This window comes from Myxocyprinus asiaticus, chromosome 14 (genome assembly GCF_019703515.2).
Source record: "Myxocyprinus asiaticus isolate MX2 ecotype Aquarium Trade chromosome 14, UBuf_Myxa_2, whole genome shotgun sequence".
Taxonomy (NCBI): domain Eukaryota; kingdom Metazoa; phylum Chordata; class Actinopteri; order Cypriniformes; family Catostomidae; genus Myxocyprinus; species Myxocyprinus asiaticus.
The window spans coordinates 2,079,548-2,140,495 of record NC_059357.1 but is presented as its reverse complement, the minus strand read 5'-3'; the positions used below and the strand labels follow the sequence as shown (position 1 = coordinate 2,140,495).

Below are 60,948 nucleotides of genomic sequence, written 5' to 3'. Positions count from 1 at the left end.
TGCTGAGAATGTACTGCTGATGGCTGTAACCTTATCAGAAAAAAAAAGTGGTGAAGACATCTGCTCTCAGCAAAGTGTCAGACAGTGGAGGGAGAGGACAAATGAGTGTTTTAAATGTCCTAAATAGGCTGCGAGTGTCTGTGGTGTTGTTGATCTTGTCATGCTAATAGGAAGTTTTTTCAGATTCAACGTTATCAGAAAAGGAAGCAAGCAGAGACTGATACTTACTCAGATCTGCTGGATCTTTAGATTTCTGCAATCTCCTCTTAGCTGCCCTGAGGTCAATCTGATGTTCACGATGAATGTCAGAGAGCTAGGGGTTGGGTGGTGTCATACGTTCTGGCCTTGAGGAGAGAGGACAGATGCTGTCTAGACCGGTTATTAAAGTGGAGCATATCTTTAGCTGTGTTTATTTCCAGGGTGGAAAATACATTTTTCGAGGGAAGAGAGGTAGAGACAGCAGTGTAAAGGCGGATGGGTGAGAGAGAACAGAAGTTATGGCGAAAAGAAACCAGAGGGGAGTATGTGTTAGTATAGATGGGAGTGTCATGTTGAATTGAATAAATTAGTGATCCAAAACATGTCAAGGATTACAAGAACATTATTGGTGGTACAGTTATGTGTAAAAATGAGGTCCAGCTGGTTGCCCGAACTGTGAGTTGCGGTCGTGCATAGCCTTTCCAAGTCAAACGAGGCCAGAAGAACATGAAGTTCAAGGGCACTGGGGCTTGTCTAAGTTTATGTTGAAATCACCAAGAATGAAAAGCAGGCTGCCGTCTTTGGGGAAGGAGGATAGCAGGACATCTAGCTCCTCAGAAAGTTAGCCAGCTGCTAACAACGACATGGATTTTTGTGTCACATATCCCAGCTAGGCTCAGAGTGCAGGGTCAGCCATGATATGGCACCCCTGGAGCAGATAGGGTCAAGGGCCCAACATTGGCATCTTGGTGGTGCTGGGGCTTGAACCTTCTGATCAGTAACCCAGAGCCTTAACTGCTGAGCCACCACTGCCCCTGAAATTCTTCTTTTTCACATATCCCAGCTAGGCTGGGGTCAGAGTGCAGGGTCAGCCATGATACAGCACCCCTGGGCAGATAGGGTCAAGGGCCTTGCTCAAGGGCCCAACAGTGGCATCTTGGCAGTGCTGGGGCTTGAACCCCTGACCTTCTGATCAGTAACCCAGAGCCTTAACCGCTGAGCTACCACTGCCCCCATGTTATGTGGGGAGTAGACATACAGGAATGACAAAGGAAATATGAAAGGAAGAAATGCTATTTGTAAGTGGTGTCTTGTTGGTGTCCTTGCTTGGTGGACTCGAACAGGTAGAATCACTGGTCTTTACACAAGTAGGTCTTCACACGAGTGCTGCTACTTCTGCTGCCGCAGGTCAAATATGCACACTGCTATCACACTGTTAAGTGAAAAATGCTTGACACTGATATCTAGTGCATTTGGCTAACTGAAACTGAGGGTCAGGCAAGGTGACAAACGTGGGAACAAACGCAACTTCAGAACACAGTAAACAAACAACTCTAAACCTAGTAATGAATAATGCTCTAAAACAAGCGAAACACTGTTACATGCACACTTAAATAACACAAGTTTAACACACAGTAAACAAACAATTCCAAACCTAGCAATGAATACTCTAAGACAAGAGAAAACAATGTAATACACACACACACACACACTTAAACAATGTGAGTTCAACACAGTACACAGCACAGTAAACACATCTTGTGGCTATACTTTTGAAACAGTGTGTATTTTAATGTTTATTGACTGGCCCCATTTACTTCCATGGTAAGTGCCTCAGTGTATCCACGACTGGATATAACTTTACACACCAAATATTGGTAAGCAATTTTATCACACTAAAATCATGTTTACATGTTTAATGTTTAAGTCTTGTGGCTATACTTTTGAAACAGTGAGTATTTTAATGTTTATGGACTGGCCCCATTCACTTCCATTCTAAGTGCCTAACTGTAATTGCGATTGGGTATAACTTTACACGGAAAAGGTAAGTAAGCGATTTTTATCACACTTAAATCATGTTAACATATACTGTATATTGTTTACGTCTTATGGCTATACTTTCAAAACAGCCTGTATTTTAGTGTGTATGGATTGGCCCCATTCAATTCTGTTGTAAGTGCCTCACTACCCTTACAAAAATCGAGAGTTCATGGCAAATTTGCCAGAGACTTGCCGGAAATTCACTACTGATTATTTTAACATGCAAATGAACTTTGCTGCAAACTAAAAACGAACTGTCCATTGCTGCCAAAGGTTTGCTGCAGGTTCACCAATACCAGTGAAGAGCTGCAAACATCTGTCAAACATTTACGGCAAATCACAAGCTCATGTGCATGTGAAAACAATGAGTGGCAAATTTATGGCAAGTTTGCCAGAACCCAGATAAACAATAAACATTATTATCTTGTTACAGTGTCACCTGTCAAGGGGTGGAATATATTAGGCAGCAAGTGAACAGTCCATTCTTGAATTTCATGTGTTAGAAGCAGGAAAAATGGGCAAGTGTAAGGATCTGAGCGACTTTGACAAGGGCCACACTGTGATGGCTAGATGACTGGGTCAGAGCATCTCCAAAATGGCAGGTCTTGTGGGGTGTTCCCAGTATGCAGTGATTAGTACCTACCAAAAGTGGTCCAAGGAAGGACAACCGGTGAACCGGCGACAGGGTCATGGGCGCCCAAGGCTCATTGATGCGCATGTGGAGCGTAGGCTATCCCGTCTGGTCCGATCCCACAGAAGAGCTACTATAGCCCAAATTGCTGAAAAACTTAATGCTGGCCATGATAGAAAGGTGTCAGAACACACAGTGCATCGCAGCTTGTTGCGTATGGGGCTGCATGGCCGCTGACTGATCAGAGTGCCCATGCTGACCTCTGTCCACCGCCAAAAGTGCCTACAATGGGCATGTGAGCGTCAGAACTGGACCATGGAGCAATGGAGGAAGGTGGCCTGGTCCAATGAATCACATTTTCTTTTAGATCATGTGGACGGCCGGGTGCATGTGTGTCATTTACCTGGGGAAGAGATGGCAGCAGAATGCACTATGGGAAGAAGGCAGGCCGGTGGAGGCAGTGTGATGACCACGTACACCCCTTCATGGCAACGACATTCCCTGATGGCAGTGGCCTCTTTCAGCAGGATAATGCGCCCTGTCACACTGCAAAAATAGTTTTTCAGGAATGGTTTGAGGAACATGACAAAGTGTTCAAGGTGTTGACTTGGCCTGCAAATTCCCTAGAATTTAATCCGATTGAGCATCTGTGGGATGTGCTGGACAAACAAGTCCGATCCATGAAGGCCCCACCTCGTAACTTACAGGACTTAGAGGATCTGCTGCTAATGTCTTGGTGTCAGATACCACAGGACACCTTCAGAGGTCTTGTGGAGTCCATGCCTCGATGGGTCAGAGCTGTTTTGGTGGCACGAGGGGGACCTACACGATATTAGACACGTGGTTTTAATGTTGTGGCTGATTGGGGTATGTTTTCTGTTAAATTGCTCATGAGGACGTACGGTATGTTTGCCTGAGGTAAATGTATTTGAATAGATTTTCACAATACACAAATCAACCAAGGAACCAAGACTTTTGATTGCAGGCGGTCAATCTGAGCACAGTTTGAGACATTGAGATCTCTTCTAAACAATAGGAGACACATGGGAGATTACTGGGCTCTTTTTCTCAGGAGAAACATCAGAGAAGCAGATGTCTCTTGTTGCTGTGTAAGAGAAAAAAATGAGATAAAAACATTAAGACTGGATTTGTGATCTCATTGATATCTCAAGTAAATGTACTCAAGGAGGAAGGTATGAAGATCATAATAGTGTTTAAGAACTTACACACACGTTTTTCAATATCTGTGTACGTGAGTGTGTGTGTGTGTGTGAGAAAGAGAAAGAGAGAGAGAGAGAGAGAGAGAGAGAGCAAATAAAAGAGAGGAAGGGGGAGGACCGTCTTCATTCAGCAGCAACTCTTTAACACAAGAGAACAAGAGATAGAGAGAGAGACCCTTGCAGACACACAGGGAGACAGACAGAACAGAGGCTCAGTCAGTGACAAACACAGCTCTCTCACTCTGAAGTGTCTGTGAGGGTTAGGTTTGGGTTAGTGTGTGTGCGTAGAGTGTTTTTCAACTATTGTTCTGGATGGAGCGAGATGGAGTTGTGGAGCACACAGAGGCTCCAGAGACGCTCACAGAGGAGGACGTGTGTGTGATCCAGGACACATGGAGACCCGTCAGTGACAACAAAGAGAACGCTGGAGTCGCTGTACTCGTCAGGTACTGTCTGTCTCACCTCAGCTTTACACTTATTTACACATGTGTGACTTTGTAAATGCAGCAGTCACTTACAAAAAGGGAACATATTATTCATATGGTTTTCTGGACATGTACTTTTGTAATACTTAAGTGTTTGTGACATGGTACCAAGGTAGTGTCATGGATTTTTGGACATATAATAAAGTAGTACAATGTTTTCTGTGACGTACCATCGTAAGACCATTGTTTTTTGACATTTACAATGATAATACCATAGTTTTTGAACATGTACAATAGTGATTTGTCATAGTTTTTGGGCATATACTATAGTAATATGCCATAGTTTTTGGGCATGTACCACGGTAATACCCTATTTTTTATACGTACCGTGGTAATATCATTGTTTTTGTACATGTACTATTGCAATACCATTGTTTTTGGACATTTACTATGCTAAAACCATTGTTTTGGACATTTCCTATGGTAATACCATAGTTTTTGGGCATGTACCATGGTAATACCTTAGTTCTCGGGCATGTACCATGGTAATACAATTGTTTTTGGACATGTACCATCATAATACCATTGTTTTTGGACATTTACTATGGTAATACCATAGTTTTTGAACATGTACCATGGTAATACCATCATTTTTATACGTACCATGGCAATACCATTGTTTTTGGACATTTGTTATAGTATAACCCCAATTCAGAAAATGTCAGGACAGTATGAAAAATGCTAATAAATACAAAAAGGAGTGATTTGTAAATTATATTCACCCTTTGCTAAATTGTATATGATGTTTAACCTTGTGAATTTCATTGTTTTTTTTTTTGTTGTTTTTTTTTAATGTACAGTAATTTCAAATTAGATGATTGCAACATGCTCCAAAAAAGTTGAGACGGGCAATTTAAGACTAATAACAATTTGACGAGTTGAAATAAAAAGGTGATGTGAAACAGGAGATGTTAAACAGGTGAGGCAATCGTGTCATAATACTGTACACTGTATAAGGAGCCTCCAAAAACAGCCTAGTCCCTCAAGAGCAAGGATCATTCGAGACTTGTCAATTTGCCAACAGATGCTTCAGCAAATAATCCAGCACTTTGAGAACAATGTTCCCCAAAGACAAATTGGAAGGATTTGGGGCATTTCACCCTCTACAGTGCACAGTATAGTTAAAATATTCAAGGAATCTGGTCAAATCTCATTGCGTAAAGGGCCAGACGAAAACCACTTCTGAATGCGCGTGCTGATCCCTCAGACGTCACTGTCTTAAAAAACATCATTCATCTGTAATGGATATCATGAACATGGGTTTGGGATTACTTTAGTAAACCTTTGTTAGTCAACACCACTCGCTGCTGCATCCACAGATGCAAGTTAAGACTTTACTATGTAAAGGAGAAGCCACACATCAACACTGTCCAGAAGTGCTGCCAACTTTTCTGGGCTCGGTCTCATCTTAGATGCAAAGTAGAACAGTGGAACTGTGTTTTTTGGTCCGTAGAGTCCACATTTAAAAAAGTTTTTGAAAAACACAGCCATTGTGGGCCAAAAAGGAAAAGAACCATCCAAGCTGTTATTAGCATCATGTCCAAAAGCCAGTGTCTGTATGGGCCAGGGGTGTGTCAGTGCCCCTGGCATGGGTAACTCGCACATCTGTGAGAACACCATGAATGCAGACAGATATGTACAAATTTTGGAGCAGCATATACTGCCATCCAGCTCACCAGTCTTTTCCAGGGATGTCCCTGTGTTTTCCAGCAGGACAACTTCAAACCACATACTGGCCGAATAAGTAGAGAGTGCAGGTGCTAGACTGGCCTGCCTGCAGTCCTGACCATCTCTAATTGAGAATGTGTGGTGCATTATGAAGCACACCATCTGGCAACGCAGACCCCGTGCAATTGTGCAGCTGAAAACCTGCATAATGGTTGAATGGGGGAAAATTCCACTTTCTAAACTGAACACACTTGTGTCTTCAGTGCCCAAATGCTTAATACGTGTTATTAGAAGAAATGGTGATGTTTCACAGTGGTAAACACTCAACTGTCCCAACTTTTTTGGAGTGTGTTGCAATTATCTGATTTGAAATTACTGTACATAAAAAAATAAAAATAAATAAAAACAATGAAATTCACAGGGTAAAACATCATATAAAGTGTTGTAGTGCTTTCAATATAGCAAAGGGTGAATCTAATTTACAAATCACTCCTTTTTGTTTTATTAGCATTTTTCATACTGTCCTAACTTTTTCAGAATTGGGGTTGTAGTATACCATAGTTTTTGGACATGTACCATGGTAATGCCATCTATTTCATACATACCAATGGTAATACCATTGTTTTTGGACATGCACCATGGTAATACCATAGTTTTGGGCATGTACCATGGTAATACCAATGTTTTTGGACATTTACTATGGTAATACCATAGTTTTGGGCATGTACCATGGTAATACCATTGTTTTTGGACATTTGCTATGGTAATACCAACTTTTTTATATGAACCATGGTAAAACAATTGCTTTTGGACTTTTATTATAGTAATACCAAAGCTTTTGGGACATGCACTATGGTAAAACCATAGTTTTGGGCATGTACCATGGTAATACCAATGTTTTTGGACATTTACTATGGTAATACCATAGTTTTGGGTGATGTACCATGGTAATATCATTGTTTTTGGACATTTGCTATGGTAATACCATCTTTTTTATATGAACCATGGTAAAACAATTGCTTTTGGACTTTTATTATAGTAATACCAAAGCTTTTGGGACATGCACTATGGTAATACCATAGTTTTGGGCATGTACCATGGTAATACTAATGTTTTTGGACATTTACTATGGTAATACCATAGTTTTGGGCATGTACCATGGTAATACCATTGTTTTTGGACATTTGCTATGGTAATACCATCTTTTTTATATGAACCATGGTAATATCATTGTTTTTGGACATTTACTATGGCAATACCATTGTTCCCTGTCTGTCACTCACTCGACGTTGTGTCAATGTAGTGACACTAGGGGTTCGATCTTGAGAGCCCCAATCACATTTGCTTAAAATAGAAAAGGCCAATGAAAATTGGCAAGTGGAATTTGTATGCCACCCTCCGCGCTGGACATACGGGTATAAAAGGAGATGGCGTGCATCACTCATTCAGATTTTTTCTTTGGAGTCAAATGCATGTGTGTTCGTCCTTTCACTCTTTGCTACACTGCTGGATTCTTACGCCGTATATCAGCGGTAACCCTCACGCGGTTGAGTGCTGTGTTTCCCCTGGGTGCTTCGGCAGCCTGAGTCTGCAGGTGCTAAAAGAGTATATTAGAAAGAGTATATTTCCTTCTAAAAGAGCTCACGCAAACGCTTGTCATCTTTTTAAAGATGTCCTTCCGCGTTTGCGCTACTGGATGTGGCGTTATCTCTCCCCTCTGGATACCCATGAAATCTGCCTCGAGTGTCTGGGGCGCCGGCACACCGAGGTGGCTTTCGTGGAAGGGTTATGTTCTCGCCCACTCTGACTACCCTCGACGGCAGAGCAGCTAAGGGATATCTCAAGGTTCCCCAGGTAGAGCTTACAAGGCCGCGGGTCAGGCCGCTTCCACCCTGCAGACCATGGCCATCCTGCAGGTCCACCAGGCCAAGATGCTAAAAGACCTGCACGAGGATAGGACAAACCCAGGGCTGATGCAGGATCTGCGCACTGTGACCGACCTCGCCTTACGTGCGACGAAGTTCACAGCGCGCGCCCTGGGGTGGATGATGTCCACGCTTGTGGTCCAAGAGCGGCACCTGTGGCTCAACCTTGCGGAGATGCGAAAGTCCACTTTCTTGATGCGCCCATCAGTTCTCGACAGTGAGAAAGCAGACTGAGGCAATTAAACACATCCTGCCGCGGCACGACCCGGCCGCCTTTAGGCCACCGAGGTCCCACACCCCGTCTGCTTCTCACCAGAGCCGTTCCCCTGCGGTGCTGGCCCTGGTTCCTGTACCATCGGAGCCCGCAAGCCGGCCTCAGAGAAAAAGATCCTCCCGCTGGAAGTCAGCTCCACCTGCCCGTCAGTCGGCCCCCAAGAACCCCAGACGGGCTTTGAGGCAGTCCTGACATGGCCCATCCAGGGATGAGGTGACCACTCCTGACCGGTCTGGCCCGGGACATCTCTCCAGCCCCACCATCGCCCCTGGGCCAGCGTGTGGTGAGTATGACATTGCCAAGTGCCCTCTGGGCCTCGGCACCCACATGGTCAATAAAAGAGTAGTTTCCTCATTCCCTGGGCCAGCGCACTCACAATGGCCAGGCGCTGGAAGTCTTTCCAGTCAATTAGGTGAACGCGAGTACTTCCCGTTCCCTCGTTCTCCGTCGAGAGACAGCCGGCGAACAGTTAAGTGTGCTGGTCTCTGGGGCCGCTCGCCCGCCCCAGTCACCGGACACCGTTGCAGGGTTGTGGAGTAGCACGTCCCCCCTGGGCTGTCTTCCAGGTGGGGCACCTGCTCTGTCTTGCTGTGAACCACCCTGCCCGGGCACGGTAAGTCCAGTCGTCCCCCTGGTTCCGCTGTCACAGAGGCTGGAGGCCTGGTTAGAGCTCTCCAGCCCCTCACAGTGGCTCATCAGGACAATTCGCCTCAGCTACACAATCCAGTTCGCCAGACTCCCAACCCAGTTCAGTGGTGTCCTCTCCACTACAGTGCAGGGTGAGGGTGCCTCCGTCCTTAGGGTGGAAGTTGCCACCCTTCTGGTGAAGGGAGCATTAGAGCCCATCCCCGTAGCAGAGCTACGCTAAGGGAGAAGGGCATATGCATTCTCTATCTCGACGACTGGCTAATCCTAGCTCACTCGCGAGATCTATTGTGTGCACACAGGGATCTTGTGCTTCAGCACCTCGACCGACTCGGGCTTCAGGTCAACTGGGAGAAGAGCATGCTCTCCCCTGTGCAGAGCATCTCTTTTCTCGGTATGGAGTTGGACTCGGTCGCTCTCAGGGCATGTATTACGACCGAACGTGCTCAGTCAGTGCTTCAGGCAGAAGGTAGTGGTGCCAGTGAAACAATTTCAGAGGTTCCTGGGGCATATGGCATCCTCGGTGGCGGTTCTCCCCCTCGTGTTGATGCATATGACACTGCTTCAGCACTGGCTACAGACTCGAGTCCCGAGGTGGGCATGGCACCACGGCAGCCGGTGTGTGACCATCACGCCACAGTGCCATCAGACTTTCAGCCCTTGGTCGGACCTGCCGTTTCTATGGGCAGGTGTTCCCCTAGAGCAGGTCTCAAGGCACGTCGTGGTCATGACGGATGCCTCGAACACAGCTGGCCTCGGGGGCTACACAAGTATGCATTTCATTTATGCATACCTAGCAGGTCTTCCGCCAGCAGTGGTAGACACGATCACTCAGGCCAGGGTCCCCTCTATGAGGCGTCTGTATGCCTTGAATGGCGTCTTTTCGCTAACTGGTGTTCTTCCCGTGGGGAAGACACACAGAGATACGCCGTCGGGTCTGTGCTATCTTTTATTCAGGAAGGGCTGGAGAAATGGATATCTCCCTCTACCCTGAAAGTGTACGTGGCTACCATAGCAGCTCACCACGATACACTGGATGGCAGTCCCTCACGACAGCACGACCTGATCAACCGGTTCCTCAATGGTGCGAGGAGATTGAATCCTCCTAGCCTGATCCCCTCTTGGGATCTCTCTGTGGTCCTACCTGCCCTACAGAGAGCCCCTGGAGCAGGTCGAGCTCAGCACTCTGTCTCTGAAGACGGCCCTCTTGGTGGCGCTTACTTCCATCAAGAGGGTGGGGGACCTGTTACAAGCGAATGCCTGGATTTTGGGCCGGCACACTCTCACATGATCTTGAGACCCCAGCCCGGTTACATGCCCAAAGTTCCCACCACTCCTATTTGGGACCAGGTGGTGAACCTGCAAGCGCTCCCTTCAGAGGAGGATGACCCGGCCTTGTCGTTGCTGTGTCCTGTTCATGCCTTGCATATCTATCTGGACCGCATGCAGAGCTTTAGATGCTCGGTGCAGCTCTTTGTCTGTTTTGGAAAACAGCAGAAGGGGAAAGCTGTCTCCAAGCAGAGGTTGGCCCATTGGATTGTGGATGCCATTTCTCTTGCATACCAGTCTCAGGACTTGCCGTGCCCCTTGGGGGTCCGGGCACACTCCACTAGGGCACTGGCAATGGGGGCCTCACTAGCAGACATATGCAGAGCTGCAGGTTGGGCTACGCCCAATATGAGGCACGCAGCAGCTTGCCCGTGTCCACTCTTCTGTGCCTCGTGACACAGTTCAGCGCCTGCGGCATTTCCTATAGGAAGCCCTAGTGTCAATACATCGACACAACATCGAGTGAGTGACAGACAGGGAACGTCTTGGTTACTGATGTAACCTCTGTTCCCTGATGGAGGGAACGAGACGTTGTGTCCCTCCTGCCACGGCACTGAACCAGCCACTGACATGGCCAGGACACTCTATCGGCTCCTCAACATAAATCTGAATGAGTGATGCACGTCATCTCCTTTTATACCCATATGTCCTGGGGGAGAGTGGCATGCAAATTCCACTCGCCAATTTTCATTGGCCTTTTCTATTTTAAGCAAAGGTGATTGGGGCTCTCAAGATTGAACCCCTAGTGTCACTACATCGACACAACGTCTCATTCCCTCCATCAGGGAACAGAGTTTACATCAGTAACCAAGACGTTTTTGGACATTTAATATGGTAATACCATTGTTTTTGTATGTACCATCATAATACCATTGTTTTTGGACATTTACTATGGCAATACCATAGTTTTTGGACATGTATCATGGTAATACCATTGTTTTTAGACATTTACTATGGTAATACCATAGTTTTGGGCATGTACCATGGTAATACCAATGTTTTTGGACATTTTCTATGGTAATACCATTGTTTTTGTATGTACCATCGTAATACCATTGTTTTTTGGAAATTGAATATGGTAATATCATTGTTTTTGGACATTTACTCTAGTAATATCATAGTTTTTAGGCATGTACCATGGTAATACCATTGTTTTTGGACATTTACTATAGTAATACCATAGTTTTGGGCATGTACCATGGTAATACCATTGTTCATCTTTTTATATGAACCATGGTAAAACCATTGCTTTTGGACTTTTATTATAGTAATACCAAAGCTTTTGGGACTTGTACCATGGTAATATAATAATTTTTGGACATTTACTATAGCAATGCCATAGTATTTGGACATGTATCATGGTAATACCATTGTTTTTGTATGTACCATCATAATACCATTGTTTTTGGACATTTGCTATGGTAATACTACTGTTCTTTTTATAAGTAACATGGTAATGCCATAGTTTTGGGACATATATTTGGGACAATATACCATTGTATATATACCATAGTCATTTATTTAGCAGGTTTATTAAGACGTTTTCTTTATAGGAAGTCCTAAAAGTAGTGTAGTGGTTAAGGCTTGGGACTGGTATACAGAAGGTTGCTGGTTTGATTCCCATGAGATGCAAGATCACAGATGTGCTCTGGATCAAAACAATTAACATCAGGTAACTCCAGGTGGACTGATGCTGTGATAAACTCAGGGTACTGCTCTAAGGTGACATCACAGGAAAGTTGTGAAAATAAATTCCGCTGGCACTGCTTATGTGATGATAAATAATGATTAACATTGTATTCTATGGAAAGAAAAGACAGTAAATTGGGTGCAGAAGGGCTGCTTATCGTTCAGCCACAGCATTACGTTTTTCCACATCAAAACCTCCCAACACCTCATCCCCTCCCTGCAGAATTTCTTCATTTTTTACCTCAACGCTTTAAAAACGTCTCAAACAGTCTGTTATCTTTTAGTACTGTGATGTTGATGGATGTTTTGTAGCTGTAAGTCATTTCAGGGCTTAGAAATGGTAGCTTCTCTAAAGATAACACCTCACATGCTCTCTGAAGACGACACCTGGAGAGCTATGATAAAGATTTATAATTAGACTCTTTCAGCTCGTGAAATTAGATTGATTCCTCAGAGCGGAACGTCTCAGATCATATAGTCAGAGAAAAAGACAGCTGTATCTCACTCTCTCTCAAATGTAGCAGGTCAGTTGAATTATTCAGCTAATTATATAGCTGTTACCAACAGTTACTTACTTTACCCTATTCGTTCTTAACCCATATGCTTGTATTTTTTTCCGTGGGCCACTAAATGGAGAAACGAAGAATCTTAACGCAACTCCTTTTCATAGAATAACAGTTCATAGTGACCACATCTGTCAAGCTCCAAACAAACACCAAACAATGTTTGGTTAAACATCTATTTTTGAGTTAAGCTCTGTTTTAAATGACAATTATTGCTTTCACGTTTCTAATCGGCAAGTTTTAACTGCCTTTGTTTGTCCTCCAGTCGTTGAAGAATGAATCACGGTGACAGAGGTTAAGAGCACACTCAACAACGAGTTATGGCACACATTAAGAAGACAACATAAATAAAACATCCTTTTTTACCTCCTGTTTGATTTGGACGTGTGAGCATTATATTTTGGACATTTACTATGGTAATACCATAGCTTTTCTGACATGAACCATGTAATACTATTGTGTTTGGACATTTACCATGGTAATACAACTGTTTTTGGAAATGTACAATGGTATTACTATCGTTTTTGGACATTTACTTTGGTATTACCATGTTTTCCGACATTTACTATGGTAATACAGTATCATTGTTTTAGGCCATCTACTATGTTTACACATTTTTTTTAAGACATGTACCATGGTAATACCATTGTTTTTGCATATTTTCAATGGTAATACCATTATTTTTGGACATTTTCTATGGTAATGTAATTGGTTTTGGATATTTACTATGGTTATACCATAGTTGTTTTATGTACCATGGTAATATCATTGTTTTTGGACATTTACTATGGTAATACCATTGTTTTTGGACATTTACTATAGTAATACCATTGTTTTTGGACATTTATTATGGTAATACCATTGTTTTTGGACATTTACTATGGTAATACCATTGTTTTTGTACATTTATTATGGTAATACCATTGTTTTTGGACATTTACTATGGTAATACCATTGTTTTTGCATATTTACTATGGTAAGACCATTTTTTATTTTTTATTTTTTTATGTGAACTATGATAGTGCCATTGGTTTTGAAAATGTACTGTCTGGCAATACCATAGCTTTGGAAGATTTACTGTGATAATACCATTGTTTTTTACATTTACTAATATGGTATTATACTGCTATGGTAACTACCGATTTATGGTATTGTAGTTACCATGGCATTAACTGGATTTCGCCTTCATTTGATTAAGAAGAGACTCTTTTCCTGTTGTGGTTTGACTTAGAGTCGAGGCATCTGGAGATAATGCAGTTGCTAAACTAACTCATTCTGTTGGCAATTAGAGGTGAAATATAGGTCCAGTGGGGGGCATCTCACCTCCTAGAGGGTTTTTCAAACTGTATCTTTATCCGATCTTTCAGTAAGTAACTTGATACAAACCAACAACCCTCTGGGTTGATCTCACAGATATTTAACCATGTCAAGTACTGTACATTTGTGGAATGAGGATTTCAGAATAGTTATGTTGAGTATACAGCATGCATTAGACATGCTTGGTTGCAAGATAATGCATGTTACGAAACATTAAACCCTTTAAAGGAAATTGAAGGGTTGCGGAGACAAGATAACACAGCAATCTGTGTGTTTAAACGGAGGAGATGAGCCAAAATACACAATCATAACAAACACTCCTCGAGCAGTCACCCATTTAAGCAGCTGTGTTGAAATTCGCTCCCTGTGAATGCTTTAACTCTCAGGATCGCGAGATTTACGTTCAGCTGGTTATCGGGAATTTTGGGCCCTTCAGGCCGAAGTGAGTTTAACAGAGACAGTTTTAGCCCTACAGTTTTCAAAGGAACAGCATCTGAACGTGTTAAATCAGAGGAACAGCGTACAGTAGCATTTCAGACCAGAGGTCACCTACATTAACACTGAAACATCAACATTGCGACTAACAGCAACAGTTAAGAGGGTTAAAAGAGTCATTTCTACTGTGGGGCAAATAGCTAGAAGTTTAGATAGACAACAGCTAAATTTGTCTTTGCTGACATTAGAGATGCACCAATGTATTGACCAAACATTTGTATCGGCCGATTAAAGCAATTTGGTGTGAGCTGTGGGCGGGACTATCTGTTTGCTCTTATTAGAGAACTGCACCTGTGGCCAATGCGTCAAAACAGACAAAAATAATGCTCTGTTTAACATGTTTCTAACAAACAAACATATACACCAGCTAAACGTGAGAGACAGAGAGATAAATTGGTGACATAAACATTAAACAGGCTGTGAGCATCTGGATGAAGCCCAGGTTACTAATAACACAGAGAAACACAGATGAGATGAGCTTTGAACTACACAGCTGTGACATATACTTCAGGGTTAACCTTGTCAAACGTGTTACATGCCACAACACTGCAAAACTCCTACTATGTGTGGACGAGAAATTTACCAAAGGTGGTTAAATATTAAATCCATATTATCTCAAGTATGCTTATCTCTCCAGCTAGATCCAAACACACTCGCACATTCAAACATACACATGCACACTTCTTTTCTGTTTAGTTTTACGCATAGGATAACCCTAACCGTAACATTCCTGAAAATGTGAAAACCTCCTGAGAACTCAATTTGACTTTATACTAACAATGTTATAAGGATGTTTATGCTAATAACGTCAAAAGGATGTTCAATTAACATTATTATAACAATATTTGTTCCAAAACTTTAAATAATGTTAGCCAAAGTTGTTGGAACATTTCCTGTTAGGTGAGGTAATTGCCTTTAGTTTAAACAAGATTACTGTGAATAATCAATCAGTGCACTTTATTGTGAAGAAAAATCATAATCGTAATCTTTCAAGCCCCTGTTTTCAACCACCTGACATATAGAGACATGTTACACTATCCAATCAATTCCAGATGAATAAAATTAAGTCCCGTTCTACATTTGTTCTCTTTGTATATCCTGTTTCTCTTGGAAATATGTCAAACGACAGAAGTAAAATTGGTTGCAAACACCATTTCAGCTTAACTTTGAAGTTATGAGTCATTAACCTCTTAAACTCTATTCTTTTGATTATCGTTCAAACTATGGTGTTAAGGCAACAACATAAACTGCACAGTCAAATTTCTGAGAACAAGAGCTTTTATTTGATATATGACTTGTCTTTTAAAGTGCTATGTGAAAAATGTTTATAATTCATATGTCCATATCATGGACCTGCCTACGGATCCGTGGGCGGGTCCAGGAACATGCGATAAGTTTACGCTTAAATAGTAAAAGTCAGCGGATACATAAGTCACTCATATATGGTATCATTAGAAAACTTAGAATCTGAACTTTTCATAGAATACTATCACTTTTGCATTTATGCTATATAAAGAAACAAAATATCATCTGCGTGACAAATGAGCGCCACCTAGAGGTGATGATATGGAAATATGAATATAACATTTTTTCACTTCTTGTTCTCAGGAAATTGACTGTACTGTTTATTTTGTTGTCCTAACACCACAGTTGGAATGTTTATCAAAAAAATCACAAAGTGAAATAAGATTGATGTAAGACGAATGTCTCACGTCTGCTTAGATCACTGCTTCTGTAAGCCCCAAGTAGTGACAAATGCCATATCAGCTCTTACCTTAGGATGTTGTCTTCAAAACAAGCCATTTTTACTTCATAATCAAATGTTATATTTCAGATATAAAGAAGAAAAAGCATGACAAACAAATCATCTGCTAAATATGTCAATAAATATGTTATTAAAGATTAAATGTTATATATCATCACAAAAGTTTGGATCTCAGCTTTCCAACGGCATCTAGATTGAGCTTGTAGTCCATTCAGAGGCCTCTACAAAACAGCGGGGAACGGGGAATTCAGGTGGCGTTTGATAGAGTAGACGCATTTCTCAGAGCTCCATCTGATTTGCCCTAAACTTCTCACCTAAACTGACTTATCTGTAGAGAACTTAGTTTCAGCACAGTTCTGGAAGTAATGATGAAGCCGAACAAAGCTAAAAAAGTCGATAAAGGCATTGGCGAAGAAGAAAAAACGACAAAAGCTAATGACGGTGCTAATGGAACAGATGTTAGCATGAGATTCTCTGCACCATTGGTTAGTAACGATGACCTCATGGCCGCTATCAATTCACTTAGTGGTAATATAGACAAGAGATTTAGCGATCTCTCAACCTCACTTTCCAACTTGATGAGGTTGTTTTGCGAGTTACTGAAGCTGAACAGGCATCGAGTGTGCACGAACAGCGAATTGAGGCTCTAGAGCAGCTATGTGCAAAGCTTACCGCTGAATCGTCTCAAATGAATAATAAACTTGAGGACTTGGAGTCACGATCTTGCCAGCAAAATATTCAGATTATAGGCATAAAAGAAAAAGGAGCAAGGCAGACCTACCGACTTTGTTACGGCGTTGCTTCCTAAACTCCTGGGAGAGGAACACTTTCCAAGGCCAATTCAGGTCAATCGGGCGCACCGATGTCTAAAACCGGCTACCCAGGACAGGCCGAGACCAATAACTGCCAGGCTTCATCACTATCAGATCAAGGAACTCGTCTTGCACCTGGCCAGAGAAAGCCAACCGCTGTACTACATGGGGACACGTGTCAATTTATTCCGATTCGACTACAGATACCTTGAAAAGGCGGCAGGTGTTCAACGGCATCAGACAGAAGTGCAGGTCCAGGAAGATATGATGTGGCTTTCGCTTTCCAGCGCAATTCATAGTAACTGTGGATGGTGTCTCCACGACGTTCAAAACACCAGAGGAGGCAAATGAATTCCTGAGCAAAAGAGTGGCGGACTAGTCGGCTGATTATTTGGATTACAGCACCGAATCGTTAGGATGTTTTATTATTCAATGGAGTAACAGACTGAACTTTTTATTGTCTGACTGAGTTGTTCCAGATGACTTGGTGAAATCTCATTTCCAGTACATACTTCCTAATGTTGTAAATGGGAAGCTGGATGGAGCCCGTTTAGTTCTGAGGGCCATAGCTTATTGTAACCTATGTTAACAAGAGTATGGTGTTAGGTTTAACTAAAGGGGTTGGGAAGGGTGGTTTTTGCGGGAGTGGAGTTGTGTTCTTTTTGTTCAGGGTTTGAACAGCCCATTGAAATGGGAGAAAGTATACATGCGTTTAAAGACATTTAAAGCAGACATATGCTTTCTTCAGGATACACATATTAAAAAAAACAGCACGAAGATGCCTTAGGCCTGTCTGGGCTTCTCAAGTGTCAGTCCAATTTTACAACAAAAGCTAGAGGAGTGGCTATCCTAGTCAGGAAGATTTCCTGTTCATTTATAAACAGACAATTGCAGATCAGAACGGTAGATATATCATAGTTAAGGGGACGATCAACCAGATACTAGTCTATGCATGTTAATATATACGGGCCTAATTCTGACAACCCCTCCTTTTTCACTAAAGTTATAGAAGCGATTCCCAAACTCTATGAAAATTTTTTTTTATAATTGGGGGAGATTTTGGTAATTGTGTCCTGGATCCAGTTTTAGACAGACAGCCAAGCCAGATCAATGTATCAAAGTCTTGTACAGCTCTTAATAATTATATTCAAAATCTGAATATAGTAGATATCTGGAGAGTGCTTCAACCTTCTGATGGGGATTACTCATTTTTCCCTGCATACATAAATCTTATTCAAAAATTTATTATTTTTTAATTGACTCCAAATTAATATCAGCAGCAAAGGCCTCAAAATATCTAAATATTTTAATATTAGACCACTCTCCATACTCTTTAGATCTAAACTTAATAGCCGCTAAAGGGGAGTATGTATGGCGAATAAACAATAATTTATTAAGAGATGCACAGTTCTGTGACTATCTCAGGGAGAAGATTGTTTTTTTTTTTTTTTTTATGTCCACAAATGATAGAGGTGACGTTCATGATTCAACTCTGTGGGAATCTATGAAAGCTGTTTTGAGAGGGAACATAATGGCGTATGAGGCAGCAGAAAGAAAACGGAAAAGAAAAAATTAGAGAGATTGAAGACTCATTAACGCAGCTTGAAGCAGAGTATAGAGCCACTCAGTATTGACACATTAAATAAAATTGTGAAATTAAAATATGAGTATAATGTATCCATGTCTAACAGTGTTTTAAAAATACTTAACCAATTATTTTGAATTAGGAGATAGACCACAAAGGCTGCTCGCTAGACAGCTGAGACATGCTCAAGTGTCACGAGCTATACATTCAGTCAAATCGAGTGAAGGTAAGCTGACTGAAATAAAGAGGTGCTTTGCCAAATCCCGGGAGTATACTACTAATATGGCAATCAATTTTCTAGCCAATTTGAACCATTAAACAGGGCATTACAATAATCAGGGTGTGAGGTGTTCAGAGCATGGACCAAGGTTTCATTATCAGCCAGAGTGAGTGAAGATTGGAGTCGTGCAATATTCCATAAGTGGAAGAAAGAGTTTTTAGCAACAGAGGAAATATGAGAATCAAAAGAGAGAGAGGAGTCAAATAAAACACCAAGATTATGGACAAAAAGGGAGGGCTTAACATGAACCCCATCAATATCAAAGCACATGTCAATTCTTATTACTTGAGTAGTGGAGCCAATTAATAATATTTTAGTTTTGTTGTTATTGAGTTTAAGAAGATTCAGGGACATCTAGTGTTTGATGCCTCTAATACATGCAGTGAGTGAGTCAGGAAGAGATGGTGAGCCAGAGCTGGTGGTAAGGTAAATTTGGACGTCATCAGCTTGGCAATGAAATTGAAGATCATGTTTACGTATGACGTCACCAATTGCAAGCATGTAAATAATAAACAGTAATGGTCCAAGAACTGAACCCTGGGGAACACCTTGGGTTAGAGGTGCAGTGGTAGATTTGTAATTTTGTATAGTGACTAAACATTTTCTGTCAGTAATGTAAGAAGTAAGCCAGGATAGAGCTGAACCAGTGATGCCAATTTCAGAGAGGTGTGAAATGAGAATATAATGGCAAACAGTGTCAAAAGCAGAACTTAGATCAAGGAGGATTTGGATGTTTGTAGACCCAGAATCCATAAACAGGAGGATGTCATTAACCACACGTAGAAGAGCAGTCTCAGTGCTGGGTGATGGATGGAAACCAGACTGGAAAGGTTCAAAAAGACCATTAAAATTTAGGTAAGACTTATAGAATCAGAGAAGGATGTGGGGTTGACAGAGCTGATTTTAAAGTAGGAAAGCAGTTTTTTTATACATGGTGTAGATATTGGAAAACTGAAGCTAAAGTTTAAAAGTTTGTGGTCAGAGAAAGCAAAGTCAGAGCCAGAAACAGAGATATTAGATAAGCCCAGTAAATATAAGATCCAGTATATGACCCCTGGAGTGAGCTGCAAAATCAACATGATGTATGAGATTGAAACATTCCAATATAGACACAATGTCATTAGATTGCACGGTATTTTCACGTATATTGAAAACACCAAGTACAGTAACAGATGAAGACATATCACAGACAATAGTAAGTAACTCACTAAGTTCAGAGAAAAAAATCAGGGTGAGACTTCGGAGCTCGATAGATCAAGATTACAGACAATTGATATATGACCAACAATTTTCAAGGCTAAGTACTCAAAATAGGAGACATCATAAATACTCTCACAGCCACCCCTGCGATGGGGACATGGATTGAAAAATTGGTGTATCCAGACGGTGTAAGCAAGTTAAAATTTAGGAAGCCTTTGGGCACCTGCCAGGTTTCAGTAAGAAAAAGCATATCCAGTTATTTGTCAGTAATCATGTCATTAAGCACTGATGATTTGCCTGTTAAAGAGCGAGAGTTTATCAAGGCACAGTGTAAATTTGAAGACATGAGTTTGTGGCTGCCATAATGGGGATCAATCTCAAATTTCCACAATTAAAGACATGATTTGAATGTGGAAATTTACGGTGAGCCCGGGTGTTAGACCAGATTGCAGGAATGCCAGTCGGAGACGAGCGGTGAAAAGTCCAAAGTGTCCTCTTCGATCGGTGTACATACATACATTGTTTACGCCACTCATAAGTGTCTGAGGGCAGGCGAAAAAATCCTTTCAAAGTTCTAAGCTGAGCAGTTGAGTACACAAGAGCCATGTCGGACGAAAAAGTGTGGTTGAAGCCGGCCAAAAATACTCCAAAACATCCAAAGAACAGCATTTGAGAGTAGTTAAACAGAGACATGACCAATAATTGTTCGGGACCCAAGCAAACAGCTTACCAATAAAACTACTACATTAGCCAGAACCACACCAAAAAAACCACAGGAAGGAAGGATACCCAACCATTTTAAGGAATGCCAGCACAAATAATAAAGAGAGTGGAAAGTCACAGTGTCAAATGTGGAGGAGGTGATGGATACGAAGCGAGAGGGCTCGCACAGATCGGCATGATGGGATCACAAAAGGAGCCAGGTCAGTCATCAGGATCATTTGTAAAAAATAGTCCATGTCTATTTATTCCAGATATCCGAAAAATACTGATCAAAAGAAAAAGTGTTACGAGCAAGATCAAGATCAAACTCCAAGCAGTTAGTCCAGAGGTCCAAAAAACAAACAGACAAACGAACAAACAAACGGGCACCAGCGTGAAGCGGCAGCACAAGCGTGCACAGCGTACTCACGAGCATTCGGAGACAAAACTTATTGGCAAAATATTGGCAAATCATTTGAGGAGCCACATTTGCTCCATTATACAGTACATTCTGATCAAACTGGCTTTATGCCTGGGAGGCATATGTTTTATAATTTGCGTCGTCTCTTTAATGTTTTATATGCTAAACACTGTACGGACACAGTCATAATCTCTCTTGATGCACAGCGCACTTTCAGTCAAGTAGAGTGGTCGTATATGAGGACTAACATAGAAGCATTTGGTTTTGGGCCAATCTAGAGTTTAAAAAATATTGACCCCCAGTTTTTAGACTCTATCCCTTTAAAAAAAGCATACAATACTTGTACGTACCTTAGAGTTATAGTTACTAAAGATCGATGGCTGAGAAGATTAATTCAATCAAAATGGTAGTTCTTCCACATATTTTGGTATCTTTTTCAGGCAATTCCCTGTTTCATACCACAGAGCGTTTTTAGACAATTAGACGCAGTAATCGTGCCATTTTTGTGGGATTATAGGAAGTGCGAATATCTAAGAAGTACTTATGTCAAACTAAATAAGAGGGAGGGTTTAGCTTACCACAGTTTAAGTATTATTACTGGGCAGCAAATCTTTATGTTTTCCTATGGTGGAAAAAGGAGTCCAATGTGTGTAGAGATCCTTCTTGGCTTAGGATGGAACAACTCTTCTGCAACAAGACATCTCTCCTTGCCCTTCTTAACAACCCCCAAACAATCGATGCATCTCTATATGACAATCACGTTGTTATGAAGAATGCACTAAAAATATGGAAACAGGTTAAAAACTATATAAAAGCCCCTGACATGTGCTTAGCCCCATATGTCAAAATCATGCGTTTCCTCCTATGTCTTAAGAATATACATGCCTGTTCAATTAATGTAATGCATAATATGATACAGTTTAAGACAGTACACAGAATATATTTATCTAAGGTGAAGCTACACCACATCTTTCCAGATATCTCCCCAATCTACAGCAGATGGAAGGTAGAAGATGAAACACATTCACTTTGGTCGTGGACTAAATTGCAAGATTATTGGAAGAGTATATTTTGATTGTCTTTCTAAGGCATTTAAAAAAAATTCTGGAGCCTGATCCGCTCCCAGCTATTCTTGGCATATCCAGTAATCTCTGGGTGACTAATGCATATGAAAGATTAGCTATATTATTAAGTATGATATTTGCTAAGAGGTTGATTTTGAGAATGTGGAAGAGTGAACTGGTACCCAAGATTGAAATGTGGGCTAAAGAGCTTGTAAACATATTGGCACTGGAAAGGTTGAGATATCTGAATGATGATAAACTTAAAACATTTGACAAAGTCTGGGGAAATGTTCTGGACCATCTCAAAATAACGAATGAATTACATGTCTAGCTTGTTGACCCTTGGAACTCTAATTTCTGTATAATTTGTGACCTTTAACCATCTTTGATTAGCACTTATTAATGTACCTAAATTATTAATGAGGAGCTGAAAGAAGATGATGTATTTTTTATTTACTTTAATTTACTTGTAAATCATGATCACTTGATATTAGTTTATTATGTTCGCTCATTATTCTATTATTTTTTCTTGTTTGTTTGATGGGCTTGTAAAATGCATACATGAAAATATGGAAATAATAAAATGTTATATTTCAGATATAAAGAAGAAATGCATGATAAACAAATCATCTGCTAAATATGTTAATAAATATGTTATTGACGATTAAATGTTATATATCATCGCAAAAGTTTGGATCTCAGCTTTCCAACAGCATCTAGATTGAGCTTGTAGTCCATTCAGAGGCCTCTACAAAACAGCGGGGAACGGGGAATTCCAGTGGCGTTTGATGGAGTAGACGCATTTCTCGGAGCTCCATCTGATTTGCCCTACACGTCTCACCAATTAGTCACAGCATTCATTGCCTGCTCTCTCTCTCTCTCTCTCTCTCTCTCTCTCTCTCTCTCTCTCTCTTTTTTTTTTTGTCTGTGTAATTATTGTCTTTGATATGTTTATTGTTAATGTTTTTACCCTGTCAGGTGGTTCCTCGTTTAGTGTTTGTGTTGTGAGGAAAGTGAAAAGTAATAAAATAAATTTGGGGATAAAAAGAATTAAAAAAACAAAAACAGTGGGGAACATGCATGTGATCTAAAATTGACTGGATGTCTATGGAGTAATTGCTCAGCTGCATTAGAGCACCACCTGCATTTAATTTGGGGAGGGTTTTTGTCAAATGAGAAACATTTTTTGCAATTTGTCCAATGTACTGTATGTGTGTAAGGTGAGTAATCGCTATTCTAATGATTGCCCTATTAAATCATATTTTTGTTTTTTTATGTAACTCAAAGTACCTCATGTTCCTGCAGGTTCTTTGGAAACTTCCCGTCGGCTAAGCAGTACTTCAGTCAGTTCCGTGACATCCAGGATCCAGAGGAGATGCGTCAAAGCCCCCAGTTGAAGAAACACGCCCTGCGGGTGATGAACGCCCTAAACATGCTGGTGGAGAACCTCCGTGATGGAGACAAAATTAACAGCATCTTCCAGCAGTTGGGCACAGCTCATGCCGTCAGACACAAGGTGGACCCTGTTTACTTCAAAGTAAGTATCAAGGAAACATAAAATTACTCTAAAGGGTACTTACTAGCAGTATGCTTACTATGCACACTTTTTTAGTATGCAAACTATTTGGTTTTGTATTGAAAACCCAGACAACCTACTACATTTGCCAAAATCAGTAGTATACAACAGAGCACACAGCGTTTGAAACTCGATTTGGCCTAAATGGAAAATAACCAGATGTATTTCCGAGATTATACCTGGGTGCAACTCATTAAATTAAACATGCAACGTTGGGAGGACATGTAAAATGTATCTTACTCTTGTTCGACATCAATAAGTCTAAAAATCTACATACTGTTATTCTACTACGGTGGCCCAGGGGAGCACAGCACAACAAAATTAGCAAAGCAAATAAAAGCTGAAACACAATGGAAATAAACCACAGCACAACAAAATTAAACCAAAACACAACAAAATGAAGCCACTACATAACGGAAAAGCCACAGCACAATGGAAATAAGACACAACACAATGAAATTAAGCCACAATGGGAAACCCACAAAACAACAAAATTAAGCCACAATGGGAAACCCACAAAACAACAAAATTAAGCCACAATGGGAAACCCACAAAACAACAAAATTAAGCCACAATGGGAAACCCACAAAACAACAAAATTAAGCCACAATGGGAAACCCACAAAACAACAAAATTAAGCCACAATGGGAAACCCACAAAACAACAAAATTAAGACACAATGGGAAACCCACAAAACAACAAAATTAAGACACAACACAACAAAATTAAGCCACAATGGGAAACCCACAAAACAACAAAATTAAGGCACAATGGGAAACCCACAAAACAACAAAATTAAGCCACAATGGGAAACCCATAAAACAACAAAATTAAGCCACAATGGGAAACCCACAAAACAACAAAATTAAGCCACAATGGGAAACCCACAAAATAACAAAATATAGCCACAATGGGAAACCCACAAAACAACAAAATTAAGACACAATGGGAAACCCACAAAACAACAAAATTAAGACACAACACAACAAAATTAAGCCACAATGGGAAACCCACAAAACAACAAAATTAAGGCACAATGGGAAACCCACAAAACAACAAAATTAAGCCACAATGGGAAACCCGCAAAACAACAAAATTAAGCCACAATGGGAAACCCACAAAACAACAAAATTAAGGCACAATGGGAAACCCACAAAACAACAAAATTAAGCCACAATGGGAAACCCATAAAACAACAAAATTATAGCCACAATGGGAAACCCACAAAACAACAAAATTAAGCCACAATGGGAAACCCACAAAACAACAAAATTAAGACACAACACAATAAAATTAGCCACAATGGGAAACCCACAAAACAACAAAATTAAGCCACAATGGGAAACCCACAAAACAACAAAATTAAGCCACAATGGGAAACCCACAAAACAACAAAATTAAGCCACAATGGGAAACCCACAAAACAACAAAATTAAGGCACAATGGGAAACCCACAAAACAACAAAATTAAGCCACAATGGGAAACCCGCAAAACAACAAAATTAAGCCACAATGGGAAACGCACAAAACAACAAAATTAAGACACAATGGGAAAACCACAAAACAACAAAATTAAGACACAACACAACAAAATTAAGCCACAATGGGAAACGCACAAAACAACAAAATTAAGACACAACACAACAAAATTAAGCCACAATGGGAAACCCACAAAACAACAAAATTAAGCCACAATGGGAAACACACAAAACAACAAAATTAAGCCACAATGGGAAACCCACAAAACAACAAAATTAAGCCACAATGGGAAACGCACAAAACAACAAAATTAAGCCACAATGGGAAACCCACAAAACAACAAAATTAAGACACAAAACAACAAAATTAAGCCACAATGGGAAACCCACAAAACAACAAAATTAAGCCACAATGGGAAACCCGCAAAACAACGAAATTAAGCCACAATGGGAAACCCACAAAACAACAAAATTAAGCCACAATGGGAAACCCACAAAACAACAAAATTAAGACACAATGGGAAACCCACAAAACAACAAAATTAAGACACAATGGGAAACCCACAAAATAACAAAATTAAGCCACAATGGGAAACCCACAAAACAACAAAATTAAGACACAACACAACAAAATTAAGCCACAATGGGAAACCCACAAAACAACAAAATTAAGACACAACACAACAAAATTAAGCCACAATGGGAAACGCACAAAACAACAAAATTAAGACACAATGGGAAACCCACAAAACAACAAAATTAAGACACAACACAACAAAAATTAAGCCACAATGGGAAACGCACAAAACAACAAAATTAAGACACAACACAACAAAATTAAGCCACAATGGGAAACGCACAAAACAACAAAATTAAGACACAACACAACAAAATTAAGCAACAATGGGAAACCCACAAAACAACAAAATTAAGACACAACACAACAAAATTAAGCCACAATGGGAAACGCACAAAACAACAAAATTAAGCCACAATGGGAAACGCACAAAACAACAAAATTAAGCCACAATGGGAAACCCACAAAACAACAAAATTAAGCCTTTTCTTTTCTGATAATTTTGCTGTGTTGCAGCTTAATTCTGTTGTGTTATCAGCTTTTTTTTGCTTCGCTAATTTTGTTGTGTTGTGCACCCATGGGCCACCGTATTCTACAGACTTTATCTTTTTCCAAAATCCCTAAACCAAGACCAACATTTCTGACGTAAGTCCTCCTGGAGCTTTTGAGTTGCATCCACCAAACTTGGCACAGACTTTCAGACTGTTCTGACTCACATTGGTATTTATTTTCAAAATGACCGGAAAAGCAGTTTTCACACAGCGGACGATCAAAACTCCCGTAGACTTACATTGACGGAATGTTTAAACAGGCCAACGGAATGCTCGTTAATTCAAAAGTGTCAAATAATTCAAATGTAAACAAACCCAAACAAGGCCTGTTTTGGCTGAAAGTCCCTATTAAATAAAATAATGCTGTTTGAAATGCTTATTGTTACATACGGTATACTATTTCACGTACTAATTTTTTTAAATAGTATGCACTATATACTACACACTGCACAGTATGGAGCAAACTAGTATTCCATTCTGAACATACTGTAGAATCACTGCACAATGTCATAATGATCATTTTTAATCTTTTGTTCTTTTTCACAGATTCTGGCTGGCGTGATTTTGGAAGTGTTGGTTGAAGCGTTCCCACAATCCTTCGGTGCCAAGTCAGTGCAGGGGTCGTGGTCTAAGCTTATGGGTGTCCTGTACTGGCAGATGAACAGAGTGTACGCCGAAGTCGGCTGGGAGTCTATCAAAAACAGCGCAAAGTGAGAGCGAATGACAGCTAACAGACTCGTTTAACTGGATATAAACTCAGCAGGGTGACAGACAGATGGACGTTCTGCTTCCCGTTCAGACCCCGCCCATCTTTACTAGACCACAGCCAGGAAGTGATCTATGAATTATGATCTAATGACGCATAAATATTCAACTCACACCAAAGATTAATCACAGAAATGTCATATACTTTAATTTATAGATATATTTGAAAGTTTAAAAGACAATGCGAGTGCTTAGAAAAGGAGAAATTACATAGATTCATACTTTATAAACATAGAGACTCTAATATCTGGATTTTATCACTCCCAAACACCAACTGTTGATCGCTGCAGAAATCGCGAACTAACAGCGGTCCATCTGTACATCTCCCACACAAACCCTTAAATATTTACACATACTCCAGAGACATCAACGGTCAGCACACAAACACAACCACTATCACGTACAAGAATGTGCATTTTCTTTTTTTATCAAACATTTCAGTTTTATAAATACAGTAAACACTGTAAGAGATATATTGAGTGTGGTTAAAGGATGATTTTGAAAGAGACTGGATGTTTTTGTAATCGTACTATGTGTATCCTGTGAGCATAACTAATCAAAATGAATCACAGAGACTCGTCTGTGATGAAAAAATTGGATAAAAGTTCACTTCTTTTTGTACCTCATCAAAGCTTTTGTAACAGTAACATAATCAGTTATTCAGAAATAAACTCTAAAATGTTCAAGAAATGAAGTTTGAGGACTCATGATTGAAGTTTCGCATTATTTTCTCTCTGTCAAAGCATTAATTAGTCATGTAAATGTCTGTCAGATGTTTCTACAACATTTTGCTGTGAGCATTACTTCTCATATACACTGTGTGCCCAATTATTAGGCACATTGTATTCCTCCGGATTCATTTTATTGTTGAACAAACACAATGCTCTCAGTCAATCCAAAATGTTATTGAACCTCAAACCTGAATGTTTAACAAAGAAAAAGTGAGTTTTGTCTTTCTCAGGGGAACATATAAGTGTGCACAATTATTAGAAAACTAAATTACAAAAATAATTTCTCCCAACTCAATTGTTTATTCTCAATTTTTAGAGTAGGTGCAACAAATAAGTAACACAAAATGACAATTAAATAACACTTTTGGCCTTTCACAAATATTCAGTGACCAATATAGCCACCCTTCTTTTCAATAACTGCCATGAGCCTTCCATCCATGGAGTCTGTCAGTTTCTTGATCTGTTCACCATCAACTTTAGATGAAGCAGCAACCACAGCCTCCCAAATGCTGTTCAAAGAGGTGTATTGTCTTCCCTCATGTTTGAGAAGGGCCCACAAGTTCTCAATAGGATTTAAGTCAGGTGAGGAAGGGGGCCAAGTCATTATTTGGGCATCTTTGAGGCTCTTGCTGGCTAGCCAAGCAGTGGAGTACTTGGATGCATGTGATGGAGCATTGTCCTGCATAAAGATCATGGCCTTCTTGAATGCTGAGGACTACTTCCTGTACCACTGCTTGAGGAAAGTACTTTCCAGAAACTGGCAGTAGGTTTGAGAGTTGAGTTTCAGTCCATCTTCAACTCGAAAAGGTCCATACCTCATCCTTAATGATAGCAGCCCATACCAGTACCACTCCTCCACCTTGCTGGCACCTGACTCGAAGTGGTGCCCTGTGTCCATTAGTGATCCAGCCACGGGCCCATCCATCCGGTCCATCAAGAGTCACTCTCATTTCATCTGTCCATAACACTTTTGAGAAATCTGTCTTCAGGTATTTCTTTGCCCAATCTTGACGCTTCAACTTGTGAATCTTAATCAGTGGTGGGCGTGTTTCAGCCTTCTTGACCTTGGCCATGTCTCTGAGCACTTGGCACCTTGTACTTCTGGACACTCCAGGTAGGTTGCAGTTCTGGAATACTGTGGCATTGGAGGATAATGGGTTCCTGGTAGCTTCACGTTTAATTCTTCTCAAGTCTTTTGCAGTTAATTTGCGCCTTTTCTTCTCCATGCGTTTTTTGCGCCCCAGTTGACTATTCGCAGCAAAACATTTGATTGTCCGGTGGTCACGCCTCAATAGTTTAGCTGTTTCAAGAGTGTTGCATCCGTCTGAAAGGCATTTTACAATATTTGACTTTTCAGTGTCAGTTAAATCTCTTTTTTGGCCCATATTACCTGAGGTAATGAAGCTGCCTAATAATTACGCACACCTTGATATAAGGTGTTAGTCACTTTCGCCACACCCTCCCTCATTACACAAATACATACCACCTGAAAATGATTGAATCCAATAAGCATTCAAGTTTATATGGTTTGGAGTTGGAAAATGTGCATGGAAATAATGAAAGATCAGAATACTCACTTGCCTAATAACTGGGCACGCAGTGTAAACGTATTTTACTTAACGCAACTTTACCTCAATATTCACAAAGTACTGGGGAAAATCTGGCAAATATTTCCGGTGTCATTCGACATTTGAAATCTGACTGTAGATTTACATACACTTCTGATCATGTTTATTGCTGTAAGAAAATAATATTCCGGGTTCAGTAAAGTTAGGCTCAATCAACAGTATTTGTGGCATAATAAACACGGATTTAAACTGTAAAAAAGTTTGTCTTGTTTAAATAAATGCCCATTTTATATTTCTCACAGAATTAACTGTAAATGTCGTTCCTCATCATGATTAAGACAGGCATTGCATAGGAGTGGAATGGGTGTGTATGTTCTTATGTGACCATGGTATGAAAACTATGTACATTTTTGTAAGGGAGCAGTGTTTACTGTGAGCTTGATGAAAATTGTTTAAATTCTGCCACATTTATCAAGGTATTTACTTGCTGTCTATGTGATCATCTAAAGCATACCAGAAGAAAAAGCAGTCTGCTGGTGCTATCAGCAATATATTCAACCTCTGACCTCATCAAACTTTACTAAGGAATTATGAAAACTTCATTATCAAGAGCTGCATTATGCAATGCATGCCAGTGTGTCACGATAAAGCAACGATCAGGGATGCCAGTCTGGATCAAATCAACAGAACTCAACATGAGAAATATCATCAAACCTGATAGCAGAGCTGAGATTGTGTGTGTGTGTTTACAAAGATGCACACAAAACAGATGCAGCTCAAGAAGCATCTGAAAACTGTGACCAATTTAAAACAGACACAGCAGGAAGAAAAGCCTTCAGAGATTCAGACAGATCAGACCACCTACAGCTCACTTGATGAAGTGAAACAGACCAACTGTATGCACCAATTAGCAACACATTCTTTCCCCTCATTTCTGAACCCACCACAGGGAACCTTAATGGAAATTGTATTCCTAAACCTCCCATATCTTCGAAAGTAGAAACCCCAGAAAGAGCACACTTAACTGGTATGGGAAATATTTTCATAATAAACAGCAAGAAATACCATTGCTGCAAGTTTCCTCAACTAACACACAAATAAAAACGAGTATCTAGGGGTGCACGATATATCAGCAGCTGAAATATTACTGGCCAATAACTGGGAAAATTAATAATGTTTGAAGCCAAGTTGGCATGTCATGTAGCTCTGTGAGGATTATTTCAACATCTAAACACCGTACATTTTTTAAGTGCACAATATAATTGTGAACATCTGCTGTAAAACACTTCTGGTTTACGTTACATCCCCTAAACCTTAAAATGCAGCAGTTAAGAGTTTTTACATTTCAGATTCCAAACTATTGAATGACACCTTTTTTTTCAAGTGAGTAGTTTTGAATTATTTAGAAAACAGCTCCAGTTTAAAAGGTTAAAAGGCAAAAAGGCAAATTATCGTTATCGGTATCAGTCACAATGAGCTGTGAAATATTGGTTATCCGAGTTGGTAACAATGGGCTGTGAATTATCGTTATCGTATTGGTTGTAATAAGATGTAAATTACTGGATATAATATTGGCCATAATAAGTTGTGAATTATCAGTATCAGCCACAATGATCTGTGAATTATTGGTTATCGGTATCAGACACAATGATCTGTGAATTATTGGTTATCGGTATCAGACACAATAAGTTGTGAATTATCAGTATCAGCCACAATGATCTGTGAATTATTGGTTATCGGTATCAGACACAATAAGATGTGAATTATCGGTTATCGGTATCAGCCACAATGATCTGTGAATTATTGGTTATCGGTATCAGACACAATGAGCTGTGAATTATCAGTTATCGGTATCAGACACAATAAGCTGTGAATAATCGTTATCGGTATCAGACACAATGAGTTGTGAATTATTGTATCAGCCACAATGAGTTGTGAATTATCAGTTATCGTATCAGCCAGAATAAACTGTAAATTATCGGTTATCAGTATCAGCCACAATGAGCTGTGAATTATTGGTTATCGGTATCAGACACAATGAGCTGTGAATTATCGGTTATCAGTATCAGACACAATGAGCTGTGAATTATCAGTTATCGGTATCAGACACAATGAGCTGTGAATTATCGGTTATCAGTATCAGCCACAATGAGCTGTGAATTATCGGTTATCGGTATCAGACACAATAAGCTGTGAATAATCGTTATCGGTATCAGACACAATGAGTTGTGAATTATTGTATCAGCCACAATGAGTTGTGAATTATCGGTTATCAGTATCAGACACAATGAGCTGTGAATTATTGGTTATCAGTATCAGACACAATGAGCTGTGAATTATCAGTTATCAGTATCAGACACAATGAGCTGTGAATTATCAGTTATCGGTATCAGACACAATGAGCTGTGAATTATCGGTTATCAGTATCAGACACAATGAGCTGTGAATTATCAGTTATCGGTATCAGACACAATGAGCTGTGAATTATCAGTTATCGGTATCAGACACAATGAGCTGTGAATTATCGGTTATCAGTATCAGCCACAATGAGCTGTGAATTATCGGTTATCGGTATCAGACACAATGAGCTGTGAATTATCGGTTATCGGTATCAGACACAATGAGCTGTGAATTATCGGTTATCGGTATCAGACACAATGAGCTGTGAATTATCAGTTATCGCTATCAGACACAATGAGCTGTGAATTATCAGTTATCAGTATCAGACACAATGAGCTGTAAATTATCAGTTATCGCTATCAGACACAATGAGCTGTGAATTATCAGTTATCAGTATCAGTCACAATGAGCTGTAAATTATCAGTTATCGCTATCAGACACACTGAGCTGTAAATTATCAGTTATCGGTATCAGACACAATGAGCTGTGAATTATCAGTTATCGGTATCGGACACAATAAGCTGTGAATTATCAGTTATCGGTATCAGACACAATGAGCTGTAAATTATCAGTTATCGGTATAGGACACAATAAGCTGTGAATTATCAGTTATCGGTATCGGACACAATGAGCTGTAAATTATCAGTTATCGGTATCAGACACAATGAGCTGTAAATTATCAGTTATCGCTATCAGACACAATGAGCTGTAAATTATCAGTTATCGGTATCAGACAAAATAAGCTGTGAATTATCAGTTATTCGTATCAGACACAATGAGCTGTAAATTATCAGTTATCGGGATCAGACACAATAAGCTGTGAATTATCAGTTATCGGTATAGGACACAATGAGATGTGAATTATCAGTTATCGGGATCAGACACAATAAGCTGTGAATTATCAGTTATCGGTATAGGACACAATAAGCTGTGAATTATCAGTTATCGGTATCAGACACAATGAGCTGTGAATTATCAGTTATCGGTATCAGACACAATGAGCTGTAAATTATCAGTTATCGGTATCAGACACAATGAGCTGTAAATTATCAGTTATCGCTATCAGACACAATGAGCTGTAAATTATCAGTTATCGGTATCAGACAAAATAGGCTGTGAATTATCAGTTATTCGTATCAGACACAATGAGCTGTAAATTATCAGTTATCGGGATCAGACACAATAAGCTGTGAATTATCAGTTATCGGTATAGGACACAATGAGATGTGAATTATCAGTTATCGGGATCAGACACAATAAGCTGTGAATTATCAGTTATCGGTATAGGACACAATAAGCTGTGAATTATCAGATATCGGCATAGGACACAATGAGCTGTGAATTATCAGTTATTGTATCAGACACAATAAGCTGTGAATTATCAGTTATCGGTATAGGACACAATGAGCTGTAAATTATCAGTTATCAGTATCAGACACAATAAGCTGTGAATTATCAGTTATCGGTATAGGACACAATAAGCTGTGAATTATCAGTTATCGGTATAGGACACAATGAGCTGTGAATTATCAGTTATCGGTATAGGACACAATAAGCTGTGAATTATCAGTTATCGGTATAGGACACAATAAGCTGTGAATTATCAGTTATCGGTATAGGACACAATAAGCTGTGAATTATCAGTTATCGGTATAGGACACAATGAGCTGTGAATTATCAGTTATCGGTATAGGACACAATGAGCTGTGAATTATCAGTTATCGGTATAGGACACAATGAGCTGTGAATTATCAGTTATCGGTATAGGACACAATGAGCTGTGAATTATCAGTTATCGGTATAGGACACAATGAGCTGTGAATGATCAGTTATTGTATCGGACACAATAAGTTGTGAATTATCAGTTATTGTATCAGACACAATAAGCTGTGAATTATCAGTTATCGGTATAGGACACAATAAACTGTGAATCATCAGTTATCGGTATAGGACACTATGAGCTGTGAATTATCAGTTATTGTATCAGACACAATAAGCTGTGAATTATCAGTTATCGGTATAGGACACAATAAGCTGTGAATTATCAGTTATTGTATCAGACACAATAAGCTGTGAATTATCAGTTATTGTGTCAGACACAATAAACTGTGAATTATCAGTTATTGGTACAGGGCACAATAAGCTGTGAATTATCAGTTATCGGTATAGGACACAATAAGCTGTGAATTATCATTTATCGGTATAGGACACAATAAGCTGTGAATTATCAGTTATTGGTATCAGACACAATAAGCTGTGAATTATCAGATAACGGTATAGGACACAATGAGCTGTGAATTATCAGTTATCAGTATCAGACACAATAAGCTGTGAATTATCAGTTATTGGTATAGGACACTGTGGCAGCGGGGGCATGGTCAAGCATCTCTCCAGAGAGAGAAAGCGGTAAGGGCGCTTACACCTGAGCTAAATTATGTCTAACACCTGTCTCTAATTTCAGTGAGCACGGGGAGAGCGGCATAAATAGAGCCAGACCGCAAGTAGACGAGAGAGAGAGCCTGGGCACCAGAGACCCTATTGTGAAGTCAGGAGTTTATCATAGCATAGCTGAGAGTTTATTTTTGTAAAATACGTTGTTTACTTTGAGAGTGAATTAATGAACATTAGGAAAGCCCTGAAAGAGTGTAATTGCTGCAGTAAGGAGAATAAAACACTTACCTGAACCAGGAAAGCTGCTTCTCGCCTCCTCTTTACACTGGTGCCGAAACCCGGGACTGAAGTTTGGTTAAAAATGGATGGAAGTCGCCCCATAGAGTCCTCCCAGTTGGCGGAGATCCTCCAGGCCCTTGCTGGCCTACATCGGAGCCACCAGCAATCCCTGCTTGAGCTTCAGCAAGATCAAGACCGCCGGTTTGTGGAGCTCATGCGCGCTCAAGCAGAGGACCGACAGGCGATCCGAAGCCTTCTCAGCCAGGAGGCATCCCCAGCCGTGACCCCGGACACCCACGCGCCGTTACCCTCGCCTGCGTTACAAAAGATGGGGGCGGCGGACGACCCAGAGGCGTTCCTGGATCTCTTTGAAAGCACCGCTGAGATCTGGGGCTGGCCGCTCGACCAGTGGGCGGCCCGACTCATTCCGCTACTGTCCGGGGAAGCCCAGCTTGCGGCTCAACAACTACCAGCGATGAGCCTCTTGGCCTACGGAGACTTAAAAAAAGCCATCCTGCAACGGGTTGGTCGGAGTCCGGAAGAAAGTCGTCAGCTCTTCCGGATCCTGAAGTTGGAGAACTCCGACCGCCTGTTTGCCTTCACCCAATGGCTCCGCGACGCCTGCCGAAGATGGTTGCTAGCGGGGGACCGCGGCGTCGACGCGATCATCGACCAGGTGGTACTGGAGCAATTAACACATCAACTGCCAAAAGGGACGGCGGAGTGGGTCCAGTGCCACCACCCGGCGTCGCTGGAGGAAGCTATCCGGCTGGCAGAGGACCACATGGCGGCGATCCCGAGGGTGGAAGAGCCCTCCCTCTCTCTCTCTCTTCCCCCTATCTCATTCCCCTCCCCTATCTCCTCTCGTTCTGCTCTCTCTCCAGGTCCCGTTCCTGCCCCACGCGGACGAGGAGGACTTCAGCCACGGAGACCAGTTCCCCGGGTGTGGGAGGCGACACCTTCCTCTGTTCCAATGCCCCGCCGACGCAAGTGCGGGCGTAGCGCCTGGGCCGGCCTGCCGGAGGTGCGGAGACCCAGGCCACTTCTGAGATCAGTGCCCTCTGATGGAGCTGGGGACGGTGGTGCGGGTCTCTGACCTCTCACAGGCTGCCCCCGACCGGGCCGGAGCATACCAGATACCGGTAAGTGTCAAGGGGGTACTCACCAAGCGTTGGTGGACACCGGGTGTAATCAAACCACTATCCACCAACGCTTGGTTCAACCCGAGGCATTGGTCACAACTAAAACGGTGAAGGTGAAATGTGTACACTGGGATATTCACAAGTATCCGGTGGTGAACCTGACGATTAAATTCCAGGGGAAAAAGTATAGAGTGGAGGCCGCGGTTAGTTCCTGCCTCACCCATCCGCTGATTTTGGGGACTGATTGGCCTGACTTTAGAGCTTTATTAAAGGGAATTTGCGCGGATGGGTCCTGTATAAAGTTAGGGAGATGTGCAATTTGGGATGCTCTGGCAGGGGAGGCGGAGCCGGGGCCGTCCTCGACAGCTCCACGTCATAATGACGAGAGGGGGGGAGACTACAGCCCCTCCCCTTCTCTGTCCCTGAAGGGGATTTCCCTTTGGAGCAGTCACGAGACGAAACCCTCAAACACGCCTTTGACCAAGTGAGAGTTATCGATGGTCAACGACTCCAGCCGGACATCGCCCTTTCATACCCCTATTTTGCAATTATAAATGAGCGGTTGTATCGAGTGACACAGGACACTCAGACCAAAGAGGATACAACCCAACTTTTGATTCCAAGGAGCCGTCGGGAAATGGTATTCCAGGCGGCTCATTATAATCCCATGGTGGGTCACCTAGGAGAAAGGAAAACACTGAACCGTCTAATAGCCCATTTCTATTGGCTGGGCATTGGTGGCGATGTCCGCAGGTGGTGTGCTGCTTGCCGCAAATGCCAACTGGTTAACCCACCGGCCACCCCAAAAGCGCCATTGTGCCCTCTCCCTTTGATCGAGGTCCCCTTTGAGAGAATTGGAATGGACCTCGTCGGGCCATTAGAACGGTCAGCACGCGGACATCGCTTTGTATTGGTCCTAGTGGACTATGCAACGCGATATCCGGAAGCAGTGCCTCTTCGCAACATCTCAGCACGCAGTGTTGCGGAGGCACTCTTCAAAATAATCTCCCGGGTGGGGATTCCGAAAGAAATCCTCACCGATCAGGGCACAACATTTATGTCACGGACACTACGCGAACTGTACGAGTTGTTAAATATTAAATCAATTCGCACCAGTGTATACCATCCTCAAACGGATGGCCTGGTGGAACGATTTAATAAAACCCTCAAAAACATGATTCGTAAGTTTGTGCACGATGATTCTAGGAACTGGGATAAATGGCTCGACCCCCTGTTATTTGCAGTACGAGAGGTCCCGCAAGCCTCCACTGGCTTCTCCCCATTCGAGCTGCTGTATGGGCGATGCCCACGCGGCGTGCTTGATGTATTGCGATAGGCCTGGGAGGAAGGACCTTCAAACAGTAAAAATGAAATTCAGTACATTCTTGATCTTAGAGCAAAACTCCACACTTTGGGACAACTAACACAGGAGAATTTGCTCCCAGCTCAAGAACGACAGCGCCGACTGTATGACAGGGGAACTCAGCTAAGGGAATTTGCACCGGGAGATAAAGTGCTTGTATTGCTTCCCACATCAAGCTCTAAATTACTCGCCAAGTGACAAGGACCCTTTGAGGTCACACGACGAGTGGGAGATCTCGATTATGAGGTTAAACGAACCGATAGAGGGGACGCTCGTCAAATATACCACTTCAATCTCCTGAAATTGTGGAGGGAGGCGGTTCCCGTGACGTTGGCTATGGTAGTTCCCGAGAAGGCGGAGCTCGGACCGGAGGTGAGTTCAAAACATAAACAGTTCACCCCAGTCATTTGCGGAGACCACCTCTCACCGAGCCAACTCGCGGAGGTTGCTAGGTTGCAACAGGAGTTTGCAGATGTGTTCTCCCCTCTACCGGGATGTACAAACCTCATCCATCACCACATCGAGACCGAGCCGGGGGTGGTGGTACGTAGCCGCCCCTATCGACTACCCGAACACAAAAAGAAAATTGTTTCAGGAAGAATTGGATGCGATGCTTGATATGGGGGTAATAGAAGAATCCTACAGCGATTGGTCCAGTCCAGTTGTTCTAGTGCCTAAGATCGACGGGTCTGTACGGTTCTGTGTGGATTATAGGAAAGTCAACGCGGTGTCTAAATTTGTTGCGTATCCAATGCCTCGTGTTGATGAGTTGCTCGATCGGTTTGGCACTGCTCGTTTTTATTCGACATTGGATTTGACGAAGGGTTATTGGCAGATCCCCTTGACACCAATTTTCCGTGAGAAAACTGCCTTCTCCACACCGTTTGGATTACACCAATTTGTGACACTTCCGTTCGGTTTGTTTGGAGTCCCGGCTACGTTTTAGCGTCTCATGGACCGAATCCTCAGACCGCATTCAGCTTACACCGCTGCCTATTTAGACGACATCATAATTTATAGCAATGATTGGCAGCGGCACATGCAACATTTGAGGGCGGTTCTGAGATCGCTGCGCCGAGCGGGACTCACAGCGAATCCGAAGAAGTGCCCAAGACCAAAAAGGGGGTGAGACAGTTCCTGGGGCTGGCTGGCTATTATAGAAGGTTCGTGCCTAATTATTCGGACGTCACCAGCCCGCTGACTGATCTCACAAAAAAGGGAGCTCCAGATCCGGTCCAGTGGACAGAGCAGTGTCAACGGACGTTCACGCAAGTTAAAGCCGCACTTTGCGGGGGGCCGCTTTTATATTCACCTGACTTCTCTCTCCCTTTTGTTTTACAGACAGATGCTTCAGACAGGGGGCTGGGGGCCGTACTCTCGCAGGTGGTGGAGGGGGAGGAGCGCCCGGTGCTGTACATTAGCCATAAGCTCTCGTTAAGGGAAACTAAGTACAGCACCGTGGAAAAGTCTCGCCATCAAGTGGGTGGTCCTCACTCTCCGATACTACCTGCTGGGGTGGGCCTTCACCCTCTGCTCGGATCACGCCCCACTCCAGTGGCTCCACAGCATGAAAGATACTAACACCCGGATCACCCGTTGGTATCTGGCTCTTCAGCCATTTAAGTTCAAGGTGGTCCACAGACCGGGGGCGCAGATGGCTGTCGCCGACTTCCTTTCCAGGAATGGGGGGGGAGTGGTAGGCAGGCCGGATGCCACCCCGGCCTGAGTCGGGCGGTGGGGATATGTGGCAGCGGGGGCGTGGTCAAGCATCTCTCCGGAGAGAGAAAGCGGTAAGGGTGCTTACACCTGAACTAAATTATGTCTAACACCTGTCTCTAATTTCAGTGAGCACGGGGAGAGTGGCATAAATAGAGCCAGACCGCAAGTAGACGAGAGAGAGAGCCTGGGCACCAGAGACCCTATTGTGAAGTCAGGAGTTTATCATAGCATAGCTGAGAGTTTATTTTTGTAAAATATGTTGTTTACTTGGAGAGTGAATTAATGAACATTAGGAAAGCCCTGAAAGAGTGTAATTGCTGCAGTAAGGAGAATAAAACACTTACCTGAACCAGGAAAGCTGCTTCTCGCCTCCTCTTTACAGACACAATGAGCTGTGAATTATCAGTTATTGTATCAGACACAATAAGCTGTGAATTCTCATAAACTGAGAACAATTCAGTCCATAAATTGTGTTCAAGGTTTTGCCTTAAAATGTATGTACAGCATGTAGTGTTGACCTGATATTCACGATAACTGAACCCTGATCCCTTGTGTGTGTGTAGGTATATAAAAAAGTGTGTTACTGTACTGACAATGCAAATCACTTATCATGCCAATAAAGCTTCTTTGAATCTTGAAATAATCTATCTGTCTCAGAACGCTCTGGTGTGTTTTCATGAAGAGATTACCACACAGCTTACTTGGTCTGAGTCAGCAAAACAGAGGATTGTGGGATTAGTGCTACTCTCAAACAACTAGAGCTGCAACCACAACACAAAAACTCCTGAATACATCAGCAGCCAGTCAGTCAACACTAATGACAGATGTTCAGAATCAGCCCAGACTAACATTTGTTTTATATCAACATTGTCTCAGATATTTCTACTAAAATTAATTGAGAGACATAACACTAGACACAAAAGGATTTAGATCAGAACAAAACTTGAAAGAATTTGATACATGTGATATTACTGGAGTCTTGTTCTCAGGAGAAGCATCTGAGAAGCAGGAGACTTCAGCTAAAGTCTCTGTTTGCTGTCCATTTAATATCAGGAGAAACCATTGAGATCTCATTTGTGATTTTGCTGACCTGCAATCTTCAGGATCTCACGTTAAAATGGATTTAGAGGTTAGTCTGTGGTTTTGAACAGGGTTTATATTGTCTCTCCCTCTCTGTTAGCAACACAACAAATAAACAAATGACACAGACACACATTCCTAATCGAATTCCTCTCAAACAGCCGGATCATTAGCCTTGATCATGTGATCTGTTAGTATCCCATCAGTCAGAGTGACTCATCAGCAGGGGCGTAGATTCCAGGGTGATGGGGGGAGGTACCCCCCCCCCCCCAATAATAAAAAAAGCAAGTACAACCCCTCCAAGATTTATACAATGATCAATGGAAATGTGTAAATTTTCTCACTGTAAGCCCCCACCCGGAGTTCAGGTAAATTGGTAGCACGGCTCACGCTGACTGAGATTAGCTCTAATCCAGATAATCTCATTCACGTGCAAGAGAGAAAGTGTGTGCGACCCCAGTCCAGTTCACTTTGTCTGCTTGTAAATTATGTCTTGAGGATTGTCATTGTGTCCTGTGAGTTTCACGCTACAACGGCAGTCATGTGCACCACCATCATGGTCCTGACCACCATTGCTCTGCTCGTACGACGGATGTTCCTCAACCGTGTCAAACCGTGAGTTTATGTGATTCTCTGTATGCTCAAGACATGCTGATTTACAAAATGCCAGTGGCACATATACAAGAATGTTGGAATTTACAATTTAGGAAGTGTATCTCCTGATGTTACAAAATTGTGGGAAAGGCGAGAAATGTGATTCAAGTTGTCAAATCAAATGAATCATGATCGTTCCTTTGTTTATAAGAAGAAAAAAAGAGCAAAACTATGGGTTAAAGTGAGGCACTTATAATGGAAGTCAATGGGGCCAGTCCGTAAACGTTAAAATACTCACTGTTTTAAAAGTATAGCCACAAGACTTAAACAAATAACTTTAGGAAGCTAATCTATCACACGAAAATCACGTTATCACATCTACTGTTTATGTCTTGTGGCTATCCTTTTGAAACAGTGTGTATTAACTGGCCCCATTAACATCCATTGGAAGTGTCTTTCTGTAACTGCAACTGAATATAACTTTACACAGATAAGGTTAGTAAGCGATTATATCACACTAAAATTATTTTAACACATATAATGTTGGCATTTTATGGCTATACTTTTGAAATAGTGTGTATTTTCACGTTTATGGACTGGCCCCATTCACTTCCATTGTAAGTGCTTTATCCCATTTTTGCTTTTTTTTTTTTTTTTTTTTTTTTATATAAATGAGGGACGAGTAAATTCTTTATATTTACAGTATTTTTTTCATTTTGTGATAATCAATATTATGCCATCTATGTACACCTAGATGCTAATTCTACCGTGTTGGAAATGGCAATATCTACTTGTAAACACCTAGAAGTTATAATATAAAATACCTTGATAGTGCTATCTGTTAGTGACAATCAATTTTCTTACTTGTGCCAAGTTATAATGCCGGTTCGAAGTATAACCCTATACTGTACAGATTTTTCTCTGTGAACTAATTAGGGGTTAGCTAGTGATTGTTTCTGATCAGCTCAATATCTGCTGAACAGTCTGCCGTTTTCTCTTGAAATAAATCCTGTAAAACTAAATAGTATGTATTTCTTGGAGTTATATGACACTCGTGTTCTTTCTGTTTCTCCAGTGAGTCAGACATTAATGGGACGCTGGAAAAGACACGTGAGAACGACGCAAAGGCTAATGAAAAATAATGTGACACTGAGAGATATTGAGAGACATTCTGACGAACAGACCGCGAGTCCAGGAGAGAATTCAGTTCACCTTCCGAGAGGATATTTTCAGAAAGTAAATGGTCATTCTGAAATATTTAAGAGCATTGTCAAATCTGATACAAGACGACAACTGTTCAACGCACAAACGAGGGAATTCAGAGGGAGAGGTGATGGGATGTGACATTCAAGATCTGACTCGCCCTGTGTCCATTCCCAGCACAGTTTGAGACTCGTTTGATCTGCCCACAAGATTCTTGAGAAAACACAAGCTATCCCCCTCTGAACACTGTTGAAAAGCATCCAGGGCTTTCAAGAGCAGCCGAATGCGATAAAATGAAGCTGACTGCTCCATTTTTCCGCTGTAAGTGCTTCGAGCAGCCGCACACAGATGCTGTGTCCTTTAAATCATTCATACACAACAACCGTCCACCAGCTTTACACAAGACTGAGCTCACAACAGAAAGCACATTATTATATACTCAAACCAGAGCACCTGATCTGTGTTACTGACTTACATGAGATGCACAGGAAAGATAATGAGTGTAATGTTTTTTAAAGAGGAGCGTGCATTGTTTTAAATCAGTTTTTAACTCATCAAATAGAGTTGTCTGTTTTAACCATTAATGATTCATGCTTTCACAATCGACTCTTTCTGTAAATGTGAGTGTGTATTTACCATGCTTCAGCGAGTTGTGTTTCACACACACACACACACACACACACACACACACACACACACACCTGTTCATGAACAGATCTGGAGCTCAGCACAATAAAGTTTCAAGTAGTGGTCGAACAATATGGCTTTTTCGATGACTGATGCCGATATTTAGGGTGAGTAGAAGATGACTGATGAAATGGGGATATATGACTCATTCTATAATTTAGGGTACATTCAATGTCCACTGATGATAATTACATATGTTATTGAAATATTTTGTGCACTCCATGTTTAATTTTGCTTAAAATTGCCATGATGTTTCTTAATTGACAGTTTTTGTATTGTCGGTTTTTGAAATGAGTGGGTCTTAAATTCAAAATAATTAATACAAAATGTTAAAGTCAACATCATCTATATTTTATGTTTAAATTCTAAAAACTTCAGAAAAATAGTATATATTTTTTTTAGATTAAGTTTGGCATTTTAATAAAGAAAATATCTTATTTTACTCATGCCAACAAAAGGTCTGTCAACTATGTTACTAATAAAATACCCCCCTGCGACTAAAAATGTGACCAGCAGTGATGTAATTTTCTTGTGTGGGGGACATTTTGAACACATAATGGTGTGTCATTTCATTTTTTTAAATATTTTAACTACAATAGCATATTGTCAAGGAGGATATTAATTGACCGTCAACTATGTTGGGTGCATTGTTATGGTTTGCAATATTTTTATGATTTTAACTAAAATATATATTCAAATTTGAGGTTAACCTGATCAAGAAAATAACATGCAAGGCCTACCATTGAAATTATGAATCAAAACATGTCAACTATGTTACGTGTTAACTAAGTTATCATATAGGGTTGACTCTTGGGTAACATAGTTGACGTGACCCTACTGTGTTCACTGATATTATTTTCCATAGATCAGTTTTCTGTCATATTTTAAGCCTGTATGTGTCAGAGGACACTGAGGGTGTGTGTGCCCTCGGGCATGTGTGTGCATGCATGCGTGTGAATCATGATGATTAGGGATTAAGGGACATTTAATTGATTTTACTAAATTAACTACATATTGTTCCTTGCAAGTTAAAACAGAGATCTTCTTATGTAAATGGTTTCATTGTATTTCGTGAAAAAAGTTAATTTCACTGTCAACTATGTTACAGCTGATTTTTTTTTAACATTTAAAATAACAAGAATGTTGCTTCTGATATCCTTCAAGGTATATTTTACATGCACAAAGGTTGGAGTTTTGCATAACATCTCTTAAAACTACCAAAATTATATTTAAGGCAGATTTATGATAAGAAATGTTACTGTCGCTAGTGACCGTGCTGAAAATATCACATGAATATCTGTAAAAACACGCAATTCTTAAAATTATTTTAAAATAATTACTGCATATATGGCAGAATAGACAAACGAATCCTTAATTATGTGTGTTACCTGAATTGTTGCATTTAATCAGTGTATATATGTAACGTTGTCTGGCAACACGTTTTCTGTGGCGATGATGGCAAAGAAGTGTGATGATCCCAAGTGCAGTTGGTTGGTACGAAGTGATATCTGAAACGTTGGCTGGCAACAAGGTAGAGGCAGAGACGAAGACAATGAAGTGTGATGATCCCAAGTGCAGTTTATTTGCAAAAGCGATATCCAAGAACATGACTTGACTATAGAATCAACATTACACAAACAAGGTGGATCCAGGTGACCAACAGACCAAGGAGGAGCTGGAGGGACCCCGGTAAAGCCGACCATCTGAAGGACCATGGTGGAGCCGAGGGAATGTCGAGCCGAAGTGATGTCGAGGGATCGACAGGCCAAGGCAGAGTCCAGGGCTCGGAGGGTCTAGGCGGAGTTGGAGGTTCAAAAGTTCTCCATGTCTGGGATATCTCAGAGGTGATCGATGATCGAGGGGGGAACTGGCTGATCAGGAGAATTCAGGGTGGGCACAAGGGCAGGAACAAGTTCCAACTCAAATAGCCCAGTGAGAGATGGCTCTGGAATGGACGAGGTTTGCAACACTGGCTCTGGGACGGACGAGCCTTGCAACGCTGGTTCGTTGGCCGTGGAAGACATGGCCGTTGACTTGTTGACCGTGGCAGGCTTGGCCGTTGGCTCGTTGATCAGAGGTGAGCCTGAGACATTGCATGGAGCAGGCTCAGGCGTGGCTGCGACTTGGCATGGAGCAGGCTTAGGCGTGGCTGTGACTTGGCATGGAGCAGGCTCAGGCGTGGCTGTGACTTGGCATGGAGCAGGCTCAGGCGTGGCTGTGACATGGCATGGAGCAGGCTCAGGCGTGGCTGTGACATGGCATGGAGCAGGCTGAGGATCCGGGGCAGAAGGTGGCGCAAGCTCGGCAGCCACGACGTGGAACTCTGGCTCGGCGGCCATGACGTGGAACTCTGGCTCGGCGGCCATGACGTGGAACTCTGGCTCGGCGGCCATGACATTGAACTCTGGCTCGGCGGCCATGACGTGGAACTCTGGCTCGGCGGCCATGACGTGGAACTCTGGCTCGGCGGCCATGACGTTGAACTCTGGCTCGGCGGCCATGACGTTGAACTCTGGCTCAGCTGTGGGTACTCTGACCGCCTGGCATCAGGGAAGAGATTGGCTCATTCAGTCCAAAGCAAAAACAGTCCTTGAGGGCAATCTCATTAAAATCGACCCTGCTGGCCAGAGCACAAAAGTTCTCCACACATTCCTCAATGGAAACGTTTTCTTGGCGTAGGCAAAGAAGTTGAACTGCTTGGTTGGTCGAGTATTCTGAAACGTTGGCTGGCAACAAGGTAGAGGCAGAGACGAAGACAATGAAGTGTGATGATCCCAAGTGCAGTTTATTTGCAAAAGCGATAGCCAAGAACCCTAAATTCAAACGTGAACAAAACATAAACATGAACTTGACTTAACTAAACTTGACTTGGCATGACTTGACATGACTATGAAACAAAATGTAAACATGACTTGACTATAGAACCAACATTACACAAACAATACTCGACAATGGCAAACATGAGGGTTAAAAACTTGGACTTGGGAGAACACATGACAATGATAACCAATGAACACTTAGAACTCTAAACAAGATAACGAGACTGCTAACAACCAAATGAAACAATGAACCAATGGGGACAAGACACAAGAACATGGGAAACACATGACAAGATCACATGACAAGGAAACAGGAACAAACATGGCATGGAACTAATTTAAAGTAAAAGACATGAACAAAAACACATACAATCCTGACACTATAATGGCAAATTATATTTAAAAAAATTATATCGTTCGATATCGATATTTATCACAATATGCATGTAATACCATTAATGGGGGAGGAATTGCACGAAATCCACATGTTTGTTAGACCTCAAGAATGAATGTAAACATAACGTGTTTGTTTACAAGCAAACTCCAGAGGGTAAACTATCTTTAAAGTATACTCAGTTTAGGAATTAATCCTACATAAGGTGTGTGATCTCTTTTTTATTAAATTTAGCCAGTTTCATCTTCAGCTGACGTTTGACTCCACTGAAAGACTTTCCTGTGACGCTCCACACTCCAGCTCAGTAAGTGGCGGTAATGCACCAAAAGCCGGATTGCCAACCACCAATAAACATCTCAAGGAGAACAAACACTTTCTTGCCTGTGACAACGCTGTGGATCATGAAAACACGTTTAACTAAAAAGTACAAAAACAGCAATGGTGTTGATGTCGGAGTTGTTGTTGTGTTCAGTCGATAGCTGTATAGCATTGTCAGTGTTTTCTTGTTCGGTGCATAACAATGTCATATTAGCCGGATAGCTAGCTAGTTAGCAGCTACCAAGCCTCATCTGGCCTCATTACCAGTTTTTATGACAGCAGGGCTTCCTGCTATCAAGCGTATTATACTTCCTAATCGGCTGATTTCATGACTGTGATTCAGTTAGCTGGTTGTGTGTATAACTTCGCCAAGCACGTACCTGATTCGATCATCTAGATGAATAACAAATAGATCTAGTTAGTACACTAGAGCAGAAGGGGAAAAAAGCATTGACCGTTTATGCGCTGAAACTTTGCTTGGTGCAGAACAATCTGGAATAAAATGAAATAATGCAACAGTAATGAAACAGAGTGCAGGTGTCTTAACATGCATTTCTGACAAGTTCTTTTTAACTTGACATGGTGTTTAAAATATGCCGGTCCTGCGCGAGACACTAAAGAATCAGCGAGACGCGGTGTAAATGTCAAACATTCGTCCAGCATGTGTTTACACGATGGGAAAACAGAACAGATGCGCGCAAAAATACGTTCGGTGTGAACGGCCCCTAACTCGTATATTCGTGCATGCGAAACATGTTCAGTAGGCCTTATTAATTTTGTGTTATTTACAAACCCAAACTGAAGTCCTACTTGAAAAACTGACCCGAACCCGGCCCGAAACCCATCAGGTTCTCGGGTCCCGTTGGGCCTGGGTGTTTTAAATGAACAAAACTGACCTCCCTACCCTAAACCTAAAACCTAAACCTAACCGATAGTGTCAGAAAAAGCAAATGTGAGATCACAAGTGCAACACTCTATCAGTCGAGCTACTGCACAATTTGATCACACACAAACAAGATTGTAAATGTAGTTGGTTATGTAATGCAAATGTTAAAATATGTCATGTGCTATAGTAAAAGTGATTAGATGTCATAAGATAGCATTGTGTGAGGAACAGGCCTCTAGTGTTAATTTCACCAGGAAACTGCAGCTATATGTACAACGACCCACGTAAAAATATTTGTACAAAAATGTAAGTTGCTGTCAGTAGATTTTGGAACTGGAATCATGTCTCTGAGCAACATGGGCTGCAAAAACAGGAAATTACTAATAATAACATTCCCAGATAACACAGGCGTCTTCTCGCCCTGTGCAGGAAATTTTCTGCTAATTATTTGTCACTGAATTTCTGACCAACACAAAAGCTGCAGCTCAAACTCTCCTAAAAGGCTTTCAGGAAACACAGCTGCCTAATAGAAGGAAACTCGAACTGTCGGCCCACTCCACACATCTGTTCTATATACATTCAGGCTTTCAATCCCAGGTGTCTTACAATTGCCTGGAAAGCTCAGATTCCATAAATGTATACGCCGCCTCACACGATATGCAGCTAAAGTTACCATCCGTTGTGTTTATGATCTCAAACACAGAAACATCTCCTAAACTCCACAAACACAGGAATGTTTAGTGCTTGAATAAAAACTTGAATACATGCAAACTGGTGTCCCTTTACTTTTTTAAAGCAATAAAAGCAGAAAATTCATTCAAGTGCAAAATGATCCGTCAGGAAATCAGCTCAGCACTCTGCAATGGTGACACCAGAATAGAAATATGAATAATACCTTACATACATTTTACATTTTTAAAATTAATATTGTAAGTTTCACAATAAATAGTACTGTCACTGATTACATATTTCCAAAATATTATTTTCAAAAAATAAATTTTTAATGGCAGTGTTTGCTTGTCCAGTAAAATAACGTTTGCTAGACTACAAATTAACTGGTGAAACCAGACATTACATTTTGCATTGTCAGGACCATCAAATATTCCCCAATAGCATCATTACACATTATATTCAGTAGTGTAATATAGTACAATAATATATATTATTAGTATGTCCAATGCCTACTCTGTGCCCTTTTCGTGGGATGTGCCAATGGTTTATCTTCGGGCAACAGTTTAATGTGACTGACAGATGATTAATGTTACCAGAGTTTCCTAAAGCAATATTCATAAACCATAGCAGACATCACTAATGTGATGATTTATGACAAACTACAGTGTTGTTGGACTACTGTGCTTTCCTGTTTCTATTGGTTTTGTAATGCTCCTTACTGGGAATAAAACAAATGATTAAGTTTCTCCATAATCTAAAGGTCTTTGTGTGTGTGTGTGTGTGTGTGTGTGTGTGTGTGTGTGTGTGTGTGTGTGTGTGTGTGTGTGTGTGTGTGTGTGTGTGTGTGAATGCATTTATGCAGCAGCTGCTGTGGTCTTTCTATATGTGAACAGAAATTCCCCACTTCGACTGAATCAGATTTGCGAAATGTGACATCAGGTCTTGTGGTTTTGAATCAGTCTGTACAGGTCACAATAGCTCAGTTCACTGACCTAACAACAGATTTCCCCCAAAAATAAGAGCTTTTCATTATTTGATATTGATTAAATATGTGACTATTTGCAGTGTTATCAAAATACAAATTACCTTTAACCATACTATGGTATTCTGCCATCTTTTTTTACAGAAATACATTTTCCTAATTTAATAAAAAAGGTTTCCTTTATCTGAGCAGTACAAGACTTGGTGACTTTTTCTCCATTTGCCATCTGAGCATACGAAAAAAATTGGGCTTGAGTCGATAAGTCTAAGTGGTCATTAAAAAAAAGCAATACTTTTGGTATTTGAGGTCAAAACTGACCGACCATTGAGAATGATTGGGAATGACCAAAACACAGGTCAATTTTTTTTTATCTGTCAAATACAATCAATAAATCAGCCACAATGCAGTAAAAAACAGACTGAAATTACAGGGTGAGACTCTAAAACATCCTCAGTGCAAAACATACACACCCACTCACACACCAACACACTTACACACAAGTATGAACTGGTGAGACTATAACACAGAGCTTTTTTTTTTTTTACATCTGTCAAAATAAATAAATAAATCAGCCACAGAGCTAAACACACACACACAGAAATGAAGGGTTGAGACGATAACACACTCACAATGTAGAACACACACACATGTTTGCAAAATATATTTTTACTATAGAAAGTGTTCAAAATGTTTACTCTGATTCTTCTGAATTATACTCCAGTTGAATTTTCAGGATTTTGCAGTTCATTTCTGTTTCTTGATATTTATTTTCTTGACATTATTATGCATTTACTTTGAGTTATTACATGTTTATGTTTGAAATAAATTATTGGTAGAAAAATGTTTATTCTGTGTCTTCTCTTTGTAACACCATGGTCAGGTTTGATTGCAAATTAAACAGACACTTCAAATCAATTTTAAAATGCTAAACTTTGACACATAATAGTTTGATAATGTCTAAATATATATCCAAATGCATATCTTGAGATAAAATATAAAATTAGGTTACAACAAGTCATCAGACTAAACAGTATGGGTCTACAGTCATCTACTGGCTGTTACTGGCATGACATGGTGTTCAAGTCGTGTTATTTATATCTTGTTCACCAGATGGCAGCAATCTACCTCCAATTTATGTCACATTTTCATATTTTCTGCATGTTTCAACTTATAAAAGTGTAGATTCTGAATTAAAAATAAAATAAAAAATGTGCTTATTTGTATATGCAAATTAATGGTAAAATTTAGAAATGTACATGTAAATAAAATCAAAATAGCATAAAATCCCAAAAGAAATGCATAATTGTTTTTTTCTTCAGGGAAGAAGAAATGGTATCATTATCATCATCATCATCCAAAAAAAAAAAAAAAGAAAAAAGAAAAAAAAAAGGGTTACACATCTGACCTTTCTGGTAAAAAAATGCAGCAAATACCAAAGGAAGGTGCCATTTTTCAATGCCATAGGTGGGTTAAATAAGAAAAATCTGAATACAGTACTCTTGTCATTTGTCATTGTATTTATCTGATTTATTCTTTCAGCTATTTCCATCTATCTATCTATCTATCTATCTATCTATCCATACATACATACATCCTTCCATCCATCCAACTATAAAAAAAAAACTTTGTAAAACTTTTGATAACCTCATTGTTCATTTACCTTTCTTAAAATATTCCTCAACAATGTATTAAACTGACTCCAAAACAACTATGGAATATTAAAATACCTTCTTATAGAGTCATCTCACTTTATAGAAGGCTCAGAATGTCCTATACATTAACATTTTTGTAAGTTGTTTTGGTAACAATAATTATTGCAAGCATCTGTGAGAAAATAAATTGACAAATCACAAGACAAATCATTGCAAAGTTGAGCTGCTGTCTCCACCTGCAGGTTCTACATCTCACTGACACATTTCAGAGAAATATTGAAAAACAAATGTGTGTCTAGAAAATGTACAATAGTTATTATAAACCCTACAGGAACAATTAAAGAAACTCATTTTATTTAATTAAACAATAGTCCACCAGAAAGAATAGTTGTCCCAAATCTGTATGACTTTCTTCTGTTGATCAAAAAAGGAGAAATTCTGAAGTTCACACTGCTCTCCATAAATCAAAAGAGGATGGTAACTTTCAAGCTTCAAATAGGACAAAAAGTACCATAAATGTATCATATGTGCTATTTAAAACTTAGTCAGGGTAGATGGCATGTTTAATTTATCGCCAATGAAAACTAGTCTGTAAGGGATGTCATGATAGTGGTACAGTGCATTCTTTTCCAGTGAAAAGCGGTCTACAGAACTAAATCACAAACATAAACGAAGGCAACTCCAAGTAATATCAAAATCTACCCGTCTTCTCTTCCATCCACTTTTTTGAATTTCTTACCTCTTCTCGAGCTTCTATACTGTTCTAGTTCACTTTTGAAACTTGCGGAGTGTGATATCCAGGTATTGTTTGTTGCTCTTGCATGGTAAATTGTTTGTGATGTTCCTCTTTTGTAAGTCACTTAGGATAAATGCCCTGTTAACTGCTAGGGATTTGTTTAATCAGTGGCAGTTGGTAGTTATATTAAAAGATTTGCTACACATGCGGATCATTTTAGGTATATTTGAAGATGCCCTTATTGCCTGGAAAAGTGTGCCATTTTTGAAGAAAAGTACATTATGTTTCTTTTCTTTTTTTTTTGTCTTCTCCAATGGACATTTATAAGCTAATGTTTCAAGTTCCCTTACAACACAGTACACTTGACATTGCGTTCTGCTAACGCATATGGGGAGTGTCCTTCTACACTACCTAGTTGAAACCTCTCTACAATAATGGCAATATTATAATATTTGCTATGGTGTTTGAGCCCCACCTTTTTAGGCGCAAAGTTGTCCGCTATAAAAGCAGGCGTGCAAACACCATTCCACAGAATTTTCTTCTTTCACGACAGTGATTCATCCTCCCGCGCCCTCCCACCTGCCTTTTCTGTGACACTCGAGGGATTACACAAGGAGGCACGGCAGGGCCGCAAGGTTGAGCAGGATGAATTTGAGGTTGTCCACATGCTGGCACACACCCCGCAAGCCCCTCAATCTCCATGTAATGTGTCTACGCCGATACATTATGTGCGTGACGAGCTCCAGACCTCCGCAGGAGCGCACGACCTCATCTCGTTCGGCGGTTCTGACGCTGGGGATGATGATGATGTCATGTCTCCTGCTGCATCAGGCGAGTGGTCAGTGGATGACGTTACCACCCCTTCCCCCAGCGAGGGTGAGGAGCATGTACATGCCACTGACAAGGAGATGCTTTGTGTCCTTTCAAGGGCGGTTGAAGAGTCTCCTTCAGAGGAACCTACACAGTCTCACCTTGATGAATGGTTCCTGCAGTCCGGATGCCGTCAAGCGACCGCGTCCCGTATATCTGCCCCGTTCTTTCCTGAAGTTCATAACGAACTGTCAAAATCCTGGCTCGCACCCTATTCAAAAATCTCTGCACAGGCCATTGGCTAGTCAATGAGCAAACCTCACGGAAATGTGTGATGTGGGAAAGCCGCTCTATTTGATGCTCTGGTGTCTCAAGCTGGTCTTTCAGAGGCTCCGTAAATAGAATTGCTGAGCACTACGTCACGACTCAGCAACACTCACAGGCTATGAGACATTTTATGCCAAAACGGAGTAGTACTTCATCACAACCGGCTTGCTCCTGCTCTATCTTGGTCTAGCACCTGGCTAAAAACCCCACACCAGCTGCCTCAACACTTCCAAGTGTTGCTGCCAAGCCGCTGGTAAAGCCACGCAAGTCATGGCCCAAATGAAGGCAGCCACATCAGCGCAAGCCCTGCCCCTCCCCCCCCCCAGCATCAAAGCGCTCCTGACACACAATACTGTTCTCCTCTTCCCCACTGCTGTTTGTCGGGAAAGGAATACCGTTGTTCAAAATGTTGTTCAATATGTTGTTTTCTGTGTCTCACATTAATCACATGCAATAAAGTTTGCACATTATGCACAACCGCTTCCCAATGGTGAGTGGCACATTATACCATGTAGGAACATACAAAGGTTGCAAAAAGAGTACAGCGTTCGCACAAGACGCTCACACTTTTTCAATAAAGGGCTTTCCCACTTCAAGCCCACATATTTTGCACAACCGCTTCCCAATGGTGAGCAGCACGTTATATCTTGTAATGAATTACAAAAGTTGCAAAAAGAGTACAGCGCTCGCACAAGGCGCTCACACTTTTTGAATAAAGAGCTTTCTCTCTTCAAAGCCTCACATTATGCACAAGCACTTCCCAATGTTGAGCGCCGCATTATATCATGTTATGAACATACCAAATTGCCCTCTGTCCCGTTACGCGGATGTATGGTGAGCTCTTATTGGCACTGCGACTGGGTGCTAAAAAACGTTCGAACATGATTATACGATGCAATTTGCAAGTCGGCCGCCCTGTTTGAATGGTGTTCTGTCTTCCACTGTTCTGTCCGAAGACGTGCTGGTGTTACGAGCCGAAATACACAATCTTCTAGCAAAGAACGCAATAGAGGTTGTTTCATATGAATTAATAAGCCTGCTGTCCCCGCTGCGTGAATGCGCGGCAAGTCCTGACTGGTGTGTCAGAGCTGGTGTTTACAACAATTGAACACAATCTGTGGTCCGACCACACGATATGTTGGTGTCGCGTGCACAGACTGCGACACACAGCAATATTTACAGCTGTTATTCCCTCATTCTGGAGAAGGACGGCAGGCTTCGGCCCATTCTAGTTCTGAGATGCTTGAATCGCACGCTCGCGAAATACCCATTCAAAATGTTAATTCAGAAACAGATCTTATCGCACATCCATCCTCGAGACTGATTTGCGTCAATAGATCTGAAGGACACGCATTTCATGTACCATTTGCACCACGTTACAGGCAGCTTTTTAGATTTGCGTACGAGGGAACTGCATATCAATTTAAAGTCCTTCATTTCAGTCTGTCTCTGGCTCCCTGCACATTCATGAAATGTATCGATGTGGCGCTCACCCCACTGAAAATGAATGGTGTGTGTGTGTTCTGAATTACCTCTGCGATTGGTTATTTCTAGCCAATCAGAGGCACTACTGAGAAAACACAGAGACTTGCTGCTTTGCCATATAGAAAATCTGGTCTAATGTCAACTGGGCGAAAAGCACACTTTTTCCCTAGCCAGTAAATCTCCTTTTTAGGAGTTTATGCATATGCACCTCATGAACGAGCGTGTACAGACCATTCTTCGGTGTCTGTTTCAGTTCAACTTAAAAAAACATTACCACTGAAGTAATTTCATTTTCATGTGCATCTCTGCTCTAGCACCATGGACAGTGCTAGTCCTTTACCAACAAGCTGTTATGCTGGGTTAAGTTTCAGAAAGAAAGTGCTGATCCCAAATGCATCCAACACAGGTTGGGGTGTGTAATGGATGCCCGACTTTCGACACCTGAAAACAGGTGCGAAATAGCCGTAACATGTCAACCGCCTAGAGCTACTGGCTATCTTTCTATCTTTGAGAGCTTTTCATTCCATTATTGTGAATCACCACATTCTGATTCATTCGGACAACACAACAGTAGTGGCGTATGTATGTTGTCATGTCGTGCTGGCCCACGTATGGCCGGTGGAACACAAATATGCACTTCCCCCAGTACGCCTCCATTCTGTCATCAGCAAAGTCCGAGTGGACATGGAAACAGTTCTGTTAATTGCACCGAAATGGCCCAATCAGTCCTGGTTTCTGGAGATGGTAGAAATACTGGACTGGCCTCCATGGGAAATACCGCTGAAGAAAGATCTTCTCTCTCAAACACAAGGCACGGTTTGGCATCCCCAGCCAGAGCTGCAAAGCCTATACATGTGGCCTTTGAACAAAGCGTGCTACATGTGCCAGAACTGACACATTCAGTTATGAACACCATTTTACAGGCCAGTGCGCCGGCCATGAGATGCCTCTAGGTGATAAAATGGAATGTGTTCACTGATCGGTGTCTTCCACATTGCAAAGACCCAATAAACTGCCCATATAATGTCATACATGAAATAATCATATTTCTTCAAGAGTGATTAGATGCAGGACTCACTCCGTCAACGCTCTATGTTTATGTTGTGACTATATCTGCGTATCACACGCCTGAAGCCGGCATCATTATAAGCAAACATGATTTAATCATAAAGTTCCTTAGAGGAGCAAGATGATTAAATCCACCTCGGCCAGTTACAGTCCCGATTTGGGACCTAAGTTTGGTCCTAAAAGCGCTTGCAGGGCCACCCTTCGAGCCTTTGGACTCATTAAGCATCCTCTCCATTAAGACCGCACTACTGCTGGCTCTGGCCTCAGTAAAACGGGTTGGTAACTTACATGCACTATCAATTGACAATTCATGTCAGGAGTTTGGCCCTGGTCTTTCGAAAGCCACTGTCAAACCCAGAAAAGGCTATGTGCCTAAGGTTCTAACCACGCCCTTCAGAGTGCAGGTGGTTCAAATTCAAGCCTTCTTCCCTCCTCCATTTAATTCGGATGAGGAACAATCCTTGCATTTGTTATGTCCTGCTTGGGCGCTACACGCATACGTTGAGCTCACCCACCAGTTCAGACTGTCTGATCAGATCTTGTGTGCTATGGGGGATGCACGATAGGAATGTCCGTCTCCAAGCAAAGACTTTCTCACTGGATCGTTGATGCGATTGATTGGCTTATGAGTCGTAGGGTAAGATTTGCCCAATTGGTGTTAAAGCACACTCAACTAGAGGCATGGCCTCCTCATGGGCATGGACGAATGGTGTGTCTTTACAAACACATATGTTTTGCAGCAGGGTGGTCTTCTCAAAACACATTCACAAGGTTTTACAACCTAGATGTAATGTCTCTCTCTTCACAAGTCCTCTCTGTTTAGAGCGCTTACTATTTCGTTTGCCAAACATATACTTATGCTCCTCCCCTTAAGTATGGGATCCCCATCATTTTACACAACTGCCTGCATCAAGCCATTTTAATTTACCAGAAAGTCACAAGCACTTTCATTATAACCCCGACTGGGTTCGTGAAGTGGTTAATTCATACTGTATGTCCATAGTTCATATATTCATTCTGAGTGCTCCCCTCCTAGCCCAACATGAGGATCACTCACTTGAGGCATACTCATGCAGGACTGCGGTGTCAGGTTTCCTCTCTGGAAGGTTATGTTGTGTAGTGTGGCTTTATGGGATTCTGTTCCCCATATGCGTTAGCAAGCAATGTCAAGTGTACTGAGTCATAAGGGAACGTCTCGGTTACGTACATAACCTCGGTTCCCTGAGACGAAGAGAACGAGACATTGCGAACACTGGCCGCACTACAAGACTCAGAGTTCTTTTGAGGTGCGAGCGATGCGGTCCTTTTCCCTCAGTCAGAAAATTCTGAGGAATGGTGTTTGGGCGCCTGCTTTTATAGCGAACAGCTTCTTGCCTAAAAGGGCGGGGCTCAAACACCACAGCCAATATTAGAATATTGCCATTTTTGTAGAGAGGTTTCAACTAGGTCATGTGGAAGGACACTCCCCATATGTGTTAGCAAATGCAATGTCTCGTTCCCTTCGTCTCAGGGAACCGAGGTTACGTATGTAATCGAGACGTTCTCGTTTACATGACCTTTCAGAACACCGCTTTCTGCAAAAACCCTGGAATAACCCGCTTTCTTATATGCATGTAAACGTGGTCAATGTAACTCTCTATACCTGAAGGTTAAAGCAGTTTGTTTTTATGGAAGTCCAATCTCTCCTGCTTAACTTTAACGTTTGAAATATTAAATCTGTTGGGGTTGATGCAATTCCACACAGTGACATGCACACAAACAGCACTTTCTATTCAGTAAATCTTCTTTAAAACGATATAAGCTGTTTATAGCTATACTTTGGGGTTTATGTTCCCCTCTATTTCAATTATTTGTGACCCCTGATCATTTGAGAATAACCCAGATAGCACTCATACATCTCCGAGATGTCTGTTTTAGATCTTTTTATCTGGAAAGCATCATAGTCTAATTCTAATTAACATCTGCTAAACATCTTAAAAAGATCAGATTTACAAACAATCCAAATCATAAATGTCTCAAAGACATCTGCTGAATGTCGTACTGATGTCCAAGACATAATATCTTATAGATTGCAGGTGAGCAAACAATGTAAAAAAAAATATCTTCCAGATATAAACACACACATCAAATAGACGTCTGGGTGATGTACGTGTGCTGTCAAGGTACACACTTGTTTGTTATGAAATCTAACATCATGTTAGATTTCTTGATGAACAAGTTAATAATTCCCAATAATCATTTTGTAATTTATGGCCATTATTAAGAGGGGGAAATCAATAAAGTAACCCTAAGGTTGCCAACTTTCTACCAGCCAAATACAGGACATTCCAACTTTAAATACAGAATCCTTTTTTTCCCCAGCAGTGCTCCAGCATGAGACATGCACAACAATTAAAGAGGTCCACTCAAAGCATATTTACATAGAAAACAACTGAAAAACAGGGAGAACGGACACAAAAACGCATTCGGTGTGAACAGCCCCTAATACACTTAAAATGAAAACTGCTTTAATACAACGTCCAGGAGAAAACAGATTTCTATCAAGCTTCACTTTTAATAAACGCAACGTTTTGCCAAAAGAACAAAGCTGCAATCTATAGAGAAAAACAATATTTTTCTACCAAGCATTTTCTTCCCCATAATTAACTTAACCCTTGTGCATCAATAAAAATAAAAAAAAGTTACTCAGAGGTTCTTATAGGACAAAAACTGCCATAATAATATTATATATTAATATTATTTTCCACTTTCAATTAGTTAATTTTCTTAACCAACATCAGTCCTGATAATAACTTCCAAATATTCATTCATTTTCAGGATTTTAACCCTTTAATTGCCAGTTTGTTTATATAATGCCACACATACACACACACACACACACTTCTCAATACATACATATGAAATACACTCTGACATTCATACCAACACACCCACACAATTTTAGCTGCATGATATCATCATGATGGCGCCGCGGATGGCTGCCTCGGTGTGGAGCTCCTCAGTTCTTTTGTTGTTTTTGTTTGTTTGTCCAGTGTTTAGTAATCTTTTTCCAGTCCGTTTTAACAGAGACGAACTGCTGAACATTTGACAGCACATACCAGACAATCTTTTCCTGGTTTTCGAATATTCAGACGTTTTGCTAGACATTTTAGTTGGAGGAGCAGCTCTGCTGTTCAAGAGACGCAGGTGATGGAGACGAGCCAGTGCGCTGGTCAAACTCCGTCGGCACGGATATCGAACATCGTTGCAGAGTATTCACTTAGCGAATCTCCACTCTCTTCCTAACAAAACGGATGAACTACATCTTCTCACCCGCACAAACAAGGACTTTTCAACCTCTGCTGCCTTGTGCTTCACAGAAACCTGGCTGAGTGAAGCCATTCTGGACAGCGCATTACATTTGCCGGGATTCCAGCTGTTCAGAGCGGATTGCATCACAGAGTTAACGGGGAAAATGAGAGGTGGTGGAACATTGGTGTACAGATGTAACAACGTTAAAGAGGATGTGCTGTCCTAATTTGGAAGCGCTCTTTATTAACTGTAAGCCTTTCTACTCGCCACGGGAGTTTTCCTCGTTTATTCTGGTGAGTGTGTATATTGCGCCAAATGCGTGTTTGAATGCTCACATGTGAACTGCCCAAATACAAACAGCACATCACATGCCCCACCAGAGACAGGAACATACTGGATCATTGCTACACAATAATAAACGATGCATATCGCTCTGTCCCTAGAGCAGCTTTGGGACTCTCTGATCATTGTCTGGTTCATCTTCTTCTAACCTACAGACAGAAATTAAAATCAACCAAGCCAGTAGTAATGACTGTAAAGAGATGGACCAATGAAGCAGAGCGGGAATTACAAGCCTGCTTCGATTGAACGGATTGGAGTGTTTTTGAGGCTGCAGCCACAGACCTGGACGAGCTCACAGATACTGTTACATCATATATCAGTTTCTGTGAGGATATGTGCATTCCTACTAGGACTTATTTAAAGTTCAACAATGACAAACCGTGGTTTACAGCAGAGCTCAGGCAGCTTCGTCAAGCCAAAGAGGATGCTTACAGGGGTGGGGATAAAGTCTTGTAAAAACAGGCCAGGACCACACTGAACAGGGAAATCAGAGTGGCTAAAATAAGATACTCTGAGAAGCTGAAAAACAAGTTTTCAGCTAACGACCCTGCATCAGTGTGTAGTGGCATGAAACAACTCATAAATTACAGGACTCCTACCCCCAACCCTGTTGTGGACCATCTGGCTGATGACCTGAATGTGGCAGGGGCAGTGGTGGCTCAGCGGTTAAGGCTCTGGGTTACTGATCAGAAGGTTGGGGGTTCAAGCCCCAGCACCACCAAGATGCCACTGTTGGGCCCTTGAGCAAGGCCCTTGACCCTATCTGCTCCAGGGGCACCGTATCATGGCTGACCCTGCACTCTGACCCCAGCTTAGCTGAGATATGTGAAAAAAAGAATTTCACTGTATATGTGCAAATGTATAATGTGTGATAAATGTAATTATAAATTTAAAAATGTGTTCTACTGTAGATCACACCCCACACCACTCTGACCTTGACTTCACACAAACACCAACACCTCCTGCTACTCAACCTGCACTTAAGATCTGTGAAGATGATGTGTGCCATGGCTTTTGGAAACAAAAGACGAGGAAGTCTTCAGTCTTGCATCGATCCTGTGCTAACCAGCTGGCCCCCATCTTCACACAGATCTTCAATAGATCACTGGAGCAGTGTGAAGTCCCATGCTGCTTCAAACGCTCAATCATTATTCCTGTCCCAAAGAAACCAAAAATCACAGGACTTGATGACTACAGACCTGTCACCCTGACATCTGTGGTCATGAAATAATTTGAGAGACTGGTGTTGGCCCACCTGAAGAACATCACTGGACCCTTTCTAGATCCCCTTCAATTTGCTTATTGAGGAAACAGGTCTGTGGATGATGCAGTCAACATGGGATTGCATCATATCCTGCAACATCTGGACAGACCAGGGACATATGCAAGGATCCATTTTGTGGACTTCGGTTCGGCTTTCAACACCATCATCCCAGCTATACTCCAGAATAAATTACACCAACTCTCTGTTCCCATGTCTATATGTCAGTGGATTACCAGCTTTCTGACAGACAGGCAGCAGCTTGTGAGGCAGGGGAAACTCACTTCTAGCACCTGTACAATCAGCACTAGTCCCCCCAGGGATGTGTGCTCTCCCCACTACTCTTCTCCCTCTACACCAACGACTGCATCGCCAAGGACCCCTCTGTCAAGCTCCTGAAGTTTGCAGATGACACCACTGTCATCGGCCTCATCCGAGATGATGATGAGTCTGCATACAGAAGGGAGGTTGAACAGCTGACTGTCTGGTGCAGTCAAAACAACCTTGAGCTGAACACTCTCAAAATGGTGGAGATGATTGTGGACTTTAGGAGGAACACCCCAACACTGACTCCCCTCACCATTCTAAACAGCACTGTGGCAGCAGTGGAGTCATTCAGGTTCCTGGGCACTACCATCTCACAGGACCTGAAGTGGGAGACACAAATTGACTCCATTGTGAAAAAGGCCCAGCAGCGGTTGTACTTCCTTCACCAGCTGAGGAAGTTCAACCTGCCACAGGTGCTGCTGATACAGTTCTACTCAGCAGTCATTGAGTCTGTCCTCTGCACTCCAATAACTGTCTGGTTTGGTTCAGCTACAAAATCAGACATCAGAAGACTACAAAGGACAGTTCGGACTGCTGAGAGGATTACTGGTTGCCTCCTGCCCTCCCTTCAAGAACTGTATACTTCCAGAGTGAGGAAAAAGGCTGGAAAAATCACTCTGGACCCCACTCACCCTGCCCACTACCTTTTTGAACTGTTGCCTTCTGGCCGACGCTTCAGAGCTCTGAGCACCAGAACACTCAGCCACAGGAACAGTTTTTTCCCTCAGGCTATCCATCTCATGAACAGTTAAATTGCACCATTGAGCAATAACTATGTGCAATACACAGTTTAGTCTTTCTTATATTTATCCAACACATCCAACCTCTTCTGCCATTTCATTCCTCTGAAAAAAAAAACAAAAAAAAAACATTTGCACTGTACATAACAGATTTGTGTTTGCACTGTACATAACAGATTGTATTAGATTTGCACTACCCATGTGTATGTGTGTATGTATGTATGTATGTGTCTGTACGTATGTGTATAATTAGTTTTATTTTTTATTTTTTATTATTATCTATGCCTTGCTTCTGTTTTTGTATTGTTTTTGTATTGTTGTACACTGGAAGCTCCTGTCACCAAGACAAATTCCTTGTATGTGTAAGCATACTTGGCAATAAAGCTGATTCTGAAAATAGGTAAAAAGCTTGTATTTGCTCCATAGGCTAAACATGAGAAAAATGGCGCCATCTGATGGAAAATATAAAACATTAAAATTTTGAAGCCAGGGCTCCAGAATGAAAGCATAATATCTTAGAATTCATGATTTTATGCTTTAATGGCACTGGGATCAAATATTGCAGTTTTAATGGGTTTCAATGAGGACATTTTTGTCCTGAAGGTCCTGAGTGTAACTATTTTGTGTACACAGTGTATTATAGAT

The 60,948-nt window shown here is 41.3% G+C and overlaps 1 protein-coding gene across 1 annotated transcript; it reads left to right on the top strand.

Annotated features, from left to right (window-relative positions):
* The first annotated feature begins 4,010 nt into the window (after positions 1-4,010).
* On the top strand, positions 4,011-27,722 carry LOC127451505 (cytoglobin-1-like). Its single transcript, XM_051716253.1, has 3 exons — positions 4,011-4,316; positions 23,395-23,626; positions 26,818-27,722. Exons 1-3 carry the CDS (start codon positions 4,183-4,185, stop codon positions 26,983-26,985), a joined length of 534 nt encoding a protein of 177 aa, XP_051572213.1. The 5' UTR covers positions 4,011-4,182; the 3' UTR covers positions 26,986-27,722.
* Positions 27,723-60,948: the final 33,226 nt, after the last annotated feature.

Coding starts and splice junctions, on each gene's coding strand:
- LOC127451505 (XM_051716253.1), top strand. CDS start 4,183: ATGGAGCGAGATGGAGTTGTGGAGCACACAGAGGCTCCAGAGACGCTC. Junction 4,317..23,394: donor GGAGTCGCTGTACTCGTCAG/GTACTGTCTGTC, acceptor ATGTTCCTGCAG/GTTCTTTGGAAACTTCCCGT. Junction 23,627..26,817: donor TGGACCCTGTTTACTTCAAA/GTAAGTATCAAG, acceptor TCTTTTTCACAG/ATTCTGGCTGGCGTGATTTT.